Genomic DNA, 66623 nt, shown 5'->3' with positions numbered 1-66623 from the left:
ACTTTATTGGGAAGGGGCGCTGGGGCGGAGAGCAGGAGGCTAAGGGAACCCAGAGGACTGCTCTGCCACGTGGCTCCGTCTCAAGTCTTATGGTGATGGGGTTAGTTTCTGGGTTGTCTCTGGCCAATTATTCTGACTCAGGGTCCTTCCTGGTGGCGCAAGCATTGCTCAGCCAAGATGGACTCAAGCAAGAAGGATTCTGGGAGGTGGAAGGACATGCGGTGTCTCCTTTTGACGTTTCCTGAATTTCTCCTGTTCGCGGTGGCTTGTTAGTTCCATGTTCCTTATCAGGACCTCCTGTCGTAAAATAACTCACGCAAATGGTGACCATGGTTCCTGGCCAGGGTGGATGGTTTCAGGCAGTGTGCTTCCCCTAACAAAGAGACCCTCTGTTGTTGGCCCTGTTCCTGACCTGTGCTCCGTGGGGCAGTTCTCCCTGGCCCTGCGGTGCTGGGTGGCAGCCCCTACACTTCCCTGGCGACTCTCAGGGGAAAGTCTACAGTAACTTCGAGGTATAGAAGGACCTTCATTCGAGAAGGATACGTTCAGTCTCAGATATTAGCCAAGGTTTCCAACTGCAAAGTTACCACCATTTTCCTCGGGCCTCGAGGGGCCTGCTCCTGGGAAGCTGTGTGGCCAGCTCACCTCTGCTCCCTCAAGTTCTGCCCCTGAGCTCCCACGTAGTGTAGGTTCAGGGATGCCATGCCGACAGTCACATGCATAGGATGAGGTTCTCACGGAACCAGCCTCTTGGCCGGGGGCAGAGGTGCCGGTGGCAGTGGGGATTCAGCCCCTCCTCTGAGCTTCCAGGGCCCGGGAACCCCACCTCCACCCTCTGTCTCCAGCTTTAGGACTGAGAGCTGTTTCCTGTGGTTATTATTTCTGCATTTCCTTGTTCTTCTGATTTTTCAGTCCTCCAAAATTTGTTTAACCAATTCCCTATATTAAATTCTCTCTGGTGAATTACCTATTTTGGATTCTGTCTTCTTGACCAGATATTGGTTGTATATTGGTTATTTAACACTTTCCAACCTACCACAATTGGGAGCAGATGTAGTGGCTGTAGGTGTGGGGTGGTGGTGACTCAGTGCTAAAGAATCTGCCTGCCAATGCAGGGGACACGGGTTTGATCGCTGGTCTGGGAAGATTGCACGTGCTGTGGGGTAAAAAAGCCCATGTGCCACAACTACTGAGGCCTGAGCTCTAGAGCCTGAGAGCTGCAATAAGTAAAAGAAAGCGGATATAAAATATACTAAATAAAAAAAAAATATACTAAATATAACAGCCAGTGATTTATGAAGGAAATGATGAAATATTTGCTTATGTCAGCCAGGGTTGGATAAACTACTACTTTTCCTGGGAGAGAGATTTGTACTTAATTGAAGTGCCTTGACCGTCCTTCTCTGCTTTTGCTTAAACCAAAATGTGCCCAGAATGTCATTCATGGGCCAAACTACTACTGGACAAGAGCTGACTCCAAGTATCAAAACATCCTAAGGCACCCACACTCTCAGCCCATTACTAAAGCACCCCGCAGGTCAGAGGTGTTATCTGTAGGGGTGGTTAAGGAGTCAAAAGATAATTGAATGGGGGACTTCCCTGGTGGTCTAGTGGTTAAGAAGCCACCTTGCAAGGCAAGGGACATGGGTTCCATCCGTGATCAGGGAAATAAGATCTTACATGCCACGGGGATCTTAGAGAACCCCAAACTAGGGAGTCTGTGTGCTACAACGAAGAGCCCAGGTTCCCCAACTAAGACCTGATGTGGCCAAAAAAAAAAAAAAAAAGTAACTGAAGGCAAATTACAGCCTGAGAGCTTTTTTTTTTTTAAACTATCTGTTCCCTTATCTGGTGTTCTGTAAGATAAGCTCAAGAATTTCTCTCTCTCTTTTTTTTCTTTCTTAAGAATTTCTCTTAGTTACCAGTTTCTGTTGACCCTGTGGGGCAATTTTCTTTTCCAGAACATCATGTAGTTGGAATTATATAATTGATAACCCTTTTTGGATTGGCTTCTTTCACTTGGTAATATGCATTTAAGTTTCCTCCAGGTCTTTCCGCAGCTTGATAAGCTTTCTTTCTCTCTCTTTTTAAATTTGGCTGCACCTTGTCTTAATTGCAACATTTGCGCTGTTTAGCTGCAGCATGTTGGATCTTTAGTTGAGCTATGTAGGATCTAGTTCCCTGACCTGGGACTGAACCCAGGGCACCTGCATTGGGAGGGCAGAGTCTTAACCACTGGAATACCAGGGAAGCCCCTCATTTCTTTTTAATTTTCAAAATTACTCTCTGAAATACATTTTATCATCTCCAACTTACACAGGAAGAAATTAAGACCCAGGGCCCTGTTAATCAAATGCCAGGGTCCGGCCTTTTTAATGTAGATCAGTTTCAACGTCTCTGGCCAGTGGGGGACCAGAATTTGCCACCCTCAAATGTGTTTTATTGGCATGTTAATTATTTTAAGCTTGTTATTTTCTAAGAAACCGGAGACCTGAAAGAAATGCTGCAAACCAAAGGAAGGGTCATTCTTTTGTAAGAAACACTGACATTTGTAAGGGAAATCTCCATTTGTAAGGGTGTCTTTCTCATAGTACCAGGAAGAGAATGACCAGATCTCTAGAAACTCTTTGGAGAAGCAAAGACTTTAATCTGCATCGCAACATTTAACCTTGTTTGCTGAGCTTTTTTCCTCTGGTTCCCTTCTACAACTGGCTCTCCCCACCCTTAGCACCCTGTTTTACCTTTCTGCTAAGGATGGTATTTGAGGCAAAGGTTAGTTAAGTTTCCTGGGTCTTTCCTGCATAGACAAGTTAGAAACTTTTGTTTGATTTTCTCCTGCTAACCTGTCTCATGCCAATTTAATTCTTATATCATCCAGATGAGCCTGGAGGGTAAGAACAAGGTTTTCCTCCCTGACACCCCCTCCCCATGGTTGTGGGGCTTCTCTAGGCCTGCCTGGACTTTGTGTCCTGGGCAAGTTCACACCTCTTTTCTTGGCCCGTTGAGTTCCCCATGTTGAGAATATAGAATAATCTATGTGTCTCTTTGTAGACTGAAAAGAAAGAAAAAAAAAAACCACAATGGGCTCAAGAGTGAGGGGATGTATGTATATTTATGACTGATCCATGTTGATGTATGGCAGAAACCAACACAATATTGTAATTATCCTTCAGTTAAAAATAAATAAATTAAGGGGAAAAAAAGCAAAACCAAAAAGTTGAGATTCATGTTTTATTTGGTGGATTTTCTGAGGACTTACACTCAGAAGGCAGCCTCTCAGGTAGCTCTGAGGGACTGCTCTGAAGGGGTGAGTGAGGAGACAGGATAGCTAAGCTTTTGCAAAAAAAAAAAACAAAACACCAACGAAAAACCCAGGTAATCAGAACTTCAGGCTTCCCTTGTGGTAAAGAATCCACCTGCCAATGAAGGAGATGTGGATTTGGTCCCTGGTCTGAGAAGATCCCCTGGAAAGGAAATGGCAACCCACTCCAGTATTCTTGCGTGGGAAATCCTACAGACAGAAGAGCCTAGAGGGTTACAGTCCATGTGGTCACAAAGAGTCGGACACGACTTAGCTACCAAAAAACAACAAAGTTGGACTATCAAAGGATCACTGTTCATTAAAGAAAAACCAGTCATCTCAAGTTAATGAATTTAGCACTTTTCTACGTCTGGGAAGATGCAAGAGTCTGGGCTTATTGAAATCATTGTTTTGACATGCACCTCAGCTATCTGGGGCCAAGATCCTGCTTTCTCCATCCTGAATTCCCTCAGGGTGCACAGTTTGGGGCATCTGCAGTGGCTGATGGCTTGTTAGCCTCAATTTTCTTTGTTTACTGATATAGCAGGCAGCATTTTTCATCCACAGCCCCAGATGAGAACTATAACTGGGAGACAGCCTCGCAGCTCAGAGGAACTGCTCTGAAGAGGCAGGGGGCAGGAGGCAGGAGATAAGATGGCCCCAGGCTAAACAGCTGTTTTCTCCCCTGTGGACAGAAAATCCAAGATAAAAGATCTTATCTGGGATTAAGGACCACATATTCCTCATTCTTGAAGTCACCTAGACCTTCCTGACTACACATGTGCAGAAAGGCTCCTTGGAGATCCAAAGATGATGTCAACCTACCCATAAGCCTCTTTGCTAGAATCCATCTTGGCTAAGAGATGCGAGTGCATACTTGGTAGAACCCAGAGATAAAGCAAATACAGACTCAGAACCAGGCAAAGCAAGAGGACTGGTCAAAGGAAACCTGGAAGAAATGTCCCATAAAAGTGATTCAAACCACCACGAGGGCGTGACTCTCTTAGCCAGCCCATGAGTCTATCTACACATACTCTTTACCTCCTAATAAACACTTTACTGGTTTACTACTTTCCGTCTCTGTGTGGAAATTCACTTCTACACAGTTAGTGGGCCAGGGCATTGTCTTTGACCACTGGTTCCTGGCGGTCTAGTGGCCAGAATTTGGTACTCTCACTGTCTAGGCCTGACCTCAATCTCTGGTTGGGAATCAAAATCTTGCTTCAAGTCACTGCAGGCTGAGGCCACCCGAGATCAGGGAGGTCAGTACATTTAAGATTTTATTTATTTAGTGTGTAATTGCTTTACAATGTCATGTTAGTTCCTATTGTAAGATGAAGTGAATCAGCTATATGCATATAAATATGCCCTCCCTCTTGGAACAGCCTCCTATCTCCACCCTTCATCCCACCCGTCTAGGTCATCACAATGGGCTGGAACGGGTGAATTTAACTCAGATGACCATTATATCTACTACTGTGGGCAAGAATCCCTTAGAAGAAACGGAATAGCCATCATAGTCAACAAAAGAGTCCGAGATGCAGCACTTGGATGCAATCTCAAAAACGACAGAATGATCTGTTTGTTTCCAAGGCAAACCATTCAATAACACAGTAATTCAAGTCTATGCCTTGACCAGTACTATGCTGAAGAAGCTGAGGTTGGACAGTTCTATGAAGACCTACAAGACCTTCTAGAACTAGCACTCCAAAAAGATGTCCTTTTCATTATAGGGGACTGGAATGCAAAAGTAGGAAGTCAAGAAACGCCTGGAATAATAGGCAAATTTGGCCTTGGAGTACAGAATGAAACTGGGCAAAGGCTAATAATAGAGCTTTGCCAAGAGAATGCACTGGTCATAGCAAACAACCTCGTCCAACAACACAAGAGAAGACTCTACACATGGACATCATCAGATGGTCAATACCAAAATCAGATTGATTATATTCTTTGCAGCCAAACATGGAGAAGCTCTATACAGTCAGCAAAAACAAGACTGGGAGCTGACTGTGGCTCAGATCATGAACTCCTTATTGCCAAGTTCAGGCTTGAATTGAAGAAAGTAGGGAAAACCACTAGATCATTCAGTTATGACCTAAATCAAATCCCTTACTGTTGCAGGAAGGGGGACCCCTTCCAGGGCCCGAAACTGCGCTCTTGTCTAACACTCGGAAATGAATTGTCCAAGGAGACACATGCTCACAAAGCAAGAGATTTTATTGGGAAAGGGCACCCGAGTGGAGAGCAGTGGGTAAGGGAACCCAGGAGAATTGCTCTGCCGCGTGGCTCTCAGTCTTGAGTTTTATGGTGATGGGATTAGTTTCCAGGTGGTCTTTGGCCAATCATTCTAATTCAGAGTCTTTCCTGGTGGCGCACGCATCGCTTAGCCAAGATGGATGCTAGCAAGAGGGATTCTGGGAAGTGGACGGACACGCAGTGTCTCCTCTAGACCTTTCCCGAACTCTTCCGGCTGGTGGTGGCTTATTAGTTCCGTATTCCTTATCAGGATCTCCTGTCATAAAACAACTCATGCAAATGGTTACTATGGTGCCTGGCCAGGGTGGGCGGTTTCAATCAGTGTGCTTCCCCTAATGTTATGATTATACAGTGGAAGTGAGAAATAGATTCAAAGGATTAGATCTGATAGAGTGCCTGAAGAAGTATGGATGGAGGTTTGTGACATTGTACAGGAGGCAGTGATCAAGACCATACCCAAGAAAAAGAAATGCAAAATGGCAAAATGGTTGTCTGAGGAGACCTTACAAATAGCTGTGAAAAGAAGAGAAGTGAAAGGCAAAGGAGAAAAAGAAAGATATACCCATCTGAATGCAGAGTTCCAAAGAATAGCAAGGACAGATAAGAAAGCCTTTCTCAGTGATCAGTGCAAAGAAATAGAGGAAAACAATAGAAGGGGAAAGACTAGAGATCTCTTCAAGAAAATTAGAGATACCAAGGGAATATTTCATGCAAAGATGGGCACAATAAAGGACAGAAATAGTATGGACCTAACAGAAGCAATCCCTTGGACCACAAGGAGATCCAACCAGTCCATCCTAAAGGAGATCAGTCCTGGGTGTTCATTGGAAGGACTGATGTTGAAGCTGAAACTCCAATACTTTGGCCACCTGATATGAAGAGCTGACTCATTTGAAAAGACCCTGATGCTGGGAAAGATTGAAGGCAGGAGGAGAAGGGGACGACAGAGAATGAGATGGTTAAACGGCATCACTGACTCAATGGACATGAGTTTGAGTAAACTTTGGGAGTTGGTGATGGATAGGGTGGCCTGGCGTGCTTTGGTTCATGGGGTCACAAAGAGTTGGACACGACTGAGTGACTGAACTGAACTGAACTGAAGCAGAAATATTAAGCAGAGGTGGCAAGAATACACAGAAGAGCTATGCAAAAAAGATCTTCAAGACCCAGATAATCATAATGGTGTGATCACTCACCTAGAGCCAGACATCCTGGAATGCGAAGTCAAGTGGGCCTTAGGAAGCATCACTACAAACAAAGCTAGTGGAGGTGATGGAATTCCAGTTGAGCTATTTCAAATCCTAAAAGATGATGCTATCAAAGTGCTGCACTAAATATGCCAGTAAATTTGGAAAACTTGGCAGTTGCCACAGGACTGGAAAAGGTCAGCTTTCATTCCAATCCCAAAGAAAGGCAATGCCAAAGAATGCTCAAACTACCACACAATTGCACTCATCTCACACGCTAGCAAAGTAATGCTCAAAATTCTCCAAGCCAGGCTTCAACAATATGTGAACCATGAACTTCCAGATATTCAAGCTGGATTTAGAAAAGGCAGAGGAACCAGAGGTCAAATTGCCAACATCCGTTGGATCATCAAAAAAGCAAGAGAGCTCCAGAAAAACATCTATTTCTTCTTTATTGACTACGCCAAAGCCTTTGACTGTGTGGATCACAACAAACTGTGGAAAATTCTTAAAGAGATATGATTACCAGACCACCTGACCTGCTTCCTGAGAAATCTGTATGCAGGTGAGGAAGCAACAGTTAGAACTGGACATGGAACAACAGACTGGTTCTAAAGTGGGAAAGGAGTACGTCAAGGTTGTATATTGTCACCCTGCTTATTTAACTTATATGCAGAGTACATCACGAGAAATGCTGGCCTGGATGAAACACAAGCTGGAATCAAGATTGCCAGGAGAAATGTCAATAACCTCAGATATGCAGATGACACTACCCTTATGGCAGAAAGCGAAGAACTTAAAGAGTCTCTTGATGAAAATGAAAGAGGAGAGTGAAAATGTTGGCTTAAAACTCAACATTCAGAAAACTAAGATCATGGCCTCTGGTCCCATCACTTAATGGCAAATAGATGGGGAAACAGTGGAAACAATGACAGACTTTGTTTTCTTGGGCTCCAAAATCGCTGCAGATGGTGACTGCAGCCTTGAAATTAAAAGACGCTTACACCTTGGCTGAAAAGTTATGATCATCCTAGACAGCATTTTAAAAAGCGGGGACATTTGCCAACAAAGTTCCGTCTAGTCAAAGCTATGGTTTTTCCAGTAGTCATGTATGGAGCTGAGTGCCAAAGAATTGATGCTTTTGAACTGTGGTGTTGGAGAAGACTCTTGAGAGTCTCTTGGACTGCAAGGAGATCCAACCAGTCCATCCTAAAGGAAATCAGTCATGAATATTCATTGGAAGGACTAATGCGGAAGCTTAAACTCCAATACTTTGGCCACCTAAGTGGCCAAAAAACTGACTCATTTGAAAAGACCCTGATACTGGGAAAGATTGAAGGTGGGAGGAGAAGGGGACGACAGAGAATGAGATGGTTGAATGGCATCACCGACTGAATGGACATGAGTTTGAGCAAACTCCGGGAGTTGGTGATGGACAGGGAGGTCTAGCGTGTTGCAGTCCATGGGGTCTCAAAGAGTTGGACCCGACTGAGTGACTGAACTGAACCGAACTGATCCTCTCCCTCTTGGACCTCCCTCCCATCTCCACCCCTCAAGGTCATCACAGAGTACAGAGCTGAGCTTCCTGTGCTTTATAGCCAGTCCCCACTAGCTATATATTTTAAACAGAGTAGTGTGTACATGTACACAATGTGATTTTGGTGGAGGGAGCTCTGTGCCATCAAGCACACATTTTGGCAGCGGGTTTTTTTTTTTTAAGGTTAAACTCTAAGAACACTTTATTATTAAGTACATTAACAAACTAATTCCCAACATTCACTTGTTTATTTGTAAACAAAAAGTTTTTTTTTCCAAGATAAAAACAATTTTTGTTAAACTATGATACAGTGGAAGTAAAAAATAAACCAAGAATCTGTTTCTGCTGTGTCAGCAAAGGCAGCACCCACAAAAAACAATATTTGTTAATGATTTTAGTGCTTTTCTAGATATGAGAAGATGCAAGAAGTTGGGCTTATATCTTCTCCTGCAAATATCTGTCTGAAGTCCTGCTCTGCCAGTTTTGCCCCAGACCATGGAGTGCCTCATTCCTGATCTTCACCTTGTACCCTTTTTAAGATGTGTTGAAGGTCACCGACTGCAGTGGCTCGTGACTTCATCCTTGTAGAATCAGATGGTTAGTGACAGTTTTTGGCTGGAATCCCTGATTCTCAGGGCAGTCCTGGGGGCCAGTTGGACAGCCCAACCTCTGCCAAGATCTATGGGTCGTTAGATATCAGGGTGTATAGAACAGCTCTGGGTCCCTCACTGCCTGGCTTGGCCAACTCTGATTCCGTTAGGGCATTGCAGAGTGGTGGGGATTCTACTTTGGGATAAGTCCTGATCCTGTCTGCATCACCACAGGGGAAGCAGATGGTTTGGGGAAATCCAATTTAAAAGGAAAGAAATCAAATTAGTTCTCCAAGGGCCTGCCAGCCAATACTTGAGTGAAAACTATTGCATTAGCTGCTCAGGCTTCTCTAAGACACCATTAAAACTGAGGGTGAGGTGGGCTGAGCGGGAGAGTAGAGAACTTAGGTTGGTGGAATAAAGTCCTAAGATCCCGATGAGCCCTGGCTTGGGAACCATGAACCCGCAGCTGACTCTGACATTGACTTTGCATGGCTCTTAGACCCTCCCTGAACTTCCCTTTCCCAAACACCCACAGGAATAATCCCAGCCCTCTAGGAGTATGGTCACTTATTCAAGGAAATCACCCCTCCATAGCTTAGTTACTGAGATTTCCACTGCCGATCCCCATGGGGTGTGAACGTGATGAGGCGGGCTCGTCTAGGGAGGCTGTCCCAGGTGGTCCACGAGCCAGTCTGCTCTAACAGGGGAAGGTATCTCAGGAAGTTCTTTTTGCCTAATCTTCTGTGCTTGGAAGGCCATGGGGCCATGGGGTGCCCTGAACGGGGACACTGCCCCCTTTGCCATGACCCCTAGGACCAGGGGTCAGCATCCTGACAAGAGGTGCTGGTAGGGTTTTTTCTTATTGGACAGTGCCGGCCACCTGTTTAGACCCTTTCTGTAAAGAGATGCCCTTTCTGTAAAGAGATGCCACATGCAGAGCTGGGATGAGCCACTGTCTTGGGCCTCTGCCAGGTCTGTTGTGCAGTCCAGGCTACAAGTTCCAGTGTGGCTACTGAGATGCTGAATATCTGCTCCCAAATTCCATTGTTTAAGGGTGCTCTTTTCTTTGCATTTTTGTTACCCCCAAACTGGGTTGCCTTCTGGTGGGTGTCAAACCAGAGAGGGAGAAGTGAGGCAGGAGGTAGATGGGGCCCCCAGGGTAAAGTGATTGAAGATTCATTCCCTGTGCACTGAAACTCGAAGATGAGAATAGCAAGATAATCTGATGTTGAAGCTGAAGCTCCAGTACTTTGGCCACCTGATGTGAAAAGCTGACTCAGTGGGAAAGACCCTGTGCTGGGAAAAATTGAGAGCAGGAGGAGAAAGGGATGACAGAGGATGACATGGTTGGATGGCATGGCATCACCGACTCTATGGACGTGAGTTTGAGCAAGCTCTGGGAGATGGTGATGAACAGGGAAGCCTGGCATGCTGCAGCCCATGGGGTCGCAAAGAAGTGGACATGACTGAGCCACTGAACAGCACAAGGCGGGAAGGGGGCCCTGCCCAGAGTATATATTTCTTATTCTTAAAGTCTGGAGACCTCCCTGACCACATGTGTGCAGAAGGGGTCCTTGGAGGTCAAAGGGGAATGATGCTAACTAATGGCGGTCTACCCAGAGGCCTTTGTGGTAGAATCCAGCTTGACAGAGAGATGTGTGCATACATCCGGGAGGATCCTGAGATATACGAAATGTGGTCTGTGAACCAGGCAAATCAAAATGATTAGCCAAAGGAAACCTGGAAGAAATACACCAAAAAAGTGATTCAAACTGCCAGGAGGGTGCGACTCGGTGACTTGCTCTTCCACCTGAGTCCGACTGTGCACCTATCCACACGTACTGTACACTTTGTCCTCTTAATACAATTTTACTTACTTCAAAACTTTCTGTCTTTGTGTAAATTCTTTTCTGCAAAGCCAAAGGGCCTGGGCCTTGTCACTGACCACTGGTCTAGTGGTTAGGATCGGGTGTGCTTACTGTCTAGACCTGGCCTCAGTCTCGGGCTGGGAATCCAAGCCCTGCTTCAAGGCATTGCAGGCCAAGGTCACCTAAGATCGTATCAAAGGATTTATTACTTGCTGAAACTAATGAGAACACTGGGGGTCTTTTTCAAAGTGGGGTCGTTTGGTCAGATGGTAAAGAATCTGTCTGCAATGCAGGGGACCTGGGTTTGATCCCTGAGCAGGGAAGATGCCCTGGAGCAGGGAATGGCAACCCACTCCAGTATTCTTGCCTGGGAAATCCCATGGACAGAGGAGCCTGGCGGATTATAGCCCATAGGGTCGCAAAGAGTTGGACACGGCTGAAGCGATTTAGCACATTCCCCAAAGAGCAAAATCAGGGAAGATTTAAACTAAGAGTCCATGCATATTGATGAAGAGGCTTGAGGAGAGGAGAGTTCAGCATAGAATTGGGGCAAAAGTTGACAGTATTTGTTCTTTCCTATCTGGCTTATTTTGCTTGGTAACATGTCTTCAACGCTCATCCTTATTGCACCCTGTGTTCAAACTTCATTTCTTTTTTTTTTTTTTAATTTTTATTTTTATTATTATTATTATTTTTTTTTTCCAGTGGGTTTTGTCATACATTGATATGAATCAGCCATAGATTTACACTTATTCCCCATCCCGATCCCCCCTCCCATCTCCCTCTCCACCCGATTCCTCTGGGTCTTCCCAGTGCACCAGGCCCGAGCACTTGTCTCATGCATCCCACCTGGGCTGGTGATCTGTTTCACCATAGATAGTATACATGCTGTTCTTTTGAAACATCCCACCCTCACCTTCTCCCACAGAGTTCAAAAGTCTGTTCTGTATTTCTGTGTCTCTTTTTCTGTTTTGCATATAGGGTTATCGTTACCATCTTTCTAAATTCCATATATATGTGTTAGTATGCTGTAATGTTCTTTATCTTTCTGGCTTACTTCACTCTGTATAAGGGGCTCCAGTTTCATCCATCTCATTAGGACTGGTTCAAATGAATTCTGTTTGACGGCTGAGTAAAATTCCATGGTGTATATGTACCACAGCTTCCTTATCCATTCATCTGCTGATGGGCATCTAGGTTGCTTCCATGTCCTGGCTATTATAAACAGTGCTGCGATGAACATTGGGGTGCATGTGTCTCTTTCAGATCTGGTTTCCTCAGTGTGTATGCCCAGAAGTGGTATTGCTGGGTCATATGGCAGTTCTATTTCCAGTTTTTTAAGGAATCTCCACACTGTTTTCCATAGTGGCTGTACTAGTTTGCATTCCCACCAACAGTGTAAGAGGGTTCCCTTTTCTCCACAGCCTCTCCAGCATTTATTGCTTGTAGACTTTTGGATAGCAGCCATCCTGACTGGCGTGTAATGGTACCTCATTGTGGTTTTGATTTGCATTTCTCTAATAATGAGTGATGTTGAGCACCTTTTCATGTGTTTGTTAGCCATCTGTATGTCTTCTTTGGAGAAATGTCTGTTTAGTTCTCTGGCCCATTTTTTGATTGGGTCATTTATTTTTCTGGAATTGAGCTGCAGGAGTTGCTTGTATATTTTTGAGATTAATCCTTTGTCTGTTTCTTCATTTGCTATTATTTTCTCCCAATCTGACGGCTGTCTTTTCACCTTACTTATAGTTTCTTTTGTAGTGCAAAAGCTTTTAAGTTTCATTAGATCCCATTTGTTTAGTTTTGCTTTTATTTCCAATATTCTGGGAGGTGGGTCATAGAGGATCTTGCTGTGATTTATGTCGGAGAGTGTTTTGCCTATGTTCTCCTCTAGGAGTTTTATAGTTTCTGGTCTTACATTTAGATCTTTAATCCATTTTGAGTTTATTTTTGTGTATGGTGTTAGAAAGTGTTCTAGTTTCATTCTTTTGCAAGTGGTTGACCAGTTTTCCCAGCACCACTTGTTAAAGAGGTTGTCTTTTTTCCATTGTATATCCTTGCCTCCTTTGTCAAAGATAAGGTGTCCATAGGTTCGTGGATTTATCTCTGGGCTTTCTATTCTGTTCCATTGGTCTATATTTCTGTCTTTGTGCCAGTACCACACTGTCTTGATGACTGTGGCTTTGTAGTAGAGTCTGAAGTCAGGCAGGTTGATTCCTCCAGTTCCATTCTTCTTTCTCAAGATTACTTTGGCTATTCGAGGTTTTTTGTATTTCCATACAAATTGTGAAATTCTTTGGTCTAGTTCTGTGAAAAATACCGTTGGTAGCTTGATAGGGATTGCATTGAATCTATAGATTGCTTTGGGTAGAATAGCCATTTTGACAATATTGATTCTTCCAATCCATGAACACGGTATGTTTCTCCATCTGTTTGTGTCCTCTTTGATTTCTTTCATCAGTCAAACTTCATTTCTTTTGAAGGCGAAATAATATTCCATTTTAAGGATCTGCTACATTTTTGTGTATCCCTTCATCTGTTGACTGACATGTGGGTTGTTCCCACCTTTTGGTTATTGTGAATAATGTTGCTCATCGGTGTTCTGAATTCTTATTGTAATGGCTTTCAGGGCTATTTTGATTCTCTTCCTTTTTTTAAAAATGTGAAGATAGAGCCCAAACAGAATCAAGAAGTGGAAAATAAAGACAGGTTTCCTACGCTTCTGTACTCTCCCCTGCCCCCAACCTCATGTTGTTTATCTCACTCTGTCATAATTGCTGGCTTGATGCTCAACAGCTCGCTAGATTGCAGACTTTCTGAGTGAAGACTGTCTCCCACCTGGTGGCCTGGTGAGACCGAGTGACACCCCCAGCATCCCCTTACCCCTCCTTTCTGGTTAGCATGGAGCACCACTAAGGGTGGGGGTGGAGGAGCAGGGGTTGTTGGCTATCTCACACAAATTGCTACTGCTTTCCTGGCTCACTCAGCTTCTCCACGTCCCAGCCTGTGTGTATTTGGCTCCATCACATCAGATCCTGGCCTCTGTAGGACCCACACCACCAATATCAAGCACCAGAACGGGTGTGTGTGTGTGTGTGTGTGCGTGCGTGCGTGTGTGTGCGCACGCACTTCTGTGGTGGTGGTGGAGTGTGTGTGTGTGTGTGTGTGTGTGTGTGTGTGTGCGCGCGCACACGCGCGCACTTCTGTGGTGGTCCAGCGGCTAAGACTCTGTGCTCCCCATGCAGGGGGTCTGGGTTTGATTCCTGGTTGGGAAATTAGTCCCACATGCTGCAACTAAGAGTTCACATGCCATGACTAAGACCTGGCGCAGAAAAATTAATAAATAAAAGAACAAGAGGAGATTCAGATTTGTTGTCCTCATGGGCTCCACGAGTTCCCTTTCACCCACGTTACATCTATTTGTGTTTCCTGACTCTCTGCCCGTGGGCGTTGAGTTCCAACGATGGGGCAAAGACAATAGTCTTACAGAGGCTGCTTAACCAGCTCTTGTGGTTGGGTGAGGTCAAATCCCTTAGAAAAGTATTTAATATTCTGCATCTCTGTTTAAACCCTGGTGGGTATATCCTCATGTATTCAACCAACAAATTTTGAGTACCTACCATGGACTAGACAATGGGTCCTGAGGGTAGGGCGGGGAGTAAAACAAAGACTCTTGCCATCAGGGAGCTCATGTTTATAGTTGTATCCTCCAGACAAATTGTGTTGCTGCAAGAAAAACCCTGGGCCAGGTTCCAGAGTTCATGTGTGAACAATGGTGAGATCTGGACCAAAATTCCTTCATCTCTCAGTGTCCTGATATCTTCACAAGTAAAACAGGGAGACCAGCCTTCTCACCTACTTCTCATCCAAGCACAGAGCCAGGACTTCCCTGATGGTTCAGTGGTTAAGAATCTGCCTTCCAATGCAGGAGACGTGGGTTTCATACCTGGCCGGGGAACTAAGATCCCATGTACCTTGGGACAACTAAGCCTGTGGTGAGCTGCAATGAAAGATCTGGCATGTGGAAATTAAGACCCAGTGCAGTCAAGTAAATAAACAAATATTGCAACAAAACAAGGGACTTCCCTGGTGGACCCGTGGCTTAGATTCTGTGCTCGAAATGCAGAGGGCTCAGGTTCAATCCCTGGTCCAGCAACTAGCTCCCACATGCCACAACTAACGCCTGGCACAGCCAAATAAATAAATAAATATTAAAACAAAACACAGAGCAAAGAGCAGGTGAAAGACGCCTGAAAAAATAAGCAGCTCTAAAAAATCATAAGAGGCAAAACTCCAAAACCAGTTTGGAATGTTGTCATCATCTTTTATTATGTATCAAATTGTCTTTAACATTAAGTTACAACCTGATTAAACTTGATAGACATTTTTATCTATTTAAAGACACACACAAAAAATCTCGCTATGTACAATATCTTTTGTCTAGAGTCTAGCAAACATAGTACCTTTCATTGCAGGATTTCTGCTTAATATAATAAGCAAAAACAAATGACCAAAAAAAATATATATTTATATAAAACCAAAGCAAACCCAAGTCCCCAAGTCCCTTAACTACAAACATTAAAGTTGAATAAAGCATTAAAAACACAAACATCGAATAACTTTCTTTGTTTAGAAATGCAGAATGAATACTAAAGTTAGTGGCAAAGGGTTAAAAAAAACAAAACACCCCATAAAAACAGAACCCCGGAAAAATAACCAGCGGTCTTCACGGGTGAACTTTCCTGCTCAGGGCACAAAGCTTGACTCTAGACCATGTCTCGGTTTCTGCGGATGGCACAACATAGAATCATGCTGAAAACCATGCCGAATATCTGAAAGACAGGAAGCGGTGTGAGGGACTGCCTGACTTTCTGAGGGAAGGTGGAGGGACGGGGGGAGACGGGAGCCACTGAGGCCATGACAAACGACAGGGAGGCAGGACATAGCGGGGTTCCGGTGCTCCAGTGGTTCAGACTCCGCACTTCCACTGCACAAGCCAGCTCTTGTGAACGCTCAGTGTGAGACGGACCCACAGCAAAATTTAATGCTCAAATTCCAACTATTCCAATATCCCTCACGAAACTTTCACTTTCCTCTTTGTGCCTGTGTTTCATATTCTAGTTTTACTTTTATTTTTTTTTTAAATTCTTAAAAAAAAATTTTTGGCTACATCACGTGACCTGTGGGATCTTAGTTCCCCAACCAGGGAAATGAACCCGTGACCCCAGCAATGGAAGTGTGGAGGAGTCTTAAACCACCAGACTACCAGGAAGCCCTTATATTTCAGTTTTAAAGATACTTTTGTGCTTTTTACTGAAAGTGGCTTCAAGGCTTTCCTAGATGCAGAGGAGGGATGCCAATTACCACTAAGAGAGGAAGTGGTTCTCTCTCTTGGAGAGTCTTTGCAACGGGCAGAGGAGGGCTGTGTTTCCTACTGAATCTCATCACTCCCTCGTGGGGGCTCCCCTGGGGAACCTGATTGGCCCCTGATGGCTTCTGGGGATTGACTGGCAAGAGAGAGATGGTTGGAAACTTTCAGGCCCTTTCTAGTTGTTCACCTTTGGGTGTCTTTCCGACCATAGCAGGACGTGAGACAGTTCACATCCACGTTGCTTTTACTGAAACTGCTTTCATAGGACAAAGAAAAGCAGGTGCTTTTTGTGAAAACATGTCCTGAAGATTATCTGGGGATCACTAACAGGGTGTCTGCGTGACCTACATCCTTGCTGCTCCAAGTGTGGCCCGTGGACCAAACACAATGGAATCACCTTGCATTTATTCCTGAAACCTTTCAGATAGTGGGAATGGATTCTGGAGAAACACTGAGTTCAAGTCTCAGAAGCTTCGCTCCTGACCTCAGAGACTCTGATCAATGTACTTAACCTCTCTCTCTCTGGAATCTGTAAAATGGGAATATGAATAGTTCCCACCTCATGAGTATGGCAAGGGTTAAATACATTGATAAATTAATGGTGAGTGAAAACAGTGTCTGGTCAGAGTAAGAGCTTCATAAATTGTAATTACTAAGATGTTTTCCCAAAGCCCCTGACACTCACCATCACCACGGCGATCCCAATACCCACGGCGCCGATGATGTGGAATTTGCTTCGGAAGATCTCGTCGATGGCTTCAGGGCAGGGCTTAGTGGGGAAACGAAGACCCAGATAAACACACAGTCCTACTCCAGGCTCACCCCCTCCCTCCATGGCACTCATCTGACTCCTGGGGTGTTGTGATTCCAAAGCGAGGGATGGGGACTGGCTGATGGGTGGAAAGGAGAACCAGGAAAGGGTCCCTCAAGTTTGGGCAAGAAACCACGGAAGAAAGAGGGCTGAGCCCCTGCTTTGGGATCCGTGTCTTATCTGGCCATAGGGTTTTTATTATTGTTGGTCGTCAAGTTGTGTCCAACTTTTTTGCGAACCCATGGACTGTAGCCCGCCAGGCTCCTCTGTCCATGAAATCTTCCAGACAAGAATGCTGGAATGGGTTGCCATTTCCTTCTCCAGAGGATGTTCCCAACCCAGGGATTGAACCCGTGTCTCCCGCATTGGCAGGCAGATTTTTTACCACTGAGCCACCAGGGTAGCCTGGCCATAGAGTTACTTCCTATTACTATTATGGAAGTTTGTACATTTGCTCCAGCTCACACACACGAGCTGCTCACAAGTCTAGAAGGCAAGAGTCCAGGGCTGGGAGCACCCCCTGTGCACGAGGGCTGGATGGAGGCCCAGTGGCTGCAGGCAGGTAGAAGGCTTTGCCACTTCTCTGCTCTCTGATTTGCTGCCCTGGAGGAATCAGAGACCCAGGGCAGGGGAGAAAGGAGACAGCCACCCTGGGTGCTTCCCACGGGGAAGAGGTGTTTAGGAAGCACCACAGTGCTGTCCTCACAGATCAAGGGGGCTGAACGCATGTCCTCTTTGGTGGGATTTACCCAGCCAGCTGGGCAAGGCACAGGGTCTTGTGCTAAGCTTACCTTCATTTTCAAGCTGCCAACTAAATCCTTTGAAGGGCAGGTGTCGGTGAAAAATTGTTCTACCACCCCGGTCAAACCACAGCAGTCCAGCTGCAGAGAGAAGGACAGGGTTGGGGGTTAGAGAGACAGATAACGAGGACTGAGGCAGAGATGCACATGAGTTCGGAAGAAAGTCAGGCAGGACGGGAAGCTGGTGTACCGCAGTGTGGATGGCCCTCAGCGTCTCTCGCTGAGGCTCGTCCTTGTTCTTCAGCTTATTGTAGGTGTCCTCGTAAAATTTCTGGACTTCCTTGATCACCTGGGAAGCACAGACAAGAGATGAGCAGGGATGGATTCTTTATGAACAAATGTTACCTGTTCCATCTTGCTCACATGCAGCCACAAATTCTCTTGCTCTGAAATGTCACAGGGCAGAGGCACCACTGGGCTAGGACAGCCCCCTCAGGGTCTCTGGGGTCCCCCATCTCCTCCCACATCCTCTAGGAACCCCTCTGGCCATCTCCCTTTCTGCTTGAACCTTTGGTTGGCCCTTATAGCCCCACTTGGCTCTTTCCCTTCTACCGAGAAAAAGAAAATTAAATTGCCTCAATATAAGGAATTAAAAGCAAAAATCCTACTCCTGATCCAGCTAGTTCTTTTTCCTTCTAGCTTCCATCTTTTTCCTTCACTTTGAGACTGTGTGACTCTTGGTAAATTACCAAACCTCTCTGCACATGAGTTTCTGCGTATGTAGAATGGAGATCATAATGGTTCTAACCTCAGAGGTTATCTTGAAGAGTTACTGGCGATATTGCATTAATCCTGTAGCACAGTGTCTGGTGCAGAGTACATATGGGATAAGAACTGGCTATTATATTATAACATGATGGAGATACTCTTATCCTCCTGCACCTGGGCACATCTCCATTTAACAAATGCTTGTCCTTTGCTCCCCACCCCCAAAACCAGAATTGATCAACATCCAGCATTTCCCGTAGCAGCTTTCATAATTAGCCTTTCCTATTTCCATGGCCGTGGGCTTCATCATCCAGATAATTAAATCTTTTCCTCCCCCCCTTCCCCACCTCCACTGTCTCTCTTCTTTCGCCCCTCCTGCTAAATATGACATGACATCCCTCCCTAAAACACTGCTCTGATGGAGCCCCACCCTGGTCCCCCACCCAGCCCACACACAGCTGTGCTCAGACCCTTTCTTTGCCAGGAAGCCCCTGCCTCCACCAACTTTCCTCCTGACATTCCCTTTCTCCATCAAGGTTTTGGTCAATGCCTCCCTCTCCACAAAGCCAGAAGAGACACCCCTCGCCTACCTACGCCAGCTTTTCAAATCCTAGGGGGTTTCTGGAATATAAAAATGACTTTTGTAACACCAGTCAGTCCTTATCCCACATGAAGTGGCAAAGTTCCTTGAAATGGGGAGCACAGCTCATCCATCTCTGGACCCCGCAGAGAGTGTGGCCTAGCTCTTGGCTGCTGGTGGCATGTGTTTATAAACTAGGGGAGGGGGCTAGGCCACACAAAGCACTCTTTTCCCAAGCTGTGTACCAGAGAAGTTGCGGGAATGCTGCAGAGGTGTGAGAGGCAGACACCGACCCTACCATACTGCCCGAACCCTTCTCTACGACAGCGCCCGGGAGGCTGGTGCTCACTCCCATCCCCTGCTCTGGGGAGCCCCTGTTAGAGGCACGTTTGATGGCTGAAGGCTGACCCAAGTGACCAGCTGGGATACCCTTCTGCCGCCATCACCCCTATGCCCCCGACTCCTAAGAGGTCTTACGGGAAAACCTACCTCCTCCTTGTGGGAATATCCCCAGATGGCTGCAGCTACTTCAATGGCAAATATCACCAAGAGGAAGCCGAAGAACTGGAAGAGAAAGGGCTGGAGTTAGGCGCAGGCCCAGCCAGCTGGCCAAAACAAGCAGAGGGCATTTTGGAGACCAGGCTTCTGGGGACCTGGCATCGGGGGCTGGAAGGGGCAGGAGGAGGTTCAGAGCTGCCAGCGCTTGGCCAAGGTCAGAAGCAGGGAAAAGCCACAGGGGGAAAGCATCAGAGACCCCAGACTAGTATTTCTTTTTTTCTCACAAAGCAAGAGACTTGATTGGGAAGGGGCGCCGTGGGGGAGAGCAGGAGGGTAAGGGAACGCAGGAGGACTGCTCTGCCACGTGGCTGAAAGTCTTTGGTTTTAAGGTGATGGGATTAGTTTCTGGGTCAGAACCAGTATTTCTAAAGGTGTTAATGAAGAGGCAGGGATTAAAAAAAACACCTCACCCGCTCACAAAACCCACAGAGATTTGAGGAAAGAAGGAAGTGAATACACTCTGGAGTATGAGGAGAACTGTAACACAAACTTTGAAATAAGAAGAGGAGGTGAAGGTACCTGTGGATTCAGGGAAAAAAGGCAAACGTGGTCCTCGAAAAAGGGATAAACAAAGTCCTGGCATTTAGTTGCCTAAGGGAAGTGACAAGACAGTGGCTCCAGGAAGGAAGAGGGGCTAGCGTGTCACCACATAGGGGAGGAGACACTTGGGGTTAGGGCCCTGGGGACCCGCCCCACCTCTCCCCACCCCCTGGTCTATGGGACCCCGGGAGGGGGACCTGGGAGGCCAGGGGCGGTGGGCATGCAGGGGACACTCACCAATCCCAGCATGCACTGGGACTCCTGCACGGCTCCGCAGCAGCCCAGGAAGCCCACCAGCATCATGAGTGCACCGGCTCCGATCAGAATATAGACTCCTGGGGGACAGGGCAGGGTTAGCGGGGAGGCCCAGTTGCTTCTTAATGCCCTTCCTCTCCCGTGTCCTCGCGGGCCCTGCATCCAAGCCCATCAGCCTTCTCCACCTCTGTGGGCAGGTCTTCTCCCACCTCCATGACCCGCCCATCAAGCCCCCGCTCCCACCAGACCCTCAGCCCTCCTGCAAGGTGCCCACCGCCCCCCTGACCCAGGACAGACTGGTCCAGTCGATCAGCTGTTTCCAGTTGGGATGGATCCACTCCTGCTAAATTAGACCCTCCGAACTAGGGACTAACTTCCCGGGGACTCTGACAAGCGTCGTGCTGACCTCTCTACCTGACAGAGGAGGCTGTCAGAGCAAGCCTTCATCAGGAAGGGGCTGCGCACACGCAGACAGCCATGCTCTGGGAGGGCAGCTCGACCAGGTTCCCAGAGGGGATGCTTGATGGCAGGTGGGGGCCAGGCACGTGCAGTTAACAACGTCCAAGGGCAAGAGAACCCTGCTTCAGTACCAGCTCTGCTTCTAACTGCTGTGTGATCTTGGGTAAGACACTTTCCCTCCCTGGGTGTCAATCTCCTTACACGTAAAATAAGAAGTTGGTTGCTAGGAAATTTCAAAAGATGCCTTATAGCACACCAATGGGATCTTACAGCTGCAATTCAGTCACCCCAGTTTAAGTGTGCAAAGGATCCTCCTTGGTAAAGGGAGGTTGAGTGACATGGTTTCTAAACACTCAGTTGGGTGTCTGATGGAGAAGGGTGGCGAGAGGCTGTTCTACAACTCTGGCCTGGGATGGGGAACACAGGCTCGGGCCTGGTCATTCCACACTCCCCCCAGGGAACACCCAGAGAGGGCCAGCATGCAGTTATCTTCTTGAGAAGCACAGCTGTCTTGCAGTGACCATCCTCTTAACCCAGCCCCCCCCCCCCCATCCCCCATGGCCCTGCGGGAAAACTGGCAAAAATGTCCCAGGCCTCCCCAGCTTGCAGGCATGTTCTGTCCACTCCTGGGAGGGGCGATTGTCACATGTGAGAACACCAGCTCTGAAGACCAAATGCCTGGGTTTGAAAGCCGGCTCTGTGACCCAGGGAAATCCACTTCACTGTCTGTGCAATAGCTTTTCATCTGCAATCCAGAGGTGAGAAAAATGCCTGCCTCCAGGACTGCCTTGAGGGTCAGGGGATGTGCTCCAAGTGCACACGAGTGCTAGCTACTGTTGATTTTTCTAACTTAAATTTAAAAAATTGGTATCGGGCCCCGCCCCGCCCCCGCCGGCCGGGGTGCTCTAGGTGCCGCGATGCGACCCTCTGCACCCGTGCGAACATGGCGCTGCAAGCGGTGTGGAGCGTGCGGGCCGTGGTCGGCAGCCTGCGCGCCATCTCGGCACCCAGCGCGCCCTGCTCGCCGTGGCCATGGGGACTGCGGGAGGTGCCGTCCGGCCACTGCGCACCGGCCCTGCTCTGCTGTCCGTGCGGAAATTCACAGAAAAACACGAATGGGTAACAACAGAAAACAGTGTTGGAACAGTGGGAATCAGCAATTTTGCACAGGAAGCTTTGGGAGATGTTGTTTACTGTAGTCTGCCTGAAGTTGGGACAAAGTTGAACAAACAAGAGGAGTTTGGTGCTTTGGAAAGTGTGAAAGCTACTAGTGAACTCTATTCCCCTCTATCAGGAGAAGTAACTGAAATTAATACAGCTCTAGCAGAAAATCCAGGACTTGTCAACAAGTCTTGTTATGAAGATGGTTGGCTGATCAAGATGACATTCAGTAACCCTTCAGAACTAGATTAACTAATGAGTGAAGAAGCATATGAAAAATACATAAAATCTATTGAGGAATGAAAATGGAACCCCTAAATAAACTACTTTGAAACAACTTAAAAAAAAAATTGGTATCTTTTCATTAAGGTATAGATGTGGTACAATCAGGGCTTCCTTGGTGGCTCAGACAATAAAGAATCTGCCTGCAATGCAGGATACCTGGGTTTAATCCCTGGGTCAGGAAGATTCCCTGGAGAAGGGAATGGCAACCCACTCCAGTATTCTTGCCTGGAGAATCCCCATGGACAAAGGAGCCTGGTGGGCTACAGTCCACACGGTTGCAAGAGTCGGACAAAACTGAGCGACTAAATAACAGCAACAAAAGATGTACAATCAACAACTGTCAATCTTAACAATAGCAAGGGTGGACGACAATTGTGAATAATCACGATTGTGACGATGACTTTCACAGGCGTCCCTGGTGTCCTCTCCCTGGGATCAGGGAGACTGCCCCGAAGTGGGGATGTTCCCCACAATACACAACAGGATGCTGCGATGAGAACCCTCTCCTGCCGGCAGGTGTCACAGTGATTTCACCGCCCCCATCTGTGCCCTCCGCTTCGCCAGAGCTGTGCAGGCAGCAAACCACGCAGCAGGCCCGCAGCTGAGGCTCACCGGCAGCGCAGCGCGGAGTGCACACAAGGGAGCATTTGTCCTCCGCTCATCCCCCCACATCTGCTGTGATGTCAGGTCACGTGGGCTGGCTGGCAAACCCTGATGAATGTGGGTATTGTTCCCGTGCACGTCCAGCCAGACTGGGCAAGGGGACAAATGCAGCTTGTCCTCGAGTCAAGTCCACCCTTCTAGTCCTCCACTCCGAGGCCCACAGGCCAGACCGCCCCGCCCACACACAGGGCAGTGCTTTTGGGTCTGGACTCCAAGGTTGGGACCCCAGCAAGCGGGGGCAGTAAACTGGGCCTCTGTCTCTCCCCATGCCTCCTCTCTCCCCATCAGGGCATGACAACGAAGGATGAGGTCACCCCTTTGAGCCCTATTGCAGGGGCTGGAAAAATAGGGCATATTAAGAGATCAAACTAGTCAGTCCTAAAGGAAATCAACCCTGAATATTCATTGGAAGGACTGATGCTGAAGTTGAAGCTCCAGTACTTTGGCCACCTGATGCAAAGAGCTGATTTGTTGTTAAAGACCCTGATCCTGGGAAAGATTGAAGGCATGAGGAGGATGAGATGGTTGGATGGCATCATCGACTCACTGGACATAAATTTGAGCAAACTTTTGGAGATAGTGGAGAACAGAGGAGCCTGGCATGCTGTAGTCCATTGAGTTGCAAAGAGTCGGACATGACTTAGTGACTGATTTACTAGCCCATAATATAGAGTCGAGTGGGGATGATCAGACAATTTTCTTTCTGTCCAGCTCCCAGTCCACAAGCCCGGGTGACCCTGGCAGAAGGTGGGGCGCTGTATTGGTGGCCTCAGAGAGCCACTAAAGGCAAAAGCATTTCCCATGCAGAGAGAACATTCCCCTAATGGGCCTGACGGTTAATATTAAATATTCATTTCTGGGCTCAGCAAAGATTTTAGGACCAAGTGTCCTGGTTTTCAATCTTGCTCAGACAGTTTGCAGATCTCAGGTGTCTTGGCTTTACCCTCTCCGGGTGGGGATGAAGAGGAGCAATTCCCTGGTAGCTATCTATGGGGGTTTTGGCAACGGCCATCAAGCCACAGAGGCTCAGTGGTTAAAAAAATCCACCTGCCAATGCAGGATACATAAGGGACACGGGTTCGATCTCTGGGTCAGGAAGGTCCCCTGGAAAAGGAAGTGGCAACCCACTCCAGTATTCTTGCCTGGAAAATCCCATGAAGAGAGGAGCCTGGTGGGCTACAGTCCATGGGGTTGCAAAGGACATGACTGAGCATACACAACATCAAGCCACAGGGCAGCTCAGATGTGAGCAGCAAGCCCTGAAACCCTTGATCCACTGCAGGGCAAGGCTGCTGCTCCAAAAGGCCATCTGGGGCTTCCCCTTTGGACAGGCTCCTCCTAGTCTGCACCCAGAGCTTGTTAGCAGAGGCTGCCGGTAATAAATGACAAAGCATTCCCCTTTATAAAGCAAGTGGATGTTAGCCTTCGGTCTGACTCATGGAAAGTTATTCGTCACGGAGCCTTCTCTAGGATTACTGTGTTCATTTGCTTAAGGGCTGTTTATTCTGCTTGTTTCAGGCTGACATAGGCCTAGTGCAAAAAAATAAATAAGTAAAAATAAAGCTTCTCATGAAGCTGTAGCATCTGCCAGAGGGTCCTTTAGACAAGAACCTTCTTTTTTCACCTGTTTACTGGGGCTCTGGGCCTAGGGAAGGGAGGGGACAATCAGCTTCCTGTCATCACCCCAACCCCATCATGAAAACAGCGCTCAGCACACCTGTTTGTGTGCAGGATAACACTGGGCAGAGCCTCTGACCTCCACCTGCTGGTAACACATTGTGAGTGTGTGTGTGTGTGTGTGTGTGTGCGCGCGAGTGTGCATGTGTTTGTTCAGTCGTATGCCACTCTTTGCGACCCCATGGACTGTTGCTCACCAGGCTCCTCTGTCCGTGGGATTTCCCACAGCAAGAATACTGGAGTGGGTTGCCATTCCCTTCTCCAGGGGATCTTCCCCATCCAGGGATGGAACCTAGGTCTCCTGCATTGCAGGTGGATTCTTTACCAACTGAGCTACCAGGGAAGCCTGAAGACACTTTATCATCTCCAATAATTCAAGCAGGGGTTCCGAGGAACCCTAAGTCGGCTCCTCAGTGGCTCTCTCTTCATCCCTCTCCATCCCACCAATGGCTTTTCCCATTCATGAGGCCATAGTGAACTCCGGTTGTCAAGCAGGTAGCTCTCTGCCTGGAGAGGTGTGTGTATAGGCCCTGCCAGTGTCAGGATGGGGAAACCAGGTGCAGAGTGACAAAACAAACCACCCCAGACCACGAGCTGGACTGGGGAAGCCAGCTCAGCCCATCTTGGGGACAGTCCTTGCAGGGTGGGCATGCCTAGCCTCTGGTTAGAGCCCCCCCAGATGCCCTCATTCAGTGATTCTGGTTCTGGAAGGGACACCAAGGAGTTAAGAAGGGCAGCTGGCCTGGGACCAAGAAAAAGCCATTCCCAAATTTGTCTGCAGCAGGGATTACAGGTCCTGCTGACAGGCTGATCTCCAGGGCCTGAACTGGAGAGAAGGCCCATATAAGGCCGTCAGCTGTTCGGGATCCACTAGAGACTGCTCTGAATGTGGCAAAGTCTCTTCTCTCGCTTCTCAGCCTCCTTCTGCATTCTTTCTCAACTTTGAGCACTGTGACTCTGCTGGAGAAAAGACATTCCTGGGTCCCTCAGGTTTCCTGAAGGGTGAGTTCCATGGCCAGGCTGGCCTGCGGGTTGCCCTGCAGATAGTCTGTGCCCCAGTGCAAGGATAGTCACCCCATGATGTCAGAAGAGTGGCTGGGTGGGGCTGGTGGTGCTCTAGGCTGGAAGAGGGGCTGTGGGTCAAGGCAAAGGCTGACATCACAGCCTGAGGGGGAAGGGGACACAGAGAATGGAGCCTCCTTGGCCATTTGCCCGGAGATGACAATTATTCAGTTGCCCACAGCGCTCAGTTAAGTACCGGGCCTGGGCAGACCCAGGTGGTTAGTCGCTGACTGTGTTCTATGTGATGTCACTTGTATCCCCTCCAGGTCCCAGGCTTCTGCCAGCAGAAAGAAGTCTTCAGAGCTGAGTTCTGCCCAGGAGAGGATCCAGCGCAGGAGGTTCGTATTTGTCCATCAGAGCTCAGGGGACAGTGGCCACTGGCCCCTGAGTGAGGAGAACTATGTCTCTCTGGGATGTGCCTTCAGACCAGCTCCTGGTCACTTCAGCTAGGACACAGGTCATCAGAAGGGCCCTGCAATAACCTGGGGGACCCAAGCCCCGGGAGGTCCCCGGAGCAAGCCTGGCCCCTCCAGCTGTATGCTCAGCACTGTCCCACCACCTGCCTGACTTTCCCACCTGGCACCTGCCGGGGTGCTAGGGCTGGGGGCCTGTCTCCCGAGCACAGTTTGGGGTGAACTCAAAATGCCCAAAGAGGGACTTCTCTGGTCCAGTGGTTAGGACTCTGTTCTTTCACTGAGGAAGTTCAATTCTGGGTTGGGGAACAAAGATCCTGAAAGCCTTGCAGGCAGGAAAAAAAAAAAATCAACTTAAAAGGAAAAAACAATTAAAAAGTTAAAAAAAAAAAGAGCAGATATATGTATATATGTAACTAATATACATATATCACTTTGTTATACCCCTGAAACTAATACAACATTGTAAATCAACTATACATTCCTCCCTCACCAAAAAAAAAAAATACACAAAATGAGCCAGAGTCCTAAATAACAAGACAGAAACAATTGCTGGGCATGATGGTTTGTGCAGAGCACCGGGGTGGGGTTGGGGGGTCAGGGGGCTCCCTCGGTCCTTTGCCAACTGCTTGCACATGTCTGTCCCAAGACCCGCTCTCCCCCACCCAGAGGGTCCCCAGCTCCCTGTTGTGACATGACATGCACAGCTCAAGACCTGCTCTCACCCTCCCGCCCCCACTCCCACCCTGCAGCCCCACTGCCCCAGCTCAAGGGGTGGCATTCCAGGCCTGCCGCAGCCACCAAAAAACTTACCAAAAAACCCTGCTCTGGCGAAAACAAGTCAGGGCACTATGGAAATCTGCTTTCAAAAACTCTGCGTGTGTGTAATTTTTTAAAAAAACACATGTTGTGCTTTCTCTTCTCTCATTTTCTTTCTGACAACAGGGAGGCACGCCCTAAAAAACCCAACTAACGCCACCACCAAAAAAGCCAAGAAAGTAGGGAAACCAGGCGCCTGCTGGGCCATCAGCTCAAGGCTGGCGCTGGGAGACGGGTGGGGGTCATGGGCCTCCGGCCACCGCGTTCTTCCTGAAGGTCCGGGTGATAACGCTCTTTAGACTGCTTGCTCTGTCTTTTTTTTTTTAAAATAACTTCTTTGGTGGGTGGAAAGGAAGTGACCAAACTTACACTTTGAGACTGATGACATGACAGTATGCTCCTAAAATAGGGGGCTGCTTTTGTTTCTCGCAAATGAAGTGTTTGTTTCCTATCCCCCAGCCAGGTGAGGGGAGAGCTTCAGGTTCTATGAGGCAACTCAGAAACTGGGGAACTGCCGTGGACAGGCCGGGGCTCTCTCGCTCCTGTGAGAGGCGCTTTCACGGCAAACTGCCGGTGAAAGTGACAGAACAGTGCCAGAAAAAGATGCCAAAGGACCTATGTGCAGAAAGAAACCTGCTAAATCTATTCATGTTCCAACTGGATGCCTTTGCCCTGAAGCAAAAGCACTTTAGAAAACTAGTAAGACTTAACATGCATGGCCTGTGCCCCAGAGCAGGGGGTCGAAAAAGCTGGTGCCTCTTCTAGTCTCTCACGTTAATCTGACAATTGTGCAGGAGACAGGACCTCGGGCCTCTTGAGTCCCTGTCTGAACCATGGGGAGATGTTCCCTCTGCTTCTCCTGGCACCGTGGGTCCCCAGGACCAAGTTTTCTAAATTAAGATGAATGAACCTTCTCAGACATGAAATTCAGAGAGAAATCCAGGGATGAGAACAGAAGCTCTGTAGCCCTCTGGGAGTGGCAGCAGCTTTGGCAGAGCCAATTTCACATCAGAGAACGGTCCAAGTGCCAGGCTCGGTCAGCTTGGAAAAAGAAACCACATCAGTCAAATGCAAATTCATGGGCGCAACTACACAAAAGCAGGGCTGGAAGTGGACCTGACTGGCAATGTGGGCCAGAGCAGAAGTCCTCCCCTGCCCAAGTCCCTGGATCAACACGGACTCTCTCTCTGATGCTGGATGGAGGGAACAGCAAGGCCCCCCACTCACCTGTGTAGAAGCTGGAATCATTAGTTTCTTGCTCGAAGATGCTCTTGGTCTGCGAGTCGAATCGGAGCCACAGGCCGACGGAAAGGACCGCGATCCCGGCAAGCTGCAAGACACACAGGACGTCGGTGTAAGCCTGGCTGCCGGGGACATGGTGGTATCCCGGGGAGCCGCCCTTGGCCTCTGCCCCTCACCAGGGACCTGGCAGCAGCAGCAGCCAGGCTGGGGTGGGGACAGGGGATCATGTCATTTGCTAAAAATAACAACCAGTGGGGAATAAACAGTTATCTACCAGCAGTACAGGGATGGTTATTGTGTGGACAGAATATTATAAAGCAGTGAACATGAGCCAGCTGTGACACTGTGAATGCATCTCACCATGTTAAACAGAAGCAGGGACTTCCCGGGCTGTCCAATGGTTCCAATGCAGGGGACACAGGTTTGATGTCTTGTCGGGGAACTAAGATCCCATGTGCCTCTGGGCAACTAAGCCCATGCATCACAACTACAGAGCCTACCAATGACAGAGCCTATGAGCTCTGGACCCTGAGTGCGACAACAAAGATTCCACATCCTACAACCAAGACCAGACACAGCCAACAATAAATAAATAAATAAACAAATATTAAAAAACAAAAACACAGAAGAAGCAAAAAGCAACAAACAAACACAATAGGATTCCAAACAGTTAAAAATGAATATTTAAGGGTGCATATAAATCATAACAGAAAAAGAAGAAAGTGATGATCGTAAAATCAAGTGAGTGGTGGTCAATAGGGAGGCGGGGTTTCTGATGAGGGAACAGCAGTGGGGGTGGGGTGGGGTGGATAGGTCTATAGCACTGGCAATGTTCTAGCTTTGACTTGAGCGGTGGTGGTCCAGATATTCACCTCACAATTATTCTTTAGTCTGTTTTCTGCACTCTTCTGTACATATACCATACAATAAAAAAACAAAGAAAAAAATCACCCAAAGAGCAGGCACATCCCCGGCTCTTCAGGCAGCTGTGATTCCTGAGCCAGGTCGCCCAGTGAAGCCTCCCCCATATCTGGTCCCATCCTGTTCACACAGGGAAGCCTCACAACCTGACCCACCCGACTCTAGGGTTAGCTGGACACTTCATTATGAGTGATCCTCATAAACATTAGACAAGAAGCCTTCAAGGGATCATTCGAACCTACAATTTAGTGAAAAGTTCCCTGCAGCAGGAAATGGCAACCCACTCAGGTATTCTTGCCTGGAAAATTCCATGGACAGAGGAGCCTGGTGGGCTACAGTCCATGGGGTCACAAAGGGTTGGACATGACTAAGCATGCACATGCCCATTTCAGAGGTGGGCAAGTTGAGATACTAGACCTGAAAGGGCAGATTTCCCCAATGAGGAAAGCCTGAGGCATCAGTCCTGGCCTCAGGCACTGCTGAACTCGGTGCCAGGAGGAGGCTCCCTGCCCAGCCCCCCAGCTGACTGGGCTCCCCTCCCCATAGCTGGCCTGTACCAGGGCTTGCCTGGGTGACTCACAGGCTGTGGGTGGTGGCCGGCTAGATGAGGGCGTGTGGGCTTGGGGCCAACACCCAGCCCCAAGTTTTACCGGCCCACCCTCTTCAACAGAGACAGGCGCCCTGTGTCAGAGCCCTACTCAGGGGGCTGGGTTCTCTGCCCCAGGGGCCAGGACACCCTGTGGTGTAGACAGGCTTCTTCTCTCTCTCTCTGCTTCTCTCTTTTTCAACATGACTTGGCAGCATTTGGGTATGTTCAGTGGAGCATGTAGATGGCTACAGTGGGAGGGGTGACCCAAGACTTCAGACTGCAGTAGAAACAAAACCTTGTCTATACCCACAGCGGTGTCCACAGTGAGGGTCTGGAATTCCTTAGAATTCTATCTCTTTGGTTCTCCCATCTGGCAAACAGGAGTAGTGAGCCCAGGTCCTTTGACTCAGTCTGGGTTCTCCCAACTCTCAGGACTGCCCAGAATAGGGGCCCAGCTAGAAAATGTCCATGTACTGGGGACTAAGGCCCAAGATCCTGGCCTTGGAGTTACAAGAAAGAAGGTAAGACTTTCCCCTTCTCCACTTCCAACACAAGGAGACCCAATTGGGCCCCTGGCTTCTTTTGGGATGTGAAAGCGTTAACCTGAAAAGCCTGGAGGCTGGAACTTTGAGTGCACTTGCAGGTAGTCCTAGACAGTGGTTAGCACTGAGAACAAACCCTGGCCTCCGTATCTCCTCTTGCCCTCATCCTGGCAGGGATGTTGCTGAGAACACCTGGGCCTGACAGGCCTGTCCTTTCCCGTCCTTTCTGCTCCAGGCTGCCTGCTCTCATCCAAGAATTATCCTCCAGTCATTCTCCCTGTGGATAAATGTACTCATCCACCCTTTATTCTGCCGGGAAAATTCTTAAATGAGTCAGCACACACACACACAAAATAAAAACAATCCCATTTGAAAGAACTAAGCTACAAAAGATGGTGATGGCTACACTCTGTCCAGAAGCTTCACAGGGCAGGAGCTGGGTCTCTTGGGGAATGATTCCATGCATGGGTAATGACACACAAATGAAACTCCCATTCTGTAATTTCAAGGACACACGCACAGGTGGCAAGGTGACAACTGGACCCAGAAGGTCCCAACCTGGCCAAGGACAAGGCCAGACACAGGAGACAGTCCAGGGTCCTGCCATATCTGGACCCCATCCCAAACCTAACATCAAGAGGAAGGAAAAGACTGGTTCTACAGAAGTGGAAAAAGCAGTAATAGATCTCAGTTTCTGATGCCTAAAAACTCACCATGAGCAAGGAAGAAGGCTCAGCCTTCCAGGAGGCAAGGATATCAGGGACAGGACTGAGAGGCTCAGTTCCCACTCACTCTTTTTTATGGCTGAGTAATATTCCATTGTATATATGCTCACCAAAATCACAGACAAATGAGCCCTGCTGCCTGCTTTGATTGAATTGTTGAGCTAACTGGCTTGAGGGGATGCTGCCAACAACTGCCTTGTTTTCTATAGTGCTGTTGGAGAAACAGCTGGAACTAGCTAGAGGTCACAGGGCCATCCATGATGGGCTTCCCTGGTGGCTCAGATGGTAAAGAATCCAGCTGCAATGTGGGAGACCTGGGTTTGATCCTGGGGTTGGGAAGATTTCCTGGAGGAGGGCATGGCAATCCACTCCAGTATTCTGGCCTGGAGAATCTCCACGGACAGAGGAGCCTGGCAGGCTACAGTCCATGGGGTCACAAAGAGTCAGACACGACTGAGCGACTAAGCACAGCTCAGGGCCATGACACCACTTAACAGTAGCCTCCCTGGGTGTGCAGACAGTGCTATCCAGAGAGCTCAAAGCACTTCTCAGGAGGGCCCACTGTTTGGTGTGCACAGAGGGTTCCCTAGCCCCCAACCTGGCTTTCGCCCCTAGCTACCTGAGTCCTAGGAGAAACCAAACGGAAACGACCAGCAAGAACCAAAAAGAGCTTTACTGTTTAAAAAACAGTGTCATGTAAATCCATGGCTGATTCATATCAATGTATGACAAAACCCACTGGAAAAAAAAAATAAAAAAAGAATCCCATGGACAGACAAGTCTAGTGGGCTACAGTCCATAGGAAAAAAAAAAAAAAAAAAACAGTGTCACCCAAGGTTCATAGCAGCACTTTTTACAATAGCCAAGACAACCTAAGTGTCCAGCAACAGATGAACGGATAAAGATGTGGTACATATATACAATGGAATATTACTCAGGCACAAAAAAAGAATGAAACAATGCTATTTGCAGCAACATGGATGGATCTAGAAATTATTAAGTGAGGTGAGCAAGTCAGAAAGAGAAAGACAAACACCACATGATATCACTTATATGTGCAATCTAAGAAAATGATACAAATTAGGAGTTTGGGATTAACATTTACAGACTACTATATATAAAATATATAAACAACAGATCTTACTGGATAGCACAGGGAACTATATTCAATATCCTGTAATAAACCATGATGGAAAAGAATATGAAAAAGAATAGGCATATATCTGTATCACAGAGTCCCTTTGCTATACACCGGAAACGGATAACATTGTAAATCAACAATACTTCAATTAAAAGGGTGTCAGCAAGTTATGGAAGGACTCCATTAAAATAAGGAAGTAGGGGTCTGGGGTGGGGGTGGGGCATGAAATAGATGGTTTCCTCCTGGGTTAATGCACAGCACGTGGCAGGAATGTCGGCCACACCGATGCTGCTGCTCTCGCCTCTCACCAGTTATGGCAGGACTCGAGCACATGGATCATGGATGCTGACGATTCCCTGCTCACAGTGTCTTGGAATGGGAGCAGCAACCTGCCTGCCATCACCAACCTGTCTGGTGGGGATGAAGTAGAAAGTACAGCCCTTCCACTCCCAGCCCCAGGCCCCAGTCACCTATAACAAAAGCCCATGGGACAGATTCTACCTTTAGGCCAGAAATAGTCCTACACATTTGATACACTGGGGCAAGAGTATAATTTTTTCCATTGTTTTATTGGAGATTTCTTTATTTCTTCAAGAATGTTCATTTTCTAAGAGGATGGGCCAGGTGAGAGAAACACCAGACAAACCTAGCAAAATAATTGACCAGAACATCTCAAAACTGTCAGGGTCATGAAAAATGAGGACAATGAGGTCAGAGAGATGCTGTCACAGACCAGAGGAGATAGAGGAGACTGCACACCCATCACCTGGTATCTTGGGTGGGATCCTGGACCAGAAAGGTGACAGGACCGGAAAAACAGGTGAAATCTGAGGAAGTCTCGTTTAATTAAGGGTAATATAGCAATGTTGGTTTCTGCGCTGTGACAACTGTACCCAGGGAAGATGAACTGTGGATGAGAAAGAAGATGGGGGTGGTGGGGAGTACAAGGGAACTTTCTGTAGTATCTTTGCAACTTTTCTGTAGATCAAAAGCTGTCATAAAACTCTGTGTGTGTGTGTATGTGTATGGTGGGGCCTCTCTTTTAAAACTTCCTGTCTCCTTCAAGAACCTGCTCCATTAATCCACCTCCTTCCTGCCTCTGTGGCCTGTCTCAGCCGCTGTTTCACTTTTTGCCAACACACAGAGGAAGGTTTGTCTGTCCTAAAAAAACCCATCAGAAAATAAGCCCTCTCTTCCTCCAACTGCATTGCTCCTCCTGGCTGCTCGGTGCTTTAACCCCAGAGTTTGTAGCTAAACCATCTCCGAGTACTCACTCAGTTAGGAATCCCTGTGAGGTCCCCTGTCCTCTCCCTGTCCCCCATCCTTCACACAGGATGGTGGCTATTCAAAGGATCAGATGGCTTGGGTCATCACCAAGGGTGAAGGCTTCTACTGTGTCCTCACACTTCTGGATCTCTGAGCAATGACTCCGTGGAACCCTGCTGCTGCCTCCTCTTCTGTCCCTTAGATGGAATCGCTCAAACAAGCCCTTCCTCCTGGCCAGCTGCCCTGGCCATCCAGGCCAGCTGCTTCCCCACCAAGATATCCACCCCAGGAAACAGGACCCCTACTCCACACTGGTCTCCCCAGCACCCTCGCCCCCTCCCTTTCTGTCCACAGTTTCCTGGAGGGCAGGGTGACTTCTTAAGTCATTTGAGAAGCTCCCCTGCCCCATCCACCACACTTGTGACCAAACAGTTCTTGGTAAATTATTATTCAGTGAGTGAGGTCTGAGCACCAAAGAATTGATGCTTTCAAACTGTGGTGATAGAGAAGACTCTTGAGAGTTCCTTGGACAGCAAAGAGATCAAATCAGTCAGTCCTGAAGGAAATCAACCTTGAATACTCATTGGAAGGACTGATGCTGAAGCTGAAGTTCCAATACTTTGGCCGCTTGATGCCAAGGGCTGACTCATTGGAAAAGACCTTGATGCTGGGAAAGTCTGAAGGCAGGAGAAGAAGGGGGTGACAGAGGATGAGATGGTTGGATGGGATCACTGACTCAATGGACATGAGTTTGAGCAAACTCCGAGAGATAGTGAAGGACAGGGAAGTCTGGTGTGCTGCAGTCCATGGAGTCTCAAAGAGTTGGACATGACTTAGTGATTGAACAAGTGAGGGACGACTTCAATGAAAGAGAATCTCTGGGACTTCCTTGGTCATCTAGTGGCTAGGACTCCATGCTCCCAGTGCAGGGGCCCGGGGTTCAATCCCTGGTCAGGGTACTAGATTTCACATACCACAACTAAAATCAGAGATCCCATGTACCTAAACTAAGACCTGGCTTGGCTAAATAAATAAATAGAAGAAATGAACAAATAAATATTAAAAAGAGAGAATCTCTGAGGCCCACCAGAATTTCCTCTCCTGGGTTCTCTTCCCTTGGACAAACCTCCTTTCCCACTGGCTGGTCATCCAGACTCATTTCCCAACATCTCACAGCAAGAGTCAGAAACTACAAAGAACAATTACTTGCCCAGAATAAACACCGAGAAAGAGTCTTAAGGGTATACAAGGAGATTTAAGGGCAGATCCACATCAGTTCTTTTGGAAAATGAGAGTTTTTATAAAAAGGCCATGCCCCGCTGTCCTCACCATCCAGGGAGGTCCAGCCAGACCCTGCGATCCTTGCTGAGAACACAGGTGCCCCAGTCTCTGGGGGCGTGTGCCAGCTCTCCCCCCAGAGACATGAAAGCCGCGCCCCACCCCAGGCCCAGGCCCTCAGCCAGCACTGAATGCACCATGCATCTAAGACGCCCACGTGGCAATGGGGATCTCAGCAAGTCACCCCCAAAGGGACAGTGCCAGATCTGCAAATCTCCAGTTTCAAGGGGGGAACTGAAAACAAATCCAAAAGCAGTGCTGCTCAGAGGCTCCTGGCTACCCTGGACCCACTACCAAGTCTGCAAGGCTGCTTGCTTCCAGCCAGAGCCTGAGGAGGGGCGGACGATCAGGGGCCTGACCCACCAACAAGAACACCTGAAGTCTGAGAAATGGGACGTGAGGAGGAGGAGAAGAGCAGCTGGCTGACTGAAGAGGTTTAATGTGTGTGTGTATGTGTGCGCATGTGTGTATATGCGTGTATGCGGCCTTGCGCCCCATCTGTCAGGTAGAAGGAACCATGTCTCCCCATGGGATAACCCCCCACTCCGGCCAACACACTGGGTGGTCTCAGCTCTACCCTCTCTCCACATGGTCCCCTCTGTCTTCTGTAATACTAGCTGACTAGTCACACATTTTTAAAAAAAAATTCTTTGCCTGCACCGGGTCTTAGCAGCAGCATGAGGGCCTTTCGATATTCTTTGTGGCATGTAGAATCTTTAGTTGTGGCACAAGGAATCTAGTTCCCTGACCAGGGATGGTACTCGGTCCCCCACTGCCTTGGGAGTGTGGGATCTTAGCCACTGGACCACCAGTGAAGCCCCTGGTCACATACTCTTGACTCTTTCTCCACCCAGCAGTCCCAGCCTGGGGGGTGCAGGGCAGATCATTCTTCACGAGCCGGATCTCTGGGCCGACCACAGATGGCAGGGGTCCCAGCTGCCACCCTGGGAGCGGCTGGAGGTGACAGTGGTGACAGGAGCAGGTGGGGGAGAAGGCAGGGCTTTCTTTCTCCTTCATCCCACCATCCTACAAAGCCCTGGCTGTCTGGTGACTTCAGTGAGCCTGTGGTCCCTAAGGAATGAGGCAGACTTTTCAGTGAGGGGACAGGTGGCGGGACAGAATGAAGGGCAAGGAGCAGGGGCCCTGGCTCTGTCCCTGTCACTTGCCGGCCACAGGGCAATGTGAGAGTCACCTGGCGGAGCTCTATGCAAGCCCCTGCTACAGCTCCACCCCAGGGCATCCAGGTGCTGCCAGGGGAATGCACACCTCTGCTGAGAAGGGTTGCATGCGTGATGGCATGGCCTCGGGGTCTGATTCCAAGGAGCTGCCTCCAAGGAGCTGTGTGACACTCAGCACTTTTCTTGGCGTCTCTGAACCTCAGAGTGCCCATGTGTAAAAAAGGCATTTGATACCTTCCTGCCTTTGACCCTGGTTGAAGGTGAAGATTAAATGCAGTGATGCATGTAAAACACTCTGAAAACTGTGAGTGCTAGAGCTAACCAGACTCTGTGGGGAAAACAATGATGATGACAATAATAATAAATGTCCATCGGCAGAGGAATGGATAAAGACGTAGTGCCTATATACACGATGGAATATTACTCAGTCATTAAAAGAATGAAATGCCATTGGCAGCAACATGGATGGACCTAGAGACTCATACCGAGTGAAGTCAGTCAGACAGAGAAGGAGAAATATCATGCGACATCCCTTATATATGGAATCTCAAAAGAAATCAGACAAATGATTACAGAACAGAAACAGGCTCACACTTAGGTAATGAACTTACAGTTGCCGGAGTTGGGGGGAAGGATGAGGAGAGAGGGAGTTTGGGATGGACATGTACACACTGCTATATTTAAAATGGACCACTAGCAAGGACCAACTGAGTAACACAGGGAACTCTGCCCAAAGTTATGTGGCAGCCTGGATGGGATGGGAGTTTGGGAGAGAATGGATACATGTATATATATGGCTGAGTTCTTTGGCTATTCACCTGAAACTATCCTAACGCTGTTAATTGGCTATACCCCAATACAAAATAAAGGAGTTTTTGTTTTAAGAAATAAACCTTGAAAATGACATGAAGACAACAGTGAGGAAACGTACGACCTCAGCGGTGTGTCCTTCCCTGATCTGAGAAGGTGGCCGGGTGGGCACAAGGCAACAGGACAGAGCGGGTCTGTCTTCTGTGAGTCTGTGTGGTGGCTGGGGACATGCCTCCCAGGGCTCCACAGGGACCAGCTGGAATGAGCCGGAGAGAGGTGGGATGGGGAGGGCTAGGGAGACAGTTGGCTGAGAGTGGAGGCCTTTGTCCTTCCTGGGATCCAGGCTGCTTCCGTCTGAGAGCAAAGTCACTCTGCAGAAGGCAGTTATTAAAGGGGCAGATCACAGAGAGGAAGAGGATTTGACCTCTTGACTTTCCTCCTTGGATAAGATCTGTATCAGCCCTGGAATTTTTTTGTTAACTTACTGGGCTTGGGAGATCTTGGCATAGCTGCCCGAGGCACCCAGGGAGCCCCAGGAGGCTAACAAGAGGATGCAAGCAGCCCCACCGCCCATGCCTGATGGAAGCCTTGGGAGTGCAGATAAGCGGCTCGGTGTTCATGAGGCCTTTAAAAACCAGTCGGGCCACCTGGGCCTGTGGGCTCTGGCCTCACCCATCTCCATGGCAACCTGGGCTCAGGGCGGCTTGCCAAGCCTCAAAGCCTCGACGGGCTGGATGGGCTGATTCACAGTCAGAAGTCTGGGCTGGGCGCTGCTGGCAGGAGGAAACAGGAGCAACCAGCAGCCGGATCCCCACCTCCTCTCTCACCCTCTCCCGGTGCCCACTTCCCCCGAGCTGCTGTCTCTGGAAGGAGGAAGCCCTTTGGCAACAGCAGACATCTTGGGGTTCTGCCTTCTCCAGGTCTGCCAGACAAGATAACAAGAACAGAAACCAAATTCCACTCTGATAAAAAAAAACAAAACAAAACTGTCATAACTCGCTTTCTGCAACATTCACAAGTAAACTGTTAGTTATGGCAGAATGGAAAGAGGCCAACCAGGGCCTATTACTGACCTTAGTTTTATTAGAGATGATGGAAAAGCCCCAGAGACCACAGTCCTGGGGAATGACCGATCCCCACTTTCTCCTTCCTCGTGGGTATGATCATCCCAGGGGCCATCTTGTTCCCTTGGGGCTTCTGCTGAGCTGAGGATCTACAGAAACCAGTACCCTCAAAGGCCACGGGGAGACTTCTTTCCAGGCCAGCAGTTCTCAATGTGTGGTCCCTGAATCAGCTATAGTGACAATAGCATCACCTGGGAACTTGTTGGATGTGCAAACTTGCTGTACCCACCCTGGACTTATTTGATTAGAAACCCAAGTAAGGTGGGCTTCCCTGATGGCTCAAGTGGTAGAGAATCCACCTGCAATGCAGGAGATGCAGGTTGAAACCCTGAGTTGGAGAAGGGAATGGCAACCTACCCCAGTATTCTTGCCTGGAGAATTCCATGGACAGAGGAGCCTGGCAGGTTCCAGTCCACAGTCCATGGAGTTGCAAAGTTGGACACGACTGAGCAGCTGAGCACACCAACTAAGGTGAAACCCAGCAAACTGTGCTGTTTTTTTTGGCCACACCATGTGGCATGTCCGATCTTCGTTCCCCGCAGTGGAAGCACAGTCTTAACCCCTGGACCACCAGGGAAGTTCCAGCAAGCTATGTTTTAACAAGCACCCCCAGATGGTTCTGCTGCCCACTCGAGTTTGAGAACCACTGCTCCGAGATTTTCATTTAAACACCGAACAACTGGAGGACATGGTGAAGCTCTCTCGGCAGGGGGGTGGTTCTGAACCCAGAGACCAGCTTTCGAAATGCCAGTGCCAAAGGGCACAAAGTCACAGAATGGGGGCTGAGCGTCCCCTGGGCGCACGGCTGCTCTGCTGGCACTGGAAAGCCAGGGGGCCTGAGCCCGAGGGCCACCTCGGTGGCTACACGGTGACAGGTAAGGGGGAGGATGTAGGGCACGTAGGCAGGAAGGAAGAGGTAAGAGAGATACATACTGGCTGGACAACACTCTCTTGAACCCATTGAGCAGGGAAGAAGTCATAGTAAATGCTCAAGTCAGAACCTGCATTTGGCTTCCCCACATGCCTCCACCCACAGACTCACCTGGTGAACCTTCCTCCCTGAGATGCCAAAACGACCTGGGCATCCTTGGCAGAAACATCCCTAATGTTTGCAGCCTGCGATTTCCCTAGGACAGGCTGTGCTGTGTATGGAAGGCGTTGTTGTTTGTTGTTTAGTCAGCGACCCCATGGACTGTAGCCTGCCAGGCTCCCCTGTAAATAGAATTCTCCAAGAATACTGGAGTGGGTCGGCATTCCTTTCTCCAGGGAATCTTCCCAACCCAGGGACTGGACCCACCTCTCCTGCACCGGCAGGCAGATTCTTCACCACTGGGCCACCGGGGAAGCCCCGTATGGAAGTGAACTCTTCCTCAGATTTTCCTCTGGGACAGATTCCACAAGAGGGGCTCCTGCCAACCTGGCCTTCTGATGTGCCCCCAACTGACACCTCCCTCCCCTGCCTTTCCCAAACTGGGGAAATCTCTGAAATGGGCATTTTGCAGTCAGATGGAAAGATAATTTCTCTATTTCACCTTCTGAAAGGGATGAAGCCTATGGCAAAATTTCAGCTTTGAGCTATGCCGGGGGATGGGGGTTGACAGAGCTGAAGGAATGACGCGGCTGAACATGAAAGCTCAGGGCAACCTCAACCTCTGAAAACTTCTAAGGAGAGGCAGCTTACATAATAGCAACTACAGAGAGCTGCAGAAGTTGAGCTCTGGCTAATATGTCACAATAGGAGTTTTACATTAAATATCCTGTTACTGCTCCCAATGACCTTGAATTATTGTAGGAAGGTTGCCACATTACCTTCATTCCCCACCTAAGTGAAGTGAGACCTAAGGAGAGTCACCCACTGGCTGTCCACCCCACCCAGGAATCTGCATTTCTAACAAGTCATTTCCTCCCTTCCCCCAATAATCTCCTGGGTCACAGACGCCCCCTGCGGCTCAGCTCTCAGTTGCTCTTTTACACAATGTGGCACCTTGAGGTGCTGTCAACAGCAACAAAACCAAAATCCAACCATCCCCTGCCCCCCTTCCCCCAAGCCAGGACCCGGGGAGGCAAGACTTCTGCTTCCTATGGCCAAGTGTGTGTGCGTGTGCGTGTGTGCGCTCAGTCGTGTCCGGCTCTTTGTGACCCCATGGACTGCAGCACACCAGGCTCCTCTGTCCATGGGATTTACCAGGCAAGCATACTGGAGTGGAATGCCATTTCCTCCTCCAGGTGATCTTCCTGACCCAGGGATCAAAACTGGGAAGCCCTTCTTATGGCTATTTTGTGCCCTTAACATGATTCCCTGATGGCTCAGATAGTAAAGAATTCACCAGCAATGCAGGAGACTCAGGTTTGATCCCTGGGTCAGGAAGATCCCCTGGAGAAGGGAATGGCAACCCACTCCAGTATTCTTGCCTGGAGAATCCCATGAACAGAGGAACCTGGCGGGCTACTGTTCATGGGGTCACAAAGAGTCACACACGACTTAATGACTAACACACACACTGAGAAGAAGATCATGGCACCTACCCCACCACCTAGATAATTCAACTTTAAAAACAAAAAAATCAAAATTGAAATGTAAGTCTAAAGAAGTAACCTTCCCCACGGTTCCTTGAGCACAGGCTCAGCCTGCCTAAGGACCCTTCACCTCCCTTTCCTGGGATATTAAAACACCTGAGGGCCTCCTGGGTGGAGGAAGGGAGGTGGCTTAATAGCTACCTTTCTTGGGATATTAAAACACCTGAGGGCCTCCTGGGTGGAGGAGGGGAGGTGGCTTAATAGCTACAGCCAGTGGCTGCCACCATCTTGCTCTGCTGGTCTCTCCTGGGCAATTGTGTTCAGCTTGCCAACAGGAGAACAGTCCCTGGAGGCGCACAGTGAACGGATTTCCAGGGGAGAAGAGAAACAATGGGAAACTAGAGTCCTACTGTTGGGTCCTGCTGCTCCTGGGTTGGGAAGATCCCCTGGAGAAGGAAATGACTATCCACTTCAATATTCTTGCCTGGAGAATCCCATGGACGGAGAAGCCTGGTGGGCTACAATAAGTCCATGGAGTCGCAAAGAGTCGGGCTGAGCGACTGAGCACGCATGCACACCCCTTCTGAACCTGAGGATGCGGGTGGGACTGCCTTCTTCGAGGTAGTTCCCATCATCCCAGCTTGAGATGAGGAAACAGGCTCAAGAGAGGTAAAGTAACTTGCCCACGGTCACAGAGCAGACATGCAATGCCTTGGCAGACAGCTCTCTCCCTCTGTTGTATGCACAGCATGTGCCAGGCACAGGTCAGCTACTTGACTGCCTGTCTCATCCTTGGTGGAACGGAGGGAGCTTGGTCCCCTCTCTGGGGTGTGGTGGAGAATGAAGGACCTATAAAAGCCTTTTCTTTTATATAGCACATCTTTATGGGAATTCTGCAGTGACTACGTTTGAACAAGTTCGAGACTTGAGAAAGCCTCCCTTCTGAGGGCTGAGCCAGCATCGTTTAAAAAACCAGAGCCCTGGGACTTTCCTGGTGGTCCAGTGACTAAGACTCCATGCTCCCACTGCAGGGGGCCCAGGTTCGATCCCTGGTCAGGGAACTAGATCCCACATGCTGCAACTAAGAGTTCACATGCCGAACTAAAAGATCTCATGTGCCACAGTTAAAACCTGGTGCAGCCATATAGATTAAAAGAACAGCAACAACAAAAATCAGAGCCTTATTCTGTCTAAGAGGAGAAAAGTTTCAGTTCCTATGAGGTGCTGGTGTTAAGTGGTTTAGGGCTGAGGGAATGGGAGGGAGGCCTCTGCCCAAGGTAACTTCCTTCTAAACAAGAAATCTCATTTCAAGTTTCCACTGCCTGTTTGCCAGACTTGTAGCAGACGTCAGCCAGCCCATAAATCCATTTTCTGCTGAAAGCAGGCATTCTGATCTTAACCAAAATCATCTGATGTGGGAGATTGTTTTGGGGCTGTTTGGCTTTAAATTCCAGAATACCATTGTGTTTTCCATTGTGTACGCCTCACTAAGATGCCTGGTGATCACACACACACACATTCTTGCTGACATACTTTAGCCATGAGGACCTGGTTCTCATTCCATCTGTAGAACCAGTTACCACTTGCTTGCACAACCCTGAGTAGTGGGAGATGTACCTGTCCTATTCGTTTGCCAGGATGCCCCCTTCATTTTAGTCCCAACATTCAGACAACAAGCTGTCTGCTATCTGCCAGGTTCCTAGTCCCACCCGAAGCACTTCACCTGAATCATTATACTTTCTCAATGAACTCTCCAGGTAGGTAATATTAACTTCCAGTTTTGAGATGAGAAACTTCAGGCACAGAAGTTCAATAGCTTGTCTTGGGATCACATAGGTATCTGAGTTACAATGTGGACCCAGTACAGACTGACTACAGAGCCTAAATTCTCATGTTGCTAAGTCTTGCGGATCCATTGTATTAATTTCAGGGTCAGAAGTTCTCAGTTTTGTCTTTTCTCCTTCCTAGTCACGTCTGATTCTATTTCAAAAGTGGCATCTTCTCACCGTAAAGGCCCTAAGAGAGAGCCCCTGTGTATGAATAGAGCATCTACCTTCTCAAGACAGGAAGGGACCTGCCACTCCACCTGGCCTGCAGGTGCCATGGGAGCCTGGCCTCTCTCTAGGGGAGCTGCCTGACGGATGGAGGCTTGATTCCTTTTCCTGACCTCTGGCAGGAAAGCTCTGCCCATGCTTTTGCTGAACTGGCCAGAAACTGAGTGTGGACACAGCCCTGCTCTGGGAAACAGATTCTCCAGAGTAACCTAGTACATTTCCTTCTTGTCCTAGCTTTGCCACTGCTGCAAGCCTGGCAGGCAGACACTGGTGCAGCTGCCCACCGTCCTTCTGTCCCTTACAGGCATGGCCCCACGGTGGGACCCAGAGCCTCTGCCCTTCCCCCACAGCCCATCCTGCCAGCAGATGCCTGCGTTACAGCCCTGGGCATGGGACCCTGGGAGACACCTGTGACATGAGGGTCATGTCACAGCCCCCTAGCCTAAGGGTTCCTCCCCAGCATTGGAAGAGCATCTAAATGCCTAGTTGAAATGAGTTTTCTGGTCTCTTAAGGGTTACCTGTCTTGGGGAATCAGGGCTATAATGTGATTGAAGTGGGGGAAAGTAGGCTGGCAGAAAGGAGGCTTTAAAAAGTTTGAGCACAATAGTAAAACAGGATGAAATCCACAGCCCCACATCAGAAGAAGGCGCTTATAAGTGCATCAGGATGAGCAGGAGGAAGAGCCTTACGGGGACAGTTTCCTGACCTGGAGGGCACATTCTGCTGGGGTAGCTTCCCACCCATCAGAGGGAGACATGGATAGGAGGACTGCAAGCAAACGGGCACACTACAATTGTTCATCTAGAAGGGAAGAGGTGTTCTCGATTGGGACCTTTAAATAACTACATCTTAGTCCTTTCAGGCTGTTATAACAAAGTACCATGGACCTGTGGAAAAGTCCAAGATCAAGGCACCATCCTCATGAGCTCATCACCCCAAAGGCCATGCCTCCAAATACCACTGCATTAGACCTTAGGATTTAACATATGAATGTGAAGAGACACAGTCTATAGCAACCTATCTTTTTAAACGAATGCTTTGGCTATGCCCCCATGGCATGTGGAATCTTTGTTCCCCAAGGAGGGATCAAACCGATGCCCCCTGCAGTGGAAGTGAGGAGTCTTAACCACTGGACAGCCGGAGAAGTCCCTATAGCAAACTATCTCTTAAAAACACCAAACCTCCCAAAGAAGACATTCTGATGGCCAACAGGCACATGAGAAGATGCACATAGTCACTAATCGTTAGGGAAATGCAAATCAAAACCACAATGAGATATATTACACCTGTCACAAAGGCTATTATCCAAAGGACAACAAGTAACAGGCGTTGACGAGGATGTGGGGAAAGGGATCCTTGTGCAGTCTTGGTGGACATGTAAACTGGTGCAGCCAGTATTGCGGTTCCTCAGAAGATTAAAAATGGAAGTGATCCAGCAATTTCACTTGCAGTTACGTATCCGAGGAACATAAAAACACTAATCTGAAAAGTTACATGCACCCCGATGTTCACTGCAGCACTAGTTACTATTGTAAATAGTATTTCCTATTGTAAACAGCTATTGCCAAGATATGGTAACAATGTAAATGTAAATGGATAAAGATGTGGTGTGTATACATATATATACAAAGTATATATACACACACATACATATACACAACAGAATATTATTCAGCCATAAAGAAAAGACAGAAACTGTGCCATTTGTGACAACACGGATGGAACTGGAAAGTATTATGTTAGGTGAAATCTGAAAAACAACACAAATGAACAAACCAAACCCACAGACACAGAGAACAGATGGGTGGCTGCCAGAGGGGAAGAAGGCTGGGGGATGGGGCGCGAAATGGGTGAAGGGGATCCAGAGGTACAAAATCTTCAGTTATAAAATAAATAAGTCATGGGGATGTGATATATAGCATGGCAACTGTAGTCAGTGATACTGTTTTGCAAATTTGAAAGTCGCTCTCATTTCAAGAAAAAGACACGTGCACCCTGATGTTCATTGCGGCACTGTTTACAACAGCCAAGGTATGGAAACAGCCTAAATGTAAATGGATAAAAAGATGTGGTATATATATATTCAAGAAAAACAAATGCTGTGATTTTGGTGACAGATGGTACCTTCATTTTTCAGGGTATACAAATGTCAAATCACTATGATTTTGGAGGCAAGTCCTACTGATTTCATGGGATTCCCCGCCCCCCCAAATTCAGACCTGCCAGTCAAGGATGACAGCATGCAGTATTTAAAAACTATCCAGAAGTCAGTGTTTTTTTGGTGGCGGGGAAGAATTACTGGATGGATGTAATTAAAATAAAATTATCTCATCTGGACACAGGATGTTGCTTTCCACAGCTGCCTGCCATCGTCTGACGGAAAACGAACATGTCCCTGGACCAGTGTTACTTTTTCCACAGAACGAAGCAGGCAAGTATCTGCAGTTAAGACTTGGAAAACATAAATTAAAAAAAAAAAATGTATTGTTTAGCGCTTTTGATCTCCTGAATTCCCTTAGTTGCAAATGATGATCTCTGGGTGAACCCGGGTTCGACAGTCTCTTCCCCAGATTTTCAAGTTCCTGAACCATGAAGTCAGTGCTCTTCTGTAGGTTAGAGGGAATGATGGTTTCTGCAAGACTTTGGTTGAAAAGACCTGCAGAGGTTCCCCTGATCCTACTCTGGGGGCGGCAGGAACACTATATATAAACTATATATATGCAGCTTCCAGAAACTTCTCCAAGCTCCTCTGCCCAGACTATCCACCAAGGAGGCTACAGGACCACAGAAGCCATGGTGACCTGTGACTTCAGGTCCCTAACCTCACAGCCAGAGGTACCCAAGAAAGCCAGTCAAGGCTGTGTTCTTCAGTAGAAAAGGTGCTTGTGTTAAGTCCCAGGGGTATTAAGCTCCAGACTGTGCAATGGATCCCAAAGGGCAGGCCTCCTTGCAAAATGGAATTGAACAGGAAAACAGACACATCAAACACGGACACACAGTTCTGAGTGTAAGAGGGAAGATTCGCCTCGGACACAGAAAGGAAAAGCGTGAGAACTCTGATGGGTGAGGTCTAAAACCGCAGAAGGCTTCATTTAGCAGAGTAAGCATTCCGGTGAGGACAGCCCTCCGAAGGGCTGTCTATCGAAATGGTTCTGAACCAGCAGTGGTTTCGTTTGAGCACAAAGAGGAAGGTGTGGAATGGTGCTGTGGGCCACTTTGAAAAGAAAGAGTTGAGTGTGTGCGCCTGTGTAGGAATCCCGTCCCCCGCCCCCAGGCCCCCCATCAGGAGTCAGACCTGTTGTTGACAACCACTGGAGGGCAAAGTGGAGGGGGTAAAAGCCATCAGGAGCCAGGCAGGGAGAAGTCCTATTTTCCGGAGCAGAGGCAGACACCTGGCCTCCCCTCCCCTCTCCCCTAACCTGCCAGGCTCTGTGCAAACACAGCCGGCTCTTGCCGGGCTCCGGCTGTCTGGGTGCCAAAGGGTGGAAGCCATTTCATGCAAGAGCCCAGTGGCCTGCCGAGCCCCGCACAGAAGGCAAACATCCTCTGCGGGGAAGACGCAGGTTAGGTCGGAGGGGCACCAGTCAGCGCCACCCCTGCTGGTCCATCCCCCACCCAGACCCCGAATACCGGCGCCTCTGCAGTTTTATTTCCAGAGGTGGGGCCACCCATGAAATGGAGTCAGTGTCCTGAAGTGGGGATTGCAGAGGTGGGTGGAGGAATGAGGCTGGCAGTGACGCAGGAGGAGGAGGAGGAGGAGGAGGAGAAGCCCGGACGTGTGTGGACGAGGGGTGTGCACCTGGCTATCTCTCTGGTTTCAACTGCCACACTTCTCAGGCGGTGGCTCCCACCCTCCCTACCTCCTTTCCCCACAGGGATAAGAGCTACAGTTGTAAGCTTAGTCAGCACCTAGGACTAAGCTCCTGGGCCAAGTGCATCATGAGCACGTGCTGGCAGGCACCAGCTCCACGTGATGATGGGGAAATCGAACCCAGAGCTGCTGGTGCTCTAACCATTGGGAAGCACTGCCATGAAAGGCTCACCCAGGGGGAGACCTCACCCAGGGGTAGTGGAGGCAACTCTAGGGTTAACAGGAGAGGCAATACTCAGGTCCCAGAAATAAAGGTCAAATGAAGCCACTCTCTGAGCCAAGCCTGGGTACCCACTGTACACTTCCATTTCCGGACTCCTATTTTGGGTTGTGTGGGAAAGTCCTTTGCTGTAAGGTCACGGGGATGGGGCTGGTTTCTTAGGCTGAACTTTTGGGACCATTTGCTCTGACTCACTGGTCTTACAGATGAGGAAGCTGAGCTATGGAGTTCAAAAGTGACCTGCTTGGTTACTGTATAGCACAGGGAACTATAAGTCACTATCTTCTAATAACCTATAATGGAAAATAACTTCAAAAATAATAAATGTGTATGTGTATAACTGAATCATCTTGCTGTGTGCCTGAAACACTGTAAGTCAACTATATTTCAATAAAATGTATATATTAAGAAGAAAAAAAAGTGACCTGCTTGGGACTTCGCTAGTGGTCCAGTGGTTAAGACTGTGCTCACACAATGCAGGGGGCATGGGTTCGAGCCCTGGTCAAGGAACTAGATTCTACATGCCACAACTAAGAGCTGGCGCAGCTAAATAAAACACACACACAAAAACAAAAGTGACATGCTCAAAGTGGGCTGAGGGCAGAGCTGACTAATACCCAGGTCCCTGAACTCTGGTTTCCATGAAGCCAGAGTTAGGCCCAGGAGATACCGTTTCTTGGGAAAGAGAAATTCCCTGCTCTTTCCATCAGTGAGGGAGGGGACAGGGATGAGGTGGGGGGACACAATGAGCAAAGGGGCAGAGGGAGGTGAGGGTAGAATGGGAACACCTGGCCTGGCCCAGCTCTGGTTCCCCACTAAACAGCGGAGGTTGCCACTCTGGCATCATAACAGGTTTCCCCTCTCAGCCTTTTCTGGAGGGTGGTTGGGCAAGCAGGTCGAAGGAAACCCAGAAACAACTGAAATGGAACTGGGAAGTTAAGAGTCCTGGGGCCACTGGAAGTACAGACTGACTGCTGACTTGGCTGCAGGCACCGGGGGTCTTACTTGGAGGTGAGGGGGCAGGTGGTGCAGGCTCTGCTGTCACCGAGGGGTCCCTCAGGAATGAGAATGGGGGCCAGGGAAGAGGTACACCCTCCCTCCTTGATTGCCCCTGCCACTGAGGTGGGCCTCTCCTCTCTGGATCCCTGCTGGACCACTCCTCTCAGCAACCCCGTCCATGAGGTATAGGTGACTCCTACCCTCCCAACTCCTGCTCTTCGAGGCCCATATCAGGTCCCAAACACTGAATTTATAAATTCTGGGTCTCAAGAGAGAAAGGGAAGTGATGACATCATAATGATCAAAGCAAACAGTTCCCTCAGGTCACAGCTTCCCTTAAAAACCATTTTTTGAGGGCTTGTTGCCACCCTCCTGTCATTCTCATCCAGCTGGGTATGGTGGCTAGCAGTGACATAAAGTGCATCGGGTACACTGCAGCCCACCAGACCTGTTTACAAACTTACCCCTGACACTCTCCAGCCACCTGACCCTGGCTAGGTTACAGAACCTCTCTGGGGACTGGTTTCCTGGTCATTGGTAAAAACGGGGATTATGTTTTCTGCTCTGACTGTATTGGGGAACTTGGAAAAGGACTTTGCAGGCTGTACTGTGCTGCACAAGGGATCACAGTGTTCCTTTACTCCATCACCTCCTAGGAGATGGGGGCTTCATATACAGGAGTACCGAACAACGGGCTTCCCTGGTGGCTCAGTGGTAAAGAATCCTCCTGCTAATGCAGGAGATGTGGGTTTGATCACTGGGTTGGGAGGATCCCCTGGAGAAGGAAATGGCAATCCACTCCAGTATTCTTGTCAGGGAAATCCCACGGACAGAGGAGCCTGGTGGGCTACAGTCCATGGGGTCAGAAAAGAGCTGGACACAACTTAGCGACGAAACAACAACAACGACCACAACTTAACAATAACTGATTCAGATTCATGTAGCTACTGCTTACCCCCCACGCCACCTGTTACCAGGTCCCCTTGTTGATTTTGCGATGGAGACAGAAGAGGACAGGACCTAAAAGATCTAGGAGCCGAGGTATTGGCTTGGTTCCCGTGATGCTGATCAATCAGCCCAGTTCCGGTTCCCACTTCTTTACTGTGAAGAAGTGGGGCAGGATGGCCCCGAAAGTCATTCCTAATTCTACACCCAACAGTTCCCAGAGTGAGTCATCTCTGTTTCAGGTGACACTGCCCATCAGCAGCAGTGAGCCCAGGTGAGGGCAGCTCTGGACATGGGTGGCTCTGCCAGGCTCCTCTGTCCATGGCATTCTCCGAGGAAGAATACTGGAGTGGCTTGCCATGCCCTCCTCCTCCAGGGGATTTTCCTGACCCAGGGATCAAACCCATCTCTTGCATCTCCTGGACTGGCAGGTGGGTTCTTTACCACTAGCGCCACCTGGGAAGCCAAGGAGTCACCAGGGGACTAGCAGGGGAGAGAAGGTGCTAGGGAGGGGCTAGAGGAAAACTCCTTAAAGGACTAGGGTGGGGCAAGGCGGGGCTAGCCGGCCTTCCACATTCTTTTCTGGTGCCTCTGTTGGGGTGAGGAGGAAGCGAGGCTGGCAGCTAGCTGGCTGGCTGCTGGGACTGGTGGGAAAAGCAGGAGGAAGGGGTGCCCAGCGCAGGAGGGTCTCCCTAGAGGAGGCCCTGGGCTGGGCAGGGCACATCTATGCTCCACCTTCACTAGGGCAGGTGTTTGGTGTGATGAATTGTGCAAGGGCAGGTCCGTCTCATACCCAGTCAGCTCCAGGGAGAGGAGTAAATCTTAGGAGACTTTTCCCTGGGGCTCATGGGGAAACAGATCCCGGTGAATAAGTACAGTTTTGCTACAAGCCTCCTGTGGCATGTCCCTGCTTCTACAGCCATCTCCCTCTGGAGAGCGGCACAGGGCCTGCCTTTCCAAATACCTTCCTGATGGCAAAGGGGCAAAAATCATCCACCTGTGAGCGGGGGATGTGGCCCTGGAACCAGGACACCAAGTCCCCTACTCCTTGCCTCTTTCTCTGGGTGGCCCCTTAATCCCCCTAGGGAGGGCTCCGAGGGAAATCTCCCCTTCCCTGCTGCCCGCCTCAGGTTGCCGTAGGCTGAGAGGCTGCCCGTGACCGGCAGCGGGAGTCCTGGAACCCCCAGGCCTGCGTCCTCCCCAGGTGACAGTCAACTCCCGGGGGCCCCACCCGGCTTCTGGGTGGGCTGGCGGGGGAGGAGGTGGGGCGGCCACCTGATCCCTCCCGGAAATGGAGAAACACGGGACTCATCCCACACTGGCGCCGATAAGCATCGGCCCCAACTCTCCCCAACTGTCCCGGAGTTCTCTCAAGTCCAGATACTTATCGCCCTTGGGGGAAAAAGAAAATCAAGACAAGCTAGTCTTTCAGGTTGTTTCGAGGGAGCTCGGACTTTCTCACGCCGGCTCAGAATCAGTCTGAGAGCTCGGGGGTGCAGGAGGGACCCCGACTTTCATTTACGGGTGGGGTCCCGGGACGCCAACACCCGCGGTCGGCGCGTCCCTTCCCCTCTCGCGCAAACGTGCCCAACAGCTCTTGGCTGAGCGCCCCCGGCGGGACATAAGTCCCTTTTCGCGTCCGCATCCTTCCCCTCCTCGCGGCCCCGGACACTCGGGGGACCCCGCCCGAGTCACAAGCCGCACAGTCCGCCACAGCCCCTCACGACCAGGGCCTTGAGTCCCTAGCAGAGGGCTGCTCTGATTCTTCCTCCTGCACTCGGAGGGACTCGGGGTGGGAGCAGACACCAACCCCACCCGCAACTCATCAGGGCCGCGCGTCGGCCGCCCGCCTCGCTTCGGACGCGCCCCGGACCAACCCGCCCGCCCCGCCCGTCTCGGCTCGGGCCGAGGAGTTAGCTGGCGGCCGCAGCGCCCTCTCCTCCCCGCCAGGAGTCTTCCCCGCGCAGGCAGTGCGGCTGCCCGCAACTCCGATCGCGGACAGAATGCGCGGGGCGGACAGGTGGCCCCCGAGAGGCGCGCGCGGCGGTCGCACTCACTCACCCAGAAGATGAAGTTAAATCCGAAGAGCAGGTATTTGATGCACTTGGTGCCTCCTTTGACCGGCATGATGCGAGCTAGAGTGGCCTGGGTTGGACTGATGTGAAACGGGGCCGCGTGAGGCCGGGACGGGCGGGACCGGGCTGTGGGACCGAGGTGCGCGCGGCTGCGGGCTGGCCTCCGGGCTGCACTTTTAAAAAGTGCCACTCCTCGGGCGCGCGCCGCCGCGGTGCGCATGTGCCGGGCCCCGCCCCCGCCCGCCCCGCAGGCCCCGCCCCTGGCCCACCTGCCCCGCCCCGCCTAGGTCCGTGGGTCCGCCGCCGGTCCCACGTCTGGCTGGTGCTCCCCACCTAGTCGGCTGGACCTGACTTCCCGCCTTGCCTTCCCTTTCCTCTCAACCGTCCTGGGGTCTTTCCAGGCCGTCATCCCTGGCCGATTTCATCCTGGAATTATGTGAAGGCCTCGCCCTTTCGGTTCTCTCCTGGATTCTGCCCCTCCCCAGCCCTCTCCTCTGGGGAGAACTTCCCGGGTGGGTGGTGAGGGCAGAGGCCCCTTACCCAAGGTGGCCCGCAGAATGAGGGCTCTTCTTGCTTGGGGCCCGATTTGAAGAGAAGCTGCCCGATTTCTGTCTCCCTGGGCGGCTCCTTGCACACCTCCACTCTGAAGCACACGCTTCACTCGGCACACGGAGGCTTGCCTTCCGGATGGGAGGATCGGTAGGGGCTTATGGAAGTAATCCTGAAATACCATCATTGAATAGTAATAAGTCTGAGAGCTGGGCAATGTGGAATTGCTTCCTGGATTTGTGGTTCAGATGCCCCAGAGAAGAGAAGGGCTGTAGCCTAGCTTCTGTTCCTGCCTCTTCTCATCACCCTCCTTCTTGCCCTTGACACTTCCCACTGCCACATCTTTGGGCTCCTGTGCCAGAGTTCTTAGGGTGTTTCTCCTCTGCTCCAAAATGTCCAGCAAATGACAAATGTTGGCTAGGATGTGGAGAAAAGGGAAGCCTCCAAGACTGTTGTGCCGTGCGTAGTCGCTCAGTCGTGTCCAACTCTTTGCGACCCCATGGACTGCCGCCCACCAGGCGCCTCTGTCCGTGGGATTCTCCGGGCAAGAATGCTGGCATGGGCTGCCATGCTCTCCTCCAGGGAGATCTTCCCAACCCAGGGATTGAACCAGGTCTCCCACATTGCAGGCAGATTCTTTACCATCTGAGCCACCGGGGAAGCCCCCTGAACTGTTGAGGGGGAAAACAAATTGATACAACCACTATGGAAAGCAGTATGGAGGTTCTTTAAAAAGTTAAAAATAGAGCTACGCAGCAATTCCACTCCTGGGTATTTGTCCAAAGAAAAGGAAAACACTACTTGGAAATATATTTGCACTCCTATGTTCATTGTAACATTATTTCTAGTAGCCAAGATATGGAAACAACAGAAATGTCCATCAATAGATGAATGGATAAAGAAAAAAATATATATAAATGATGGAATATCACCCATAAAAAGAAGGAAAACTTGCAACTCCATAGATGAACCTAGAGGGTATTTTGCTAAGTGAAATAAATCAGAGAGAGAAAGACAAATGGAATCTAAAAAAACAAAACAAATGTAACTAAACAGAAACAGAGACATACATACAGAGATAAAAACAATTGGTTGCCAAGTGGAGGTGGGTAGGGGGAGGAGAAAAATAGGTGAGGGAGATTAGGAGGTACAACTTTCAGTTACAAAATAAATGAGTCACAGGTATGAAATGTACAGTGTGGGGAATATAGTCAATAATTATGTGATATCTTTGGACAGTGACAGATAACTAGACTTATTGTGGTGATCATTTTGAAATGTATAGAAATATCAAATCACTATGTTATGTATGTATCAGGGACTAACACAATGTTGTAGGTCAATTATACTTCAAAAACAAGCAAACAAGCTCAGAGATAGAGATTAGTTTTGTGGTTACCAGAGGTGGAGGTGGGGAGGTAGGAGAAGGGAAATTGGATGAAGGTGATCAAAAGATACAAACTTCCAGTTATAAGATAAATAAGTACTAGCGATTTAATGTACAGCTTACATGGTAAATATTATCAACAGTGCTGTAAGTTATAAGGAAAACGGTTAAGAAAACAAATATTATCAACAGTGCTGTAAGTTATAAGGAAAACGGTTAAGAAAACAAATCCTAAGAGTTCTCAGGACAACGAAAATCATGTAAATATTTTTCTGTTTCTTTCATGTATGTATATGAGACATGGACATTCACTAAACCCATTGCTTTCATGTATGTATATGAGACAAGGATAGTCACTAAACCTATTGCGGTAATCATTTCATGATGTATATGAGTCAAATCATTATGTCATACACCTTAAACATATACAGTGCTGTACATCAATTATATCTCTGTCGACTAAAAAAAGATACACAGTGTGAGAGTTGCGAGTTAAATTTTATTTGGGGCAAAATGAGGACTGTAGCCCAGGAGGCACCACCGCAGATAGCTCCAAGAGACTGCTCCAAAGGGGCAGTGAGAGGAAGGTCAATATATGAGATTTTGGTGAAGGGGGAGTTCGATACCATCAAGCACTCATTTTACAAAAGGTTTTCTGCTCGTCATGAGGATCTGATGTCATCATGAAGGGATTTAGTGCTTTTCTAGATATAAGAAGATGGCAAGGATTGGAATCATAAAATTTGTTCCTGAAAATATCCAACTATCTAAAAACCAGTTCCACCAGGTTCCCTGGAGCACAGAGTGCCTCACTCTCCACCCCGAACCCCCTCGGGGTGTTTAAGGTCAGTAGCTGCAGCAATGCGGGGTTCAGTCTCCACAGAGGCAGATGGCAAATGCCCTTGCTGTTCAGTCGTTTGCAATGCTCTTGGCAAGTGCCAGTTTGTAGTTGACATCTCAAAGAAACTAGAAGAAAAAAATACTTTCCGCAGCTCTCCTACATTCAATGACTTAAGTCAAAATTCCTTATTTTGCCCTCCACAGCACCCCAGCCCTGCATGTGGCATGTGGTATGTTCCCTCTGGCTGGCTAACCTTCCTCTCTTCACTTGTAAAAATTCCATGCCTCCTTAAACATTCCTTTTCTGGTTCTCACCAAAGGATAAGGAGATTCCCCCTACTTTTAAAAACTCAAAACCCTTTCACATTTTTTTTTTCCAAAATAAAGTTTCCTTTTTTTTTAAATGACAAAAGCAAAACTTCTTTGGTTACCAAAACATCAGAAAATACCAATAGGCAAAAAGAACATAACTCAAAATAACACCCACCCAAAACAGCTTGTATTACCACTTTGAAATTATGTTTTGCTCTGTTTATTATCACTGTTACACTTGTCTTATCAATTTGCTCATTCAGACCAAATGTGGTTTCAGTATCCAGGCACATGAGGGTATATTCTTAGAGCAGGAGGGGACTGAGCCTGTTACATGACCTCAAGGAGTGAGGCTTGAAGGCCAGGGGAGCTCAAAGCAGACTTTTGACCCAAACAGGGAAGCAGGCTGCAGAGTGCCTTGAAAAGTGTTGTAATCAAGGGAGAATTGGGCAAAGTTGGGCAGGGGCTGTCTGGAGTCTGGGCTGGAGCTCACAGTAGCGGGGAGGTGTGTGGAGAAGTGAGGCAGGCATCTAGCTAGAGGTGCCTCCTGGCACTGAACTTTGCCCTCGGGGGTGAGGGATCACTGGTGGATTTAAGTGAGGGGAACCTGTGTTTGGGTAGTTGGGTGGTGGGGGAGCAGGAGGGGCAGGCAGAAGGCTCCTTGACTATAAGGACCATTGTCTGTGTCTCCAGACCTTGGCTCAGAGCATTGGGGGCTTAGACTGTGGCTCAGATGGTAAAGAATCTGTCTACAAAGCAGGAGATCCAGGCTCGATCCCTGGGTCAGGAAGATTCCCTGGAGAAGGGAATGGCAACCCACTCCAGTATTCTTGCCTGGAGCATTGCATGGACAGAAGAGCCTGACAGGCTGCAATCCAAGGGGTCGCAAAGAATCAGACACAACTGAGTGACTAACGCTGAAAGGTGGGCACAACTGCAGTCGGGGAGTGAGGCAGCTGGAGACGGAGGTGATCTGGGGACCCTCAGAGGTACATCAGGAGGATGTGGGTTCAGGTCAGAGACCCAGGGGGGGACTGAGGTGGGACAGCAGAGTGGAGGCTGGAGAGAAGGTGGCAAATGGGGAGCGGGGATGAGTGTGTGAGGGGGCGGCTGGGGGAGGTCAGAGTCAGGGCAGCTCATTCACTTCTTCTGGTGTTTTTGGGGAGCCTGCTGTGTGTCCTGGACACAGGGGGTGCTGAGAGGACAACGCCCTCTGTCTCACCTGGAAGAATCCCAGTGCAGGCCAGACTAAGCCCCAGGAGTCTTTGTTCGGGGTGTAACTGAGCAGGACCCTATGGGGTCTTCCCCAGGACAGGCCTTCCCCACATCCTCTGCTTTAGCTCCTCTCTGAAATACCCTGTTGTTGCTGTTCAGTTACTAAATCACGTCTGACTCTTTGTGACCTCATGGATGATAGCCTGCCAGGCTCCTCTGTCCATGGAATTCTCCAGCCAAGAATCCTGGAGTGGGTTGCCATTTCCTTCTCCAGGGGATCTTCCTGACCAAGGGATAGAACCTGCATCTCCTGCTTGGCCAGCGGATTCTTTACCAGTGAGCCAACTGGGAAGCCCTCTAAGGTACCTACATGACAGTATCTGAAGCACATTTTCTGAGTTGTTTCAGAGATGTGAAAACTCCTCATCAAAAGGAAGATGTTAACTACCAGATGACCAAGATCACACAGCCCCAGGCCTCCTGAAGCCTAAGAACTGATAACGTTCACCCCTGTGACACCACCTGCTGCCTCACCAACAGCCCATCAGAGAATTGTGTACAAGCTGCTCACAGACCCTGTGACCCCTCCCACCTCCCTCACCTGGTTTTTAAAAATGCTTTACTGAAACCCTTTGGAGAGCCTGGGTTTTTTTAGGGCACATGGTACCCGCCTCCTTGCATGGCTTTACAATAAATCTTTCTCTGCTCCAAACTCTGACGTTTCAGTTTATTTGGCCTCCCTGTGTGCCAGACACACGAACTTGTGCTTGTAGAGGGGAGATTTGGCCTAGGAACTCACAGGGGCCCGGGGTGTGCCCGCAGGTCTGCCTGGGAAAGAAGAGGCTTCCAACCTCTGTAGGGGACACGGCAGCCAACTTTGGAAGGCGAGCCAGTAGACAAGGGGGTGGTGGGGGGACAGGGGTGGCGGGGTGGCCGGGGAGGAATTCCAGGTAGAGGGAACCACGTGCAAAGGCACAGGGCAGGAAACCACAGGTCGCTGCTGGGGAATCACCACAGTGGGTGAGACAGGGAAGGAAGGAGGAGGGGAAGGAGAAGCAGAGAAAACAGAATTTCCTTCATGTTGCCATGAGCAGCCACGCATAGGAGTTTTCCCTCTGTCACTGCCCCTCACCCACTGGGGTTTAGGACGGTTTGGTCCAGCCACGTGTAGGGCAGGCTTGAGAGAAGGCAGGAAAGCAGACAAGGGCTCATATGCTCAGCCAGAGTCCACCTGTCTTTTGAGAACAGGTCTAAGGAGAGGAAAGATTTTATCTTTTTAATATAACCCTCACCCTGTACTGGACTTCCCTGGTGGCTCAGCAGTCAAGAATTGCTTGCAATGCAGGAAACTTGGGTCTGATCCCTGCATTGGGAAGATCCCCTGGAGAAGGAAATGGCAACCTACTCCAGTATTCTTGCCTGGAGAATCCCATGGGCAGAGGAACCTGGTAGGCTACAGTCCATGAAGTTGCAAAAGAGTAGGCCATGACTTAACCACTAAACAACAAACCCCTGAACCGCTCTCGCTCCCTTGTTCACAAGCCCAGATGGGAGGAGTTCAGGAAACATTTAGTTTCTAACCTAAACTCCTTCTTAGGGTGATTCTGAACACTGACTGTTTTATTTACCTGCCACAGGAGTGCCCAGGAAATGTTGGCGGCAGTTACTATTACTGTTATTATTTGTACTATTACTGATATCATTTGCCCTCAAGAAACCGTGGGAGGGGCCATGGTGAAACATCAAATTACTTATAATCAAGGGGGTCCTTAGAATGTGAATGAGGCCATCCGAGTTCTGTTCTTGGTCCAACTCTTTGGATTATATCCAATGAACCACCTCAGGCTTCTCACCTGCATAATAACATTTTTTAATGTCTTTTTTTTTTTTTAAATTGTGGTGAAAGTCACATAATACATGCTCAGTCACTCAGTTACATTCAATTCTTTTGCAACCCCATGGACAATAACCCGCCAGGCTCCTCTATCTATGGGACTTTCCAGGTGAGAATACTAGAGTGGGTTGCCATTTCCTCTTCCAGAGGTCACATAATATAAAACACACCATTTTAATCATATTTCACTGTACCGTTCAGTGGCACTGAGTATATTCACACAGTTGTGCAGCTCTCACTATCATCCGTCTCCCAAATCTTTCAGCTTCCTAAAACTGAAACTCTGTCCCCATGATATGCTAAGTCCCCATCGCCACCACTCCCAGCCCCTGGCATCTACCAATGTACTTTCTGACTCTATGCATTTGACTGTTCTAGGTACCTCATAAGGATCCTGGGATCCTCATAGTGGATTCACTCCAGTATTCTTGCCTGGAAAATCCATGGACAGAGGAGCCTGATGGACTACAGCCCATGGGATTGAAAAGAGATGGAACAACTTAGTGACTGAAGAAGAAGAACAACAACAAAGTATATTGAAATGCATTTTTAGGATTAAGTTAATATATGTCCTACAAACAGATTATATCTTCTTTTTTCTCCTCCCTGTGCTATATGTAGGCTCTCACCAGCCATCCACTTCAGACATAGTAGCTGTACCATGACTTTTTGAATTAGGAGACAGCAGGTTTCCTCCATTCAAGGGTTCAATTCCTGGGTGGTAAAGATCCCCTGGAGGAGAGCATGGCTACTCACTCCAGTATTTTTGCCTGGAGAATCCCATGGACAGAGGAGCCTGGCAGGCTACAGTCCACGGTGTGGAACAGAGTCCGACATTACTGAGCACGCACCTTTAGCCTTTAGCTCCATTCCCGGTGCCACGAATCCCTGTTCCAGAGAGTGTTTGTGATGAGTGTTTTGTCCTACAGGCAACCGGGAAATGGAGCGATGGAAAAAACATGGTTTGCTTTAACTGGAAGGGGAAAATCTGGGTAAGCCCCTGAGTCAGAGATCACATGGAGGCAGCGAGGTCTTCCAGGCTCTGCGGTGAAGGGTGAAGGAGTGGGAAGACTTCCTCCCCTCCCTCAGGGGATCCTGTTTCTGGAAAACCCTGCTCCTGGGGCTGAGGGTCCAGGTTGGCTCTTGTGCCCCACCTGCTGGTAAGACATGAACACAGGGCTGGGGCGACGAAGACCAGCCACGCCCATTTGCGTGGGGTGTTTTCACCTCCCGATGCAGAAGGTGGCAGAAAGACCCACTCTCAAGGGCCTTTAAGGCCTCCGAGCCCCCACACCAGTGGCCATTTCTCCTGCTGTAACCCTGCTGACCAGCCCTTCCTTCTAGACACCTCCCACTCACTGTCCCAAGGTGCTGCACCATCTTGGTTCACTCTTTTTCCTTCTAGAAACTTCTTTGCTGTTCCTTGGGCTTCTCTGGCGGCTCCGTGGTAAAGAATTCACCTGTAATGCAGGAGACACTGGAAACCTGGATTGGATCCCTGAGTTGGGAAGATGCCCTGGAGTAGGAAATGGCAACCCACTAAAGCATTCTTGCCTGGAAAATCCCATGGATAGAGGAGCCTCTTGGGTTACAGTCCATGGGCCACAAAAGAGTTTAACACGGCTGACGGCCACACACACACATGTCTATGTCCATGCTTTGGTGGTGAACTCCTTTAAACACACCTGCATGGTTGATTTCTATGTTCTACAAGCCTCCAGTTCCTCGATGGCCCAGAGGAACCCTCTGCAAACAGGTGGAAAAGCTGCAAAGGGGTGAGTCTTCCTCGGGGCACAGCTCCTGTCCTGTGTTCTCTACTCCCCTCCCTCCCTGGACACGCATCGCTCCCTTTTCCTCCCTCCATTTTTCTTTTGAGTTGACCTCTCCCTAAGTTCATCATGATATTCCTGGGCCTGTTGGCCATTTCTACTCTAATCTTCCCCTCAGTTCAGTTCAGTCAGTCGCTCAGTCATGTCCAACTCCTTGCGATTCCATGAATTGCAGCAGGCCAGGCCTCCCTGTCCATCACCAACTCCCGGAGTCCACCCAAACTCATGTCCATTGAGTCGGTGATACCATCCAACCATCTCATCCTCTGTCGTCCCCCTCTCCTCCTGCCCTCAGTCTTTCCCAGCATCAGGGTCTTTCCCAATGAGTCAGCTCTTCACATCAGGTGGCCAAACTATTGGAGTTTCAGCTTCAGCATCAGTCCTTCCAATGAACACCCAGGACTGATCTCCTTTAGGGTGCACTGGTTGGATCTCCTTGCAGTCCAAGGGACTCTCAAGAGTCTTCTCCAACACCACAGTTCAAAAGCATCAATTCTTCAGCACTCAGCTTTCTTTATAGTCCAACTCTCACATCCATACACAACCACTGGAAAAACCATAGCCTTGACTAGACGGACCTTTGTTGACAAAGTAATGTCTCTGCTTTTCAATATGCTGTCTAGGTTGGTCATAACTTTTCTTCCAAGGAGTAAGTGTCTTTTAATTTCATGGCTGCAATCACCATCTGTGGTGAGTTTGGAGCCCAGAAAAATAAAGTCAGCCACTGTTCACACTGTTTCCCCGTCTATTTGCCATGAAGTGATGACCAGATGCCATGATCTTAGTCCTAGAAATCCCCTATTTCAAATCCTAAAAGATGATGTTGTGAAACTGCTGCACTCAATAGGCCAGCAAATTTGGAAAACTCAACAGTGGCCACAGGACTGGAAAAGGTCAGTTTTTATTCCAATCCCAAAGAAAGGCAATGCCAAAGAATGCTCAAACTACCACAAAACTGCCCTCATCTCACATGCTAGTAAAGTAATGCTCAAAATTCTCCAAGCTAGGCTTCAACAATATGTGAACCATGAAATTTCAGATGTTCAAGCTGGTTTTAGAAAAGGCAGAGGAACCAGAGATCAAATTGCCAACATCCGCTGGATTATCAAAAAAGCAAGAGAGTTCCAGAAAAACATCTATTTCTGCTTTATTGACTATGCCAAAGCCTTTGACTGTGTGGATCACAACAAACTGTGGAAAATTCTGAAAGAGATGAGGATACCAGAGTACCTGACCTGCCTCTTGAGAAATCTGTATGCAAGTCAGGAAGCAATGGTTAGAATTGGACATGGAACAACAGACTGGTTCCAAATAGGAAAAGGAGTATGTCAAGGCTGTATATTGTCACCCAGCTTATTTAACTTCTATGCAGAGTACATCATGAGAAACGCTGGGCTAGATGAAGTTCAAGCTGGAATCAAGATTGCAGGGAGAAATATCAATAACCTCAGAAACACAGATGACACCACCCTTACGGCAGAAAGTGAAGAAGAACTAAATAGCTCTTGATGAAAGTGAAAGAGGAGAGTGAAAAAGTTGGCTTAAAGCTCAACATTTAGAAAACTAAGATCATGGCATCTGGTCCCATCACTTCATGGCAAATAGATGGGGAAACAGTGGAAACAGTGGCTGACTTTATTTTTTTGGTCTCCAAAATCACTGCAGATGGTGATTGCAGCCATGAAATTAAAAGACACTTACTCCTTGGAAGAAAAGTTATGACCAACATAGATAACATATTAAAAAGCAGACAAATTACTTTGCCAACAAAGGTCCGCCTAGTCAAGGCTATGGTTTTTCCAATGGTCATGTATGGATGTAAGAGTTGGACTATAAAGAAAGCTGAGTGCTGAAGAATTGATGCTTTTGAACTGTGGTGTTGGAGAAGACTCTTGAGAGTCCCTTGGACTGCAAGGAGATCCAACCAGTGCACCCTAAAGGAGATCAGTCCTGGGTGTTCATTGAAAGGACTGATGTTGAAGTTGAAACTCCAATAGTTTGGCCACCTGATGTGAAGAGCTGACTCATTTGAAAAGACCCTGATGTTGGGAAAGATTGGGAGGAGAGGGGGACAACAGAGGATGAGATGGTTGGATGGCATCACCGACTGGGAGTTGGTGATGGACCAGGAGGCCTGGCGTGCTGCAGTCCATGAGGTCCCAAAGAGTTGGACATGCCTGAGGGACTGAACTGAACTGAACTGAACTGAGATATCCCCACCTGCTAACCCCCCAAAATCTGTGAAGACACCACCTTCCACGTCAGAAGGGATCTTGCACATGTGATTATGTTAGGATCTTGAGGTGAGGAGGTTATCCTGGAGTGTGCTTGTGGGCCCAGTATACTCCCAAGAGTCCTTAGAAGAAGAGGTAGGCGGGTCAGAACCAGAGAAGGAGGCAAGCAGAGATGGGAGGGACATGGGGCCACAAGCCAAGGAATGCAGGCAACAATGGAAATTGGAAACAGCAAGGAAGAAGATTCTCCCCTAGAGCTGCCAGAGGCAAAAAGTAGAGCCTCACTGACTTGTTTTAGGCTTCTGACCTGCTGAGTTTTAAAGTGACATGTGCTATTTTAAAAAAAAAGTTTGTTTATTTGGCCATGCTGGGTCTTCGTTGTGTACACAAGATCTTCATTGTGGCATGCAGGATCTTTTTTACTTGAGTCACGCAAACTCTTAGCTGTGGCTCGCAGGATCTAGTTCCCTGACCAGGGATAGAAACCGACCCCCCTGTGTAGGGAGCATGGAGTCTTAGCCACTAGGCCATCAGGGAAGTCCCAATATGTGCTATTTTAAGCCACTATATCTGTGGTACTTTGTCACAGAAGCAATGGAAAACTGAAAGACTTGTCTCCAAATAAACATCAAGATCAGACTTCGTAATCTCTGAGGGCCTCTCTGTACAAGAGGCTGACTTCCTTTCTCCTTGTCCCCCTCCCCTGACTCCTGTTCTCCCCCAAGTCAGCTCCAACCCTCGCCACCCCCAACCAAGACTCATGTACTCCGACTGGTGCCACACCTGCTCACTGAATGTGGCTCCTGGGTTCTTTGTGTGCGGGTTCGGACATATGTGGGCAGGGGAAATACAGGTAAGATGAACCTGAACGGAAGACGCTGTGGCCCCCTGGGGCCCATGGAGAGGGAGATGAGAGGGGAAATCGCCTTGGAGTGTTGCTTGCAGAAAGATGGAATCTGGACCTCATGGTGTCCCCCAAAAGGTCACCGTAACCTGGTCTCTGTGAATGTCCAGCACCCATTCCCTCTTCTGGCATCTTATCTGCTTTAGCCTTTTTGTACAACTATACTTTTTGTCCTTTTTCCTTCTCTCTCTCTTTTTTTTTTTTAAATTAACTTTAATATACAGATATAAAAACAACAAACATAGATTCACAGCGTTTATAAGAAATCATTCAAATCGCATTGTAAATAAATTTTTTAAACAAAATTTCAGAGAGAATACATATTTGCACAAGTGATCTTGTACAACACACATTAGCCATCAACAGCTATGTCTATGTCTATGTCAGGCGGGAAGCTGTCACCTGACCTAGACAGATAACAGTGTCTTAATGTTGATGAGTTAGAATTGAAGGCAAAAGTGAAGGCAAAAGTGTTAGTTGCCCAGTCGTGTCTGACTCTCTGTGACTGCATATTCTGTAGCCTGCCAGGCTCCTCTATCCATGCAATTTCCCAGGAAGAATCCTGGAGTGGGTAGCCATTTCCTTTCCCAGGTCTCTCTTTCTTAATAACTCTTCTATTTTGGAATAATTTTAGGTTTACAGAAAAGTTGCAAAGATAGTACAACATCCCCCTAATGTTCACATCCTTTAAAAAATTTATTTATTTATATATTGGTGGCTGCCCTGGGCCTTCGTTGCTGCCCTTGGGCTTTCTCTTGTTGCAGGGAGCGGGGGTCACTCTAGTTGAGGTGCACAGGCTTCTCATTGCAGTGGCTTCTCTTGTTGTGGAGCACAGACTCTAGGGTGTGTAGGCTTCAGTAGTTGCTGCTTGCAGGCTCTAGAGCACAGGCTCAGTAGTTACAGCACTGGGGCTTAGTTGGTCTGCAGCATGAGGGATCTTCCTGGATGAGGGATCCAACCCGTGTACCCTACATTGGCAGGTGGATTCCCAAGCACTGAACCATCAGGAAAGCAGTAATGTTCACATCTTTTAAAAAAATCATGGTTTATTTGTCAAAACTAAGAAGTTAATGTTGATACAGTACTAGTAACTAAACTGCATATTTTATTCAGATTTCACCCATTTTCCCACTAACATTCCTTTTCTCTCCCAGAGTCCAATCCAACAGACCACAGGGATTTAACACTTTGCATTCCTTTTAATTCTATGAATGAACTGGGCTCCCTCCTGCCTTTCTACCTTTGACCCTGTCATTTACTTCATTACAATAATCCCCCCCCCAAAAAAAAAAAACACAATAATACCTTTCCCATTCCCAGTTCCGGTCGAAGTCCTACTTATCCTGCTACAAGCCCTCTTGCCAGCAGGGATACCGTGGGGAGGATGATAGGAGTGGGTTAAGAGATCTGGCTGTAATATTAAATGGGGGGAATTTCCACTCTTCCTTCTATTTGACTCTCATTTGGTTTTTTATTTATTTATTTTTAATTGAAGGATAGCTGCTTTATAGTACCTCATTGGTTTCTCCCAAACATCAACAGGAATCAGCCATAGGTTTACTCATGTCACCTTCCACTTGAACATCCCTCCCACCTCCCTCTAGGCCGTTATCCAGCCCGTTTGAGTTCCCTGAGTCATATACAGCAAATTCCCATTAGCTATCTATTTTACATATGGTAATGAAAGCTTCCATGTTACTTTCTCCATACCTCCCACTATCTCCTTTTCCCCCACCACCCCAGCCATTCTCATTTGGTTTTGATGTAAGAAAGAAAGAAAGAAAGAAAGTGAAGTTGCTCAGTCATATCTGACTCGTTGCAACCCCATGGACTATAGCCTACCAGGCTTCTCCATCCATGGGATTTTCCAGGCAAGAATACTAGAGTGGGTTGCCATTTCCTTCTCCAGGGGATCTTCCCGACCCAGGGATCGAACCCAGGTCTCCTGCATTACAGGCAGATGCTTTACCTTCTGAGCTACCAGGGAAGCCCTGGTTTTGATGTGAACTTTATGCAAATCCGAGCTAGTGTGTATTACTGCTCACTCCCTGCTCCCCCGTACTCAAGAGCCTGCATCTACAGGTGAGCTTTTCAGGATGGCGCAGGTGGCTGGAAGCAGAGTTGGAACAGAGCCCAGGTCTCTGACCTCCGGGAGTTTCCTCGGCTCCTCTGTCGTGTGTGATGATCCACCCCCACGTTCTTGCACTGCCCGGTCTGGGGGTGCTTTGGTGTAACACTTGGCTTGGTTTGGTGGGTGGAGGGTTTCCTGTGGTTTCACAGCAGCTGCACATTTAGATAAAACTGCATTAAAAAAAAAAAAAAAAACCATTGCATTATCTTTGGCCTCAGGGACTTTCCTCAGGCTGTTCCAGCTTATGCTGTCGCTGGTGTCCCCCCAACCCTTCCACCCACCTCTGCCAAGCAGCCTGGGAAACACCCCAGAATGCCAGACTCTTGGGCTCCCTAACTCTACCCACCTCCACCCTGCCATCGTCCTCTGTGCCCCCCAGCCCCCTGCTTTTCTTTCTGTCTTCCTCTCACCCTCTCTCCTCTCCTTCCTTCCTTTCTTTCTCTCCTGCCCGGCATGGCACGTGGGGATCTTACTTCCCCGACCAGGGATTGAACCCAGACCCCCTGCCGTGGAAGCCCAGTCTTAACCACTGGACCACCAGGGAAGTCCTTAATCATGTTTTCATAATCTGTAGAAAAGGGACAAAATACCCACCTCCAGGATCACTATGGGGCCCTATGGAAAACATCTCTGCACAGTGAACACCCACTAAATACTGCCTCCCTTCCTCCGACTGCAGGCCACTCTTGGGTTCCTTAATGGCTCATTGGGGAGGAGGTTTGCAGGCAGGCCCTCCTGGCTCTGCTACTCTGGGGGAGGGGGCAATCAGGTCAGTTTGGGGGGTGGGCCTGCAGTAACGCCCCGAGCCTTTCTTTGTCCTGCTGCCGGACAGGCTTCGCCGGGGTCCTCCCCTGCCCAGACTCTGGGCTTCTCTGGGCTGGGAAGAGGAGAGCAGTCTCCTCTTTGGGGGCAGCGTCATCCTCTCTCAAGGCTGAGACTGAGGCCTGGCAACCCCTCCCCACTTTTCTGGCCTCACTGTGCCTGGTGGCGCTGACACTCTCCTCTGCCCACACGGTCCCACAGATGCTAACTCTTCTGCTCGGCTAGAAATACCGTCTTATTTTTAGCTCTGGCCTTCGTCCATCTCACTGCACCCCTCCCTGCCTGGGCTTGTCCAGATCTGCAAGTCATTTTCCCCAGTCCTGAGAACCGCAGGAATGCTCCCGGCTCTACACTTACATGGGCCCTGCTCAAACTTCTCTCTCTCTCTCTGCCCCATTTGCTTGTACACAGTCTATTTCTGCCACAGACACTCTCCAAAGTGTCTCCCAACGCCTCCTTCTCTCCTGTTCCCCTCCCCTGCCGCTCCCTCCAGAAGAGAGGAACAGCCCTAGGAAAACCTCAGAGCTGGAAGGGACAAGGGAAGATGGCAATGAGTTTATGCACCCTACATACACACACACACACACACACACACCACACACACACACACCCCACATACACACACACCACACACACACATCACACACACATGCCACACACCACATATGCACACACACATCACACACCACACACACACACCACATATACACACACTACACACACACACCATATATACACACACCACACACACATACCACACACACACCACACACACACCACACACACACATCACACATTACACATGCACACACACACCACACACACCACATATACAGACCACAGACCACACATCACACATACCACACACACACACACACCAGACACACACCACATACACACACACCCACCCCACACACACCACACCCTACACACACACAGCACACACACACCACACACATACCACATATGCACACATCACACACACACGCCACACACCACACACACACCACATATACGCACACACCATACACCACACACACACATCACACACACCACACACACCACATATACACACCACACCACACATACCACACACACACATCACACACACAAACACAACACACACCCCACATACACACACACCCCCCACACACACACCACATACACACACATCACACACACATGCCACACACCACACACCACACACACACACCACATATACGCACACACCATACACCACACACACACATCACACACACCACACATCACACACACACCACATATACACACACACCATACACCACACACACACACATCACACACACCACACACACACCACATACACACACACACCCCACACACACCACACCACACACACATACACCCACACATACTATGTTCTGCTTTCCATGGGCATAAGGTTGGCTGTGGCTGGATCAGCTTGGTTTTCTGAGGCAGTTAACCGAGAGTCTACAACACTTTCCCTCTCAGTTTAAATTTAAGATGAGCAAACAAGCATTCCCTTTGGAGACAAAAGAATCCAGAGCTGACACTGATGCAGAACAGCAGTTCTGAACCGAGGCGGGCGGTGTCTCCCTGAGCCTGGCAGAGGACACTTTTCCATCTTGAGGCTGAGTTTCAACCTTTTTTTCTCTTCTAAATTGTTATTTATTTATTTGGCTGTGCCAGGTCTTAGTTGAGGCAGGCAGCATCTAGTTCTCTGACCATGAATGGAACCCAGGTCCCCTGCATTGGGAGCACAGAGTCTTAGCCACTGGACCACCGGGGAAATTCCTCCAAGCATCCTTAGCATGTCTAATGTAATCATCAGTATTTCTCTAAGCACTGTCAACATAGCCCTGGCCCCACTTCTGATTCTAGACAGGGAACTCCTTGAAGACATGGCACATCTTGTTCTCAACCTTTAACATTTCCAGTCCCTCAGGGTAAAACCCCAGTTCCTCAGGGCCTGCGATATATGACGCCCATACCACATGGTGTGTCTGGTCCCCTCTCCCCCTCTCCCAAAACATACACCCCAGAC

General features: G+C 48.8%; 2 protein-coding genes and 1 long non-coding RNA gene across 3 annotated transcripts; 2 read left to right on the top strand and 1 right to left on the bottom strand.

Moving 5' to 3' along the window:
- Positions 1-15041: 15041 nt before the first annotated feature.
- Positions 15042-50656, bottom strand: CD9 (CD9 molecule). Its single transcript, XM_043881342.1, has 8 exons — positions 50449-50656; positions 28132-28234; positions 20348-20445; positions 19502-19576; positions 17915-18013; positions 17716-17805; positions 16799-16882; positions 15042-15574 (listed from the first exon to the last, which is right to left on the bottom strand). Exons 1-8 carry the CDS (start codon positions 50512-50514, stop codon positions 15509-15511), a joined length of 681 nt encoding a protein of 226 aa, XP_043737277.1. The 5' UTR covers positions 50515-50656; the 3' UTR covers positions 15042-15508.
- On the top strand, positions 21857-22325 carry LOC122680214 (glycine cleavage system H protein, mitochondrial-like). Its single transcript, XM_043881343.1, has one exon. It carries the CDS (start codon positions 21857-21859, stop codon positions 22235-22237), a length of 381 nt encoding a protein of 126 aa, XP_043737278.1. The 3' UTR covers positions 22238-22325.
- On the top strand, positions 25471-27527 carry LOC122680215. The gene is made up of 3 exons (XR_006336661.1): positions 25471-25612; positions 25939-26010; positions 27364-27527. It is a non-coding gene; the product is annotated as an uncharacterized LOC122680215 (long non-coding RNA).
- Positions 50657-66623: the final 15967 nt, after the last annotated feature.

Source organism: Cervus elaphus, chromosome 22 (assembly GCF_910594005.1).
Source record: "Cervus elaphus chromosome 22, mCerEla1.1, whole genome shotgun sequence".
In the NCBI taxonomy this organism is placed as follows: Eukaryota; Metazoa; Chordata; class Mammalia; order Artiodactyla; family Cervidae; genus Cervus; species Cervus elaphus.
This window is presented reverse-complemented; position numbering and strand designations above follow the sequence as displayed.

Excerpts from the sequence above, each read along its gene's own strand:
- LOC122680214 (XM_043881343.1), top strand. The coding sequence starts at position 21,857 with ATGGGGACTGCGGGAGGTGCCGTCCGGCCACTGCGCACCGGCCCTGCT.
- CD9 (XM_043881342.1), bottom strand. The coding sequence starts at position 50,514 with ATGCCGGTCAAAGGAGGCACCAAGTGCATCAAATACCTGCTCTTCGGA. Across the intron at positions 17,806-17,914 it reads TGAGGGCCATCCACACTGCG|CTGGACTGCTGTGGTTTGAC; the intron begins GTACACCAGCTT and ends TTCTCTCTGCAG. Across the intron at positions 16,883-17,715 it reads TTGGCAGCTTGAAAATGAAG|CCCTGCCCTGAAGCCATCGA; the intron begins GTAAGCTTAGCA and ends TTCCCCACTAAG.